Source organism: Coenobita brevimanus, chromosome 19 (genome assembly GCF_032717465.1).
Source record: "Coenobita brevimanus isolate Jiangsu-jjx chromosome 19, ASM3271746v2, whole genome shotgun sequence".
NCBI classification, from domain to species: domain Eukaryota; kingdom Metazoa; phylum Arthropoda; class Malacostraca; order Decapoda; family Coenobitidae; genus Coenobita; species Coenobita brevimanus.
The window spans coordinates 15,044,912-15,117,000 of NC_136972.1; positions in this window are offsets into that span (position 1 = coordinate 15,044,912).

A 72,089-nucleotide genomic window follows, 5' to 3' on the forward strand; every position below is an offset into this window, starting at 1 on the left:
ATAGCATATGACATAGTAAACAGCAATGACAGTTACAAAAAGAGACTAAACTATAAAAAGGGAAATTATCAAGACCTAAAGAAGTATTTCTTAGAAGTTGATTGGGAAAATGAGCTTAGAGGACAAGATTTAAATGCTGTATATAAAAATTTTTGTGAACTTTATGAAATAGGAGTCCAGAAGTACATCCCACAGCACAAAGAAGCAGATAAGAAAATACAGAAATGGTTCAATACAGAATGTAAAAAATCAAAAGAAAGAAGAGATTTGTTGTGGAATAGATACAGAAGACACAATAGTGAAAGGGCGTATAATAATTACAAACAGGCAAGAAACGACTATACAAGAATAAGGAGGGAAGCCCAAAAACAGTTTGAGGAGGATATAATAAATAAAAGTAGTGATCAACCAAAACTGTTTTACAGCTATATCAGAAGCAAAACCAAAGTAAAAGATATAATACAATCCATCACGGACGAGGGAATCACTTATACACAAGAGAAAGATATTTGTGAAGCACTAAATAAGAATTTCCAATTAGTTTTTACAGAAGAAAAAAATTTTGAGAGGGAATATGTGGAACACGCATGTCCACACATACTACCAGATATACAAATAGCAGAAAAAGTAATACAGGAGGAGTTAAGTAGATTAGACAGAGGAAAAGCAAGTGGTCCTGATGAAATTTCATGTTGGGTGTTACGAGAATGTGCAAAGGAGTTAAGTAAACCATTATTTTTAATTTTCAAGAAATCCTTGAGTCAAGGGAAACTATCTGATATTTGGAGAAAAGCAAATATAGTCCCCTTATTCAAGAAAGGAAATAGACAAAATCCTCTCAACTACCGACCAGTATCACTGACCAGTGTTGTAAGCAAGGTATTAGAAAAACTTATAAGAAAAGCTTGGGTAAATCATCTAGAAGAACACAGTATGATAACAGAAAACAGTTTGGCTTCAGAAAAGGAAAATCATGTGTTACTAATCTGTTGAGCTATTATGACAGAGTAACAAACACAATACAGGAAAGGGAAAGATGGGTGGACAGTATCTATTTAGATTTCAAGAAAGCTTTTGACACAGTACCACACCAAAGACTTTTATGGAAGCTGTACCATCAAGGAGGAATTCGAGGCAAACTGTTTTGTTGGATGCAAGACTTTCTCATAAAAAGAGAAATGAGGACAGTACTAAGAGGAAACTACTCATCATGGAAAGAAGTGACTAGTGGAGTACCACAGGGTTCGGTGCTGGCACCAATCATGTTTCTAGTGTACATAAATGATATAAACAGTAACACTGGAAATGACAGCTATCTGAATATGTTTGCAGATGATGCAAAAATACAAAGGAGAATTACTAGCACAGACTCTTGTAAAGAGCTACAAGAAGAATTAAATAAACTTCATGAATGGAGTAGTACATGGCAAATGGAATTCAATGTGGACAAGTGTCATGTAATCAAGTTTGGTAAAAGTGGAAAAAGACCTGATTGGGATTATAAGTTAGGAAATAAAACCCTATACACATCAGAAAGAGAGAAAGACCTAGGTGTGATTATCAATAACAGACTATCTCCGGCTGACCACATCAGCGAGAAGGTACGGAAGATGTATACACTGCTTGCAAATATGAGAATAGCATTCACATACATAAATGAAGACATGCTAAGAAGGATAATAACATCATTCATTAGACCAACCCTGGAATATGCATCAATAGTCTGGAGTCCTCATCTCAAAAAGCATATAGACAAGATTGAAAAAGTTCAAAGGGCCGCTACAAGATGGATACCAAGCTTAAGGGACCTAAGCTACGAAGAAAGACTAAATAAACTGAATCTACCAACACTACAGGAGAGAAGGAAAAGAGGTGACATGATAATGCTATATAAGTGCATATCAGGAAAGGAGAAAATAGACATAAATGATTACTTAACATATGGAGAAGCATCAGCAAGAGGACACTGCAAAAAACTGCATAAGAAAAGAGGTGATAAAGACTTAAGGAAATTCAGTTTCCCAAACAGAGCAATTGATCAATGGAATGCACTACCGAATGAAATAGTGTGTGCCAAAACAATTCACAAATTTAAGGATATGTACGATAAATATGGTCTAAGACACGGGACAATACGAGCTTGACTCATTCCTGTAAAGATACAATTAGGTAAGAACAATTAGTTAAGAACACACACACACACAACTGTTACAAAACTTGTAGGTTGCGGTCAAAGATTTAGTGTCAATCGATTTGTTTTTGTAGCTAGTGTGTCATAATTGTCTTCAGATGTGACTTAGCATGAGCACTTCCCCTTTTGAAACATTAATGTCTTTGATAACTAAATGATAAGGGTTTTATATTAACCACCTGCGTCCCAACTGATTTTTCACCACTGACTCCCCCCCCCCCTCTAATCCCGACCAATTTTGGATTTATTTTTTTTGGCTCAAACCTCCACTATTTGTGAGAAACAATGGCAATTCAGAGAAAAAGTGCTCACCTGAACTTAGATGCAGTCTAAACAGGTGACCCTCTTCACACCTGGTACCGTGTTCTCTGGAGCTGCACTGCAGGTGTCGCGTTTTCTATGGTAGCGGTGACTATTGCAAAAACTCAGAAGAGGAGAGTATTTGTTCACTTGGTACGAATTTATATGTAGCACAAGAATATATTTGTTTTCACACAATAATATAGGTAATATAAGCGTTGTTTCACTCATTAATCACATCATTATACCTCACCTTCCTTGGGGACCTTACCTCCTCATCACTTCTGCTCGTTTCTTCCTCTGGCACCACATAATCTTGTCCTCCACATCGTCATAAGTCACTCTCGCCTTGAGTTTTGTACCGTGGCACGACATGTCTTTACTGGCCAGGCCAGGGCACTGGTAACAGGCGAGTTGCCAAGACAGTGGCGTGTGGTGGGGGGATCACGCGGGGTGAGGCAGTGTCCCCGCCTGGCGGTGGGTACAGGAATGTGTCCTGTGTATATGTACCAAAGATCACGTGCAAAATTTGAAAAATGTGCAAATAACGGGCTTTGCAATTGCAAAACATACAAGTATGTTATCGGGACTGAGTGTTACAAAACATTGCAGCGTATCCATATATTATCGGGACCCGGCAGGTTAAACTTGCAGCGAGACTTCTAATAATATATGATGAATGATAAAGTACCACTTGTCGTTTTATGTATTCTAGTGACTGTTCCGCAGTAATTTACTGGGTAAATCTTATACAGAAAACTGTTATAGTAAGCACTGATTACTATTGAAGAATTTATGTACAAACGCCCAAAGACGTGATGACCCGATTCCCAGTACCTTTCGCTCAGAAAGTGGTATCTGGCAACTGCCACGGTCTAGTTATATATCCTATATTACAAACCAGAAAGAGCAGTATTTAGGTAAACAACACCAAAAAGCAATACAGAAGCGTTTTTACCATGTGTATCTCGCATTACGAAAAAGGAAACCACAATACCTGTATACTAAAGTTGAGGTTCAGCCGTATGAAACACTGTGAAATACACACCCTACTGCTCAACAGGTCCATTGTTAAAATGCAGAGAAACTCCAGTAATACTTATTTAACTTCCTAAATCTGCAATACTAAAGGAAAAATGTCCCATAAAATAAAAACTCGCAGATAATGGTAATGTCGAAATCACGAGTGCCATCAAATCAGAAAAATAAACATTTAAAAAAAAATTATTATCCACAATTAATTCTCTATGTGGGATGATATTTAGGAGGGCAAAGCCTGTGAGTGCTGTAAGCACGATGATCAACGCGATACTACAGCCTGTCAGTGCTAGCAGATTATTGTTCTTTATATAGCACATATTTAAGCATGACATATCCTGGCAGCTTAATACCAAGAAGAGGTCAGTTACGGATAGATAAGCGGTATAGAGGCAGAGTTACAGATAGGTAAGCGATATAGAAGCAGAATAGAGAAAATTTGCCAAATGGAGCCCCTCGTAGCACAAGACTAATACAGACAAATTAGTGCATGTGCCCAAGAACAACTCCTAACCACCTGTGTTGCTATCAAGAGGCAAATTAATCTGCCGGTATATACAGTAGTGAACTTAGTGAAACCAGTGCAATTATTGGGGAAAAATTAGTCATTTTTATTCAAACGATGAATTTCCAGCATGTAACAAAATCCGTAGGTCAGTTTCATGAAAAACTGAAGAGGGACAGGGCGACAGTCAAAAGCAAGAGTGCGACAATGAAGAGAACTAAAGACAAAAGTGTTGTAGAAAAAAAAAAAAAAAAAAAGAGGGGAGGGAGGGAGAGAGTCGTGAGAGAGGCCGAGATATCCAACCTGACCATTGCGTGATGAGGACTGCAGTAGGTCCGTAAGGTCTGGCTGATATGCAGTGTTGCCAAAGAAAAGTTATAGAAATACACTAGATTGTCCTCAAAACTAGTAAAAATCCTCCAGACTAAGGGGAAATTTAGGGAAAAACGCTGGACAGGACTTTAAAAAAACGCAAAACAGAAAATATTTAAATATTTAGCAGCTACAATGCTTTTAAAACCTCTACTTTAGCAGAAAAATTGCTACATTGATAATACTGCTATAATGAATCGTGATGACGAGTGGAAACGTGCCAGACTTCGCTTTTTATTTAATTATTGTTCTTGACCTCAAATAAAATAAACGTTAAATTTATCTAATATTTTTGCAAGATCAGTTTTTTTACATTATAAAAAATGTTTGCAGGGCAGGGAAAGAATGTTTCCATCCCCTAACTCCCAATCAAGCGAAAGTTGCCAGACCCAGGGAGTTTTGTCCAAAACTTAAAGAAAGTGAGTCATCACTTGTTTGGGCGGTCGCAACTATCATCACTTATTATCACGAAAGGGATTTCAGAAAATATACTGTATAGCTGTGCAAGCAGGCAGCATTTGACTGAGTCCCTAACTAAATTATCCGGTGATCACTGGCAACTTCTGAGTTTGTTCACGTGCCCATTGCCTTCACTCCGAAGGAATCAGTTTCCAAACAGCCAACTGGCAGCCTCCACACAAACTATCCAGAGTGAGAATGGAATGATGGATGATGTAAAAGGCTGGATTTGGTATAATAGGAGTGAGAGTTGGTGTAATTGTGCAGCATGGATATCCTAAAATTATATATACCAAACTGATTCAGTAGGACACTCGAGGAAAACAAGTTTATGCTTTCGACTCCACAGATAATAAAAGTAAATAACCAAAATGGGATTAGGATTTGAAGAGAGGAAGCACCGTGATTTCCTCCTCCCTCCCTCCCTCCCTCCCGCTGACTATACCTCGTTCATTTTAATTAATCAGAGTTCTTCGTAATTTTAAAGCTAAATTATCCATGCTTCAATGAATTAGTTGAGCAATCCAGCGGGTCAACGTGCATTCCGCAGAGTTCCTTTTTAATACTAACATCTTCTAATGTTACATCTCAGCTTTCAAGATGGAAGGATGGCAGCTTAATGCCAAGTTAAACTGAACAGAATATAGAAGACGCCATAGGATTAATGCCTATCGGCTGCGTGGGATCCATCAAGGTTGGCAGTTACTTTATTTTTACAATTTACCAACCAGCAGAGCTGCGGGTCTAGATGGAATTCCACAAATTGTTTTGAAAAAGTTTTCCCCAGAACTTGCTCCTTTTTTGGCTAAAATTTTCAGATTATGCATATGTACTTCAACATTTCCTAATTCATGGAAACAAGTCATTATCCACCCAGTTCTGAAGAAAGGAAGTTCATCTGACCCCTTTGATTAAAGACCAATAGCTATCACATCATCTGATAAAGTATTTGAAACTGTAATTAATAAGCATTGTTTAACATCTTGAATCCAGCAACTTAATTAGTGATACATAGTATGGTTTTCACAAAGAAACATCCACTGTTGATATACTCCATCTGACTCATACCATCCATCAGTCAATTGACCAACATGGAGAAATTCAAACAGTAGCCCTTGATATTTTGAAAGCTTTTGACAGAGAGTGGCACCATTCCCTACTATCTAATCTCCTTTGTTATGGCCTATCAACTTTTGTTCCTCTGATTTCCTCATAGTCTATCTCAGCAACAGAAAGATAAAAGTACATAATATTATTCCAATTTCCACTCAATCAATTTTGATGTGCCACAAGGATTAGTTCTGGCTTCAACCCTATTCCTAAATCATATTAATGATCTATTATCTGTCACCCATAATCCTATTCGTTCATATGCAGATGACAACACTTCATAGTTCATTCACACTTAAACACCCATTCACAGAGTTTAATATCTAACTCACAACTCAGCATAGCAATGTCTATAACCTCTAAACTGCAGGGCGTCGCTTTTGTGATGCTCGGGAGCAAGGGATCATACCGCGGGTCGTCACTTTTGTGATTTTGTGTTATTTTGAATTCGCCCGGGCTTTCAAGTGGTGGCTTGTATCATCTATCAGTACTACCGGTGTTCAGCTATGCTTAGTTGTGCTAATGTCATCTGCACTCCCATCCATTGTTTACAATTTAGCCATTTTTCCCCCTGTCCTTGACTCCCCTCCTTACCTTCCCTCCATTACCCTCTTCTCCCGCCTGCCCAGCTGCACTGTGCTTCACAAATCCTAGACGGATTTTTCCACTCATTTTATCCATTGAAATGTGTCCTATGCCCTATTCTTATACATAATAATATATAAAAGAAAGAGAAAAGATAATTGATACTGCCATATGTCTGGAATGGGATAATTTTAACCTGGCAACACCCCATGTGCACGCGTTCGCTAATTTTCCCTGTTTATTTACCCTTGAAATATACTGTATGAGCTATTCTCGTAACAAATATATATATATAAGAAAGGGAGAAGCCTAAGTGATATTTACATTCACCTGGAACTACCTAATTTATTATGTATTGTCTAGATTTCCTGCCAATCATTTCATAGCATATAAATTAGCAGCTGTCACCACGCTGACATTGTCAACTTTTCCCTGCCCCTAGGCCACATCATTCATTTTACTGTCGTCTTTCAAGGTGAAACCACGTCCGATTCGTGCCTGTCCTTAGCCCCCTGCAAAGGGCACTGTGACCTCTGCCCCTACTAAGCCTCGTGTGGGAAAGGGTACAGGGCTAAGTGACTGTTTTGGAAAGTGACGTGGCTAATTTATCAATGATAATGATGGATAGTGACTACGATCTTTCTTGTGACTCTAAAACAGTGCAAGTGGAAATGTAAATGTGTAAATAATGAGTAAACAGCAAGTGAAAGCAATGAATGTAAATATAACTGAACAGTGGAAAATACTTTTATAAGTTACTGCAAGTGACAATGCATAACGTAGTATAAATAAAATAGATATGTAAATACTGTAAATAAAATAGAGAATGTAAATAGAAATGTAAACAATTAGTAATATAAGCATACGAGTATAAGTACTTGGAGTACTGAAAGCGAAAGCTTTGCTCTAGCATGTATAAATACTTGGAGTAATGAAAGTGAAAGTGAAAACTTCGCTCTCTACTCTAGTTTACTGAATGAGAAAGTGAATGCCTGGAGTGAAAATAAACTACTAGTACTGAAAGAAACTTATGGATAAATATTGTATATATAAATAGGTGTAATAAAGTACTAGGAATATAAAGCGTGAGTGTGCTTATGAATAAAAAATATAAAAAGTGACAGCTCCTCCTCAGAATACCATCGGCGAATGAGCGTGGGTGGAAAGCTCGTATGCGCTCATAACTTACCTTGCTTTCAGAGTGTGTTTTTTTGGGGGGAATATGGATTCCAAACTACTTGAATTCATAGAATAGTGTTTGTAGTTATAATATCAGGCAGTGGTAACCATATTACGGGTTATCGGGAAGTGTAAAGTGGAGACTTCGTTACCCAAATTCAGAAGTCTCCATAAGTCCTACGGTAGTCGACGAAGGCACAACAAACATTCCAGGAGAATGCTGAATGTATGTGCCATATGCGTATGTAATTATAATATTCTAGGGCTAATAACTAATTTTGGGCAAATACTTTTTAAAAAGTCAGTCGGAGCGCGGTTATCCCCGCGGGATGCGCATGGCACATGCCCGACATCCCCGCGGTTAAGAGGATAAATCAGACGTATCTAAGATCACTGAATAGGGACAACATAACACTGTATAATATAACGTTCAGATAACCAAATATATACAGTTTACAAATAGACAGATATTGCTTGATTCCTATATTACATTCAGTGCTGCTGAAATCACTATCTCTAAAAGCATTGAAATTCTTGGTGTTTCACTTAACAGTGCCCTCAGCTGGACCTCTCATGTTAGATCACCTGCTAAAACTGCTTCAGAGAAACTTGGATAATTGTGCAGAGTCTGTGACTTCTTCACTAATGAACAGTTGGCTATAATGTACAAGAGTCATGTGCACTCAGCAGGAATATTGTTCACCCTTGCACTAAAATAACAGGAAAAAATTCAGAACAAAGCTGTTAGAATTATTAATAACCTTACTAATACGAATGAACTATCTCCTTTACAAATATGAAGGAATTTTTGCCTCCCTTGCATGGTTTTACAGATAGTTTTATGGCCAATGCTCAGATGAAGGTGCATCCATGTGCACCTCTCCAAGCCATCCCCCGTGCTACACGGGCATCTGGTAGCGCTCATGATTGGACTGTAACACTGCCAAATTGCAGAACTGCTGCTTATCATAATTCTTTTATTCCCCTAAATTGCATCTCTTTTGTAGTCGCCTCCCCAGAGTGGTTTCCCCTCAGACTTCAACCTATGGCTGTTCAAGTCCAACTGTTACAGATTTTTTATGAACGGAGGACACCAGTAATGTGGTGTATGGGCTATTTTTTTGTCATTCTTTTGTTTTTCCTTCCTCTGTTGTTGCTGTAAAAAAAATAGTCCAGATCTTCCTTTAACATCAGGTTGCAGTAGTTAATGTTATATCCAGGTCCCCAGTAGCACCGCTAGGTGAAAAGAGACACGGAAAACAAACGCTTTCCAAGAGTCTGACTGGTCCAAGAATCTAAGTCAGGTTGTTCCATGAGCTGGATGTGCTAAACCAAAGCACCACCAGCTGCCTCAACTGACTATAGTTTGCCACCTGACAAAGATCCAGAACCCATCTGGGGTGTAGCTAATGGCCATGTTACCCATATATGATAAATTTGACTAGTAACCAAGGAGACACATACTGTAGCTGCTTTATGACTCAGAGGCTTATTGAATTTCATGAGACCACGATGTAGTAATCAAGTTGTGAGGACAGCCCCATTCCATCAGATTAACAAGTTGTGAGGGCAGCCCATTTCCATCAGATGAACAAGTTGTGAGGACAGCCCATTTCCATCAGATTAACAAGTTGTGAGGACAGCCCATTTCCATCAGATGAACAAGTTGTGAGGGCAGCCCAATTCCATCAGATTAACAAGTCGTGAGGAAAGCCCAATTCCATCAGATGAACACAAGCCAGCTTCATGAATGTGTATGACACAGGTGGCTTAAAGGAGTTGTGGATAACCTGAGGAGGTAGGAAAAGAAAGATGTGTTATGTGGTCGCACAAAGTTAATATAGGGTATATCACAACACTTAAAAAAAAAAAAAAAAAAAAACAATAACAAAGTTAGAGGAAGTTTTGTAGGATGGATCTCAACCAAGTTATTGTAGCTGGACTTGTAGGACGGTAGATATATAAACAGGAACTCAAGTAAAAATAAAATAAAGCCACAACCACTAGCTACTTTTTTTCGAAGAGATTTTTCTTATTCGCTGGGAGTGTACTTGATTTCTCTTCTTCACTAGTTTCGCTGGGAGAGAGATAAAGTTGGCATCATGTTTACCCAGTGCCATCATGTTATGCTGAGTTAAGGAATTTACAGATCCATACACATAAAACAGTCTTCTCAGCTTTTCCTTACTCAGCATTTTTGCAATAGGAAGCTGTCAGCGCTAGTCACCATATTCAAGCAAGTGGTTAGAGCATCATAATTTTGGGAAGCAGAAAGCATTGCACCACACAACAGTGACATTATTGTACGTATTACAATTTTCCCTCCAGGTAAACAAGATGTCTCCCGACTTGCTATAGAAGTTGAGTTGATTAGAAAAATAATCAAAATAATAAAGCAACATTGATAATATAAGTGGAGAGGAAGAAAATTATATGGTAGTATTAATAGTAGGTGACCCTGAATTAATAACAGCATACTAGTTAAGAGGGAGATATCTAACTAAATTAATGAGCAGACAGAAGAGAATGATAATTCGATCAGTTAGTATTATGATGGGCTGAGAAAATAGTTATAATTTTGGTAACAATATGATTTCTGTATATATAAAAAAGATTATTATAAGATGGCTATATGACTACAAAAAATACTGGTATATGCTCTAGTGATGAATAATAAAACTAGATTAAAATAATAACTGGTTATTTAGGATTTACAATATTTATATGGGAGAATAAGATCTTAAAGTAACTAGATAATGTCCCCATAACTAGTTGGATGCCCACACGTCTTCATACAAATTAGCACTGCATAGGTAGAGTTGGAGTTGACGGTGGTGTGGTTGGTGGTTGCCAATGGGCAGTGGGTATTGGTCTATCATGTTCCCAATCAAATTTTCTGAATTGCGGGATCAGGCTGTGATTCTTTACGTCACATCCAGATTTAACAAGTTTCACTGTTTCTCCTGGTTTCTTTTCTACCCTAATTTCATGGAGTCTTTCTTCCATACATTTAACACAACAATAAACAAAGATCACTATGAACAAGTGTCCTATTCGAGTAAATGCAACAGGGGATATATATATATATATATATATATATATATATATATATATATATATATATATATATATATATATATATATATATATATATATATATATATATATATATATAAACGAGAGTTCAAGAAAGAGTGAGGAAGGAAGTGAGACATTGAACACTTACAAAGTCAGAATTGTTTAGGTAATCAATTATGTCTAGCTGTGGAGAGGTAATACTTAAATCATCAACGAGCGAAATAGAGGATATAGTTGTAGGTGCAAAGATTTTAAAAGTGTGTGAATGGATAGAATATTGTTGGCGTGTTGGGTATGTAGGAAGAGGGAATTTGACTTGATGGAGCACTGGTATGAAACAATGTAAAGACCAGAAGCTTCGAGTGACGACAGGGATATTTGGACAAGTAACCCTAAAAAATGACCGCATACGAAAATAAAAGCAGAGTACATGACCTAGGTGAGTATGGAAAAAGGTTATATATGTCGGGGACAAGTGTGAAAGAATATGCAGAAGAAATAGTCTTGACTGAAAGGTTACAGAGTAGAGCATTCTCCCAGGGGGTAGCTGTGATAGGAAGGATGTTAAAGAGAACCCCAAACAAAGACGAAGGGATTGAGCAATGGACGAACACGGGTGTAAGAGATCTGATGGCACAAAGACCAAAGACTTACGATCGTGAGACAGAAAGAATTCAGAGTACACAGATGCCATTTAAAGACAGCCATTGAAAGGCAGAATGAAGAGAAATAGTTGGAAGAGATCAAAGGTGACTGCAGAATGAACCAGAACATGGACCATGCTAATCGTGAAAAGGAAGTAGCTTCTAGTACAGCATGGTGCAAATATAAGTTTGAGAAAAGCAAAATATCATGAAGATTTAAACTGGGGTGAGGTCATTCCAAAACTAAACGAAAATCTGCCATCGGTACAAGGTCTAGCTTAACGTGACCACTGATAGCATCTACTAGCAGGTGAACAAAATATATAGGTGAAGATAATCCTCTCCTGGTAGCATTAGTGACTGGAGGGACAGAGACAATTAGTCAGTTTGAAAGCTGATATGTATTTCTGTGACAACATTAATCTTATTAAATTTCTCTAAGATATCCAAGCATTTTTTTCAACTGGGTGACCATTTCATTCATATGTGTAACAATATTACTATGCAACTTACGGTGAACATTTGGAAGCCTATCCTGTGCTTCCAAAGTTGAGGCAGATGTTTCTAATTGTTCATTATATAGTATGCTGACAAATCACTAGCTGTTACTAAGTCCAAAACACCACCAAGGACATTGCCACTGAGGTCAAAGAGACCTTGTTTTACACGTGAATGTGGTCTTCTGACAGGGCCACTGTGGGGCATGGAGATGCTTAAACTAATGAATAGTTTCTCGATCCTAACAAGTTTCCACTGAAGAGGTTCATACAGTGGAACCCAGAATGCTCGATTCAAATGTCTGTTTACCAAGGAAGCGAGTAGGGATTATATGATGGACAGTTGAGTAGTAAATTTTGGACTTTCATGTGTGACTTTCATCAAGCTGTAAAGATCATAACGGACTGAATTGGCGTCCTTCACTACCATTACTTGTCCCCAAGGCTTTACCAGTGTTCTTGGGCAGCGAACCAATCTGGCATATGGGGAGCTAGAATTTTGTGTCATTATGGAGGATCCAGTTGGTTCTCACTTGGGGTTTATCCACACTGTGTGTTGGCAAGGACAAGACACTCACTGGTAGAATGATGAGTGTTGTGGTAAGTACTGTAGGTGTTACCGCATGATCGTGAAGGTGATTTACAATTACGCCCCTGTTCTCGTCCATCGTCAAGCCTTTTATAACAATTAGCTACTCGATGACCTGACCGTTTACATCAACAAACTCATTTACTTCTGTTTCTAGATCTGGTACGACCGTAAGAGAACCTATATTGTGGTGGAGATCTTGCACGTGACATGGCTGGTGAACGTGGCTTCACGCTTTGTCTGCTGAGTGAATATGAACTGTGTCCTTGATTTTGAGACTTAGATTTAGATGTGGGACTAATAACTGTTTGAACTGCATGAACCATTTAGGTAGGTGTGACACCAAGTTTCTCTTCTATCTATACACTAACATGGCTATGTCATCTCTAGGAAAAAACTAAATCTCTATCGCAGTGTCTATTTTGTCATTGTTAAGACTATTTAAGAACTTGAGGTAACTAAATAACGTTGCTACATAAATTAAGGTTAAAGTGGTCTTTCCCATAGCATCATTTTCTGCCCATGGACTGTTTCGCAGTGCTTCAAAAAGTTTAGTTGCTTTCACAGCCGATACCTCACCTGCCTCTAACAGTACATTTTGTTTGGGAGGGATGAACTTATCCTGCCTCATACTTTGTACAGTCTGTACATACTTTTGGGCAGCTTGCTTTCGTGTGGGTACAAATCTTTAATGAATTTGGCACAGTATTCATCAAAAGATGTGAAGTTTCTCCAAAAATCTAGATCTTACGAGAGAACCTGCTCTTGAATAACCATCACCTAGCCTGCTTTTAAGATATGCAGTCTATGCATGGACTGTTATAAGTCCTTTATTTGTTAGTACATACTGGATATTACTAATGAAATGATAACCCTAATAGTAGGTTTCATTCCCATGAATTTAGTGTGATGGATTTCCAAAGAATGATTTGAGGTGAAGGAGGTATAGTAGATTGAGTTACTATACTTACAGAAGCAGAAGGAGAAAGTGTTGAGAGCAGTTAATCTTCGTACCGTTGCAACACAAGTGTTGGAAGTGGTATGATAGGATGATGAAAGTATGCCTCTATCAGGTAAATGAGAAATGTTTGAAGATTGGGGATAGGGTATGAAACATCAACATTGGAAGAATTAGTTGAAGCAACAGACAATGAATTTGATCAGAAGGAAAAGTTTGTGACTCAGCTGAATGAACGATTTCACAGGATTAAGTCTCTCTATTTCTTAAACATTTTCGTGTGAGTGCTTGGCGTCGATTAAACCTGACTCCATTTTCATCTCGGGACGAATGTGTATCATCTTCAGATAAGTTAAACTCCTTAAAGAAATGAAAAGGTCATGAGGAAATAAGTTGGGAGAAAAAATTAGGTACCACGAGAATATTATGGCACGTGAGTACAAGTGATGAAAAATGTTCTTACCGTAAATTAAATATTATGTGCAGTAACAATTAACAGAGGGGGGCATTTATACACAAAACATTTACATATAAAATGCTCATGTGAAGGATAAGGTAAAACATAGCCAATGCTACGCTGTTGCAGCCCTTCACCTGACCAAACACATATCCCTCACCTCCCAGCATACCTGACCAAGTGCATAACAGCACCCACCCTCCCAATCTTTTCTTTTAAAGGTGGGCATAAGGAGAATGCTTTGAGGACACATAACCTGGGCCTTTCAGATTCCTCATGCAGGTCACATCGAAATCTGTCTCTCTCTCTTTTTTTTTTTTTTTATGATTAAGAAAAAAAAATACTTGGGATACAACATTCTGCCTATTAAGAGACACCAGCTCACTATAAAACACATAACTGTGTAAATTTCACGAGTCCCTAGGGAATACTTTCTTTGCTCTAGCCTGGAAACTTAATCTCTACTTCCAGCCAGCCGCCCTTTCGCCCAACTCTATGGCACACACCTATTGATCCCACTGATAACAACATCCTCCTCTGACTTTGTTAGGTGGAGGGCAAAAAAAAAAATTGTAAGCGTGAAAAATGATCTGGGAAAGTTGTTCTAAGTACAGTGATTTTAATATACAGTACTGTGTATATACACCTTTAAAAACATAGGCAACATTACATTGCTGCAACTTTCCATCTGGCCAAACACATACCCCCAACTTCCATGCATAACTAATCAAGTGCATAATGACCCTCACCCTTCCACCCACCCAATCTTTTCCTGTAACCCTTCACCAGTCAAGTGGGGTATTTTGGCACCCTCAATTTTTTTAAAAGCTCATATTTCCTAGTTGGTAAGTTGAATATTTCTCTCCATTCCAATACTCTCCTGTTTCAACGAGGGAAGGGAGCATGTGGATTGGTTTAGTCCTACCTCTGCTAAAGCGAGAGAGAGGAGCCCTTCCCCCCCCCCCCTGTGTCCAGTCACCCCATCAAACTAACCATTTAGATCATATTGTGATATAGATTGGTTATTAATCTTATTCTGCATTTTGTTTATCATTATATTGGTTTTAAAAATCACAAAATGTATTTTCCTGTGCATGTCTACCTGACATATCAGATATGAGTCCATTTGTTATCTTTTTACTGGTAATATAATTTATTGTATTTTCTTCTTATACATTTACCCCCTCACACAAGATGACCCAGTGCGAGTCACAATCCTTGTAATCTGAAGACTAACCGATTACGCAACATGACGCAACTTCCCTATAAATGGTCGTAGAAACTTTTCCTGTGGATGGATTTGCATCAAATTTTGTTGAGTCAAAGCTGAGGGTTGCCAGGTCCAGAGGAAACGTATGGCAACAGCCGGGAGCTTATTGGAAGGGTAAGCAGCCCATATTTAGCTCAGTATTGTCCCATCAGTCAGGCTGGGAGGGTGTGTGAGCATGCGGCTGGGCATATAAATCCGCATTTGGCTACTACCGCATTGTCCATACCTTACGTGTGTATAGTGATATTGTGTTATATATAGTGCAGTGTGCTTGTGAAGAATGTTTATAAGTGTTTCTTATATATTTTCAGAGAAAGCTAGATTTGAAAATCGTAACTGATTTTTACCATTCCCCTGCAGTTTACACTACTGGAAAAATGCCTCACAAGGGGTTATTTGAAAAAGAGTACATGAAATACTTGTTCAGTGGCAGTGAGAGTGAGGAAAGTAGTCACAGTGAAACAGACAGTGATTATGTTGAGGAGGAGAGAGTGAGGAGCAGGAGAATGAGGAGCAGGAGAATGAGGAGCAGGAGAATGAGGAGGAAATCTGAACCGAGGGGTCATAAGCGCAAACCCGCAGTCAAGGCCGCGGCGATAAGCACAACAGAGAGTAGTAGTAGCACCATCACTACCACCACTCCTTTCACCACTGACACCACTGGTGAAATAAGTACTGCCATCACTCCAACGGCAATTGTCACCTCTGCCATCACTTTGCAAACAACCACCATCCCTGCCATCGGTCCTATCACCCCCAACACCACTGCCATCACTGCCACCAGTCCTGCCACCACTGGTGTCAGGCCTGCCACCACTGAAACGACCCTGATCCAGATTGGGCCACATTATCGCCACCTATCTTCTACCCCCCCACGACAAACACTGACCTCTTTCCCCCAGACTCACCCTACACTCTCACCATACTTCAACTTGCCTGCATCTCACCACCCATCCAAGATATTTCCATATCATATTCCCCAGCTAAATCTGGAAAGTCACTGTCCCCTTCAGACTTCATTCCTCCTAAATATAAGCAAGCATCATCATCAGCAGCAGCAGCAGCACCACAACCATCTCCTCCATAACCATCTTCACCACAACCATCACCACCACAACCATCACCATCACAACCATCTTCATCGCAACCATCACCATCTCCATCTCCATCACCAGGATCACCTGAACCTTCATCCACCCAGCTATCATCAACACAATCATCATCACCATCTCCCTCCCCACCACAAGGACGAGGGTGGCGTGGGCCTAGCCGAGGTAGTGGTGGGTGGCCGAGAGGTAGTTGTCTGTCTCAGGGTCGTGTGCACCACACACGTACACAACCAAGCATTTCCCCAGGTGGTGACCGTCAGGAGGAAGCTTGGAGTTCTGGATCATTTACACCCAATGCTGGCCCCTTCACTGATACCCCAGGTTTGAGAGTGGCAGCACCAGCAACACCACTCCAAGACTTTCAAAATTTTTTTTTACCAGGGAGTTGCTCACCTACCTGACGGTCAAAACAAACAAAAATGCCACATTTCTGGAGATTGCACTAGATGTTTGGTACCTCTGCAATGAAGAGGAATTGGCTCGGTTCCTTGGATTATACTTTCTTATGGAGATTTGTGAACGCCAGCCATAAGACACTATTGTCGTTCATCAGAGGTTCACGAATACCCCATATTTCGGTGAGCTATGAGTGGAAAGCACTTCAGGGCCATCCTGAAGCACTTTCATGCTTTCAATAGTCTCGCCATACCTGAGGGATCTCTGGGTTGGAAGGCACAGCTCTCCTTCCATGTATATAACTCTATGGAGCCCTAAAAATATGTCATAAAACAATACATCTTGGCTGAGGCAAGGAGTGGTTATATTTGGAATTTGGAAGTATATACGGAGGAAAAGAAGTCTCTAGAGAACACAGTGTGGGGCCTCGTTGAACCTTTGAAGGGCAAAGGATACAAGTTGTATATGGACAGTTATTACAACTCTGTATCATTGTGAAAATGCCTCTTAGCAGAGGGCGTCTATGTGTGTGACACAGTACGACTGGCAAGGGGAGCACCGAGCTGCAGGACATCAGCAGTGCTAAATGCCTTCCTGATGATGGAGTGGAAGCTAGACATAAGGGCAATGTAATCGTGTTGTCATGGAAGGACAAACGTATTGTAAGTATGGTGTCCACCTTCCACAGCAACACCACTGTCCCTAAGCAGGTGCATGGGAAGGTCAAGGGTCCAGACAGGAGATTCCACCATGTTCTGAAAACCGTGAACAAGCCCATCATGGTGGAGGGCTATAATAGGCACATGGGCGGGGTGGATCATTTCGATCAGATGATCCAATACTACCCCGCCCAAAGGAGGACGGTCAAGTGGACCAAGAAAATTACCTTTTATTTCATCCACATGACCCTATTCAATGTCAACACCCTCTACAAGAAGAACACCAACAGGCCTATATCTATCCTGGAATTCCAGGAGCACATATGCCACAAACTCCTGACATTCCGGGTGGAAGAGTGGTTAGCATCGGGTCATGCCTCTCACCACGCCCCTGACCTTCCCTCGTGACGATGACCACCTGTACCTGCAGCAACCATTCCATCAACTGCAGCCTCCACTCTACCTGCAACAATCGCTTCATCTCCTGCAACAGTTGCTCCACCTCTTGCAAAAATTGCTCCACCTCTTGCAGTAGCTAGTCTGTCAGGAGTAACTCCGCCAGTTACTGCCATGACTGCTCCACCTCCTGCAGTAGCTGGTCCGTCAGGAGTAACTCCACCAGTTACTGCCATGACTGCTCTGTCTCTTGCAGTAGCTGGCCCGTCAGGAGTTACTTGGCCAGCTCCTGCCACTGCACCTACAGCAGAAGTACGGAGGCGAGGAGATGGAGGAGCACTGCTGTCCAAGCGCCATCAATATATCGACGATAGGACACGCTTGGACTCAACTCTGCACCACACCCTGGAGAGAATCCCCAACAGGAAATGTCTGCGGGGTGTGTTGTGCTACTTCAAGAAGAGGAGGAGGGACACCAGCTATATATGTTCTGTTTGTGATGTGCTGCTCTGCACAGGACTGTGCTTTCATCAGTATCAAACCGATGAATGCATACAGCAGTGCACATGCACACACAGGCACACACACACACACACACACACACACACACACACACACACACACACACACACACACAGGCTGTGATCGTACCTGTCCTCCTCTCTGCAACTCCATCTCCTCTCAAGACACACTACAACACTGCTAAAGGACATGAGTAACCAGTTTATTTGTCTAGTTTTTATACTATCGTATTGTAAGGTATAAAATGTGTGTTTACTATATATTTCTCATAGGGACAATGTGGTGGATTTCATTGCTATTTTCTCAGTCATTATACTCGTAAAGTATAGGTTGCATCAAAAATCTGAAGAAAGCTTGATCAAGCTGATGATTTCTTATGCATACTTTTGTAAAGCAAAGTAACCTATGTGTGTAAATAATTGGGGAAAAGTTACGAAAGACGAACATAATACTCAGCCTATGGGCCTGAGCGTACGTGCTGTCACCGCACGCAAATTGCACGCAACCCATCATAACCTTTCAAAATTAATTTTCTCAATAACAATAAGGCTTATAACACTGTGATTTATATCATGGGCTTCCTTAACCTTTGGGCTACAAAACTGGATAGAAATTTACATACATTTTTGTTCCAGTGTCACTAACAACATAGGAAATAATAAGCAAATCAGACGTTTTGAGGCATTTTTTTTTTTTTTCGATTTACTCGAATATTATTGGACGTATCAACTTGAAACTTTCACAGATGAAAGATCGTGAAATGCTGCATTTAGACATGTCCTTTGCAGCTGCGTGTCACAGGAAAAAATTTTCACGGTGATGTTGGGAAGTTATGAGAAGCTAGTTTTCATGTAAATAAGGTTTATTCAGGCTTCATTTCTGTACATTTATTCATCTGTTTTATGTTTTTTGTTCTTATCTTATAGTATAAACATCAATGAAGATGATGGGAAGTGATTTATAACAATATAAGCACTCTCCGGGGGTAAATTGGGCCATAGAAATATGTCCCTTGCCGCACGCACGGAGCCAGCCAGAGCGAGGTTTTCATTCTGTGCATGGAACCCAAACTTTTTGGAAACTTATGGTGCATGAGGGGGTTAATAAACACCTCCTACAAGCATTCAATCTTTTCATTAGTGATTGCAGAGATACGCTGAAGCAGCAGTATAAATATATTTTACTTGGAATACTACATGTATTTTTTGTATTGGGGTGTTGTAGCACCCCACCGGACTAACCACGCTTGAATGCCCCACAGGACTATCGAAACATTAAAGGTGGTCATAAGGACACATAACTTAGGCCGTTCGGATGCCTTGTGCAGGTCGCATTGAAATCTCTGGATTTTTTTTTTTTCATTATTTAGAAAAAAAAAAATACTTAATACACAGTATTCTACTTATCAAAAGGCACCAGTTCACTATAAGACACATAAGTATATGAAAATTCATGACTCTATAGTGAACACTTTCTGAGTTCTGGCCTAGAAAGAAATCTCTACATCATGCCAGTCGCCCAGCTGCCCAACTCTACGGACGGACACCTATTGATCCTAGTGATAACATCCTCCTCTGACTCTGTCAGGTGGAGGGTAGTGAATGTATAAAGATTACTGATCCAGAGATGATAATGTAAATTTTTTTCTGATTATTTTTTACATAGCACCTAAATATATTGCATACAATGATTATTGTATATGGACAGTGTTGGGGGAAATGTTCAGGCATCAGCTGGATGACTCAGACATGACGTTACATCTCATTCTAACAGCTGTATCTAGAGAGGGGAGAGAGAGGGCGAGTTGAAGGTAACCGAGTCACGAGGTTAAGAGAATTAGGACACCGACAGCCGAATCCTTATTCTTGTTACATGAACTGCCCACATCCATTTCTGTTCTTTTTTAAGATTCTATAATGTCTTTGATTTTAGTCTGCTCTCTCACCAAATTTGATTTTTTCCTGTCTCTTAAAGATATTCCCAACACTGACCTTTTCATTGCCATTTGAGAAAGGATTGGTTGATTACCCATCGATTTTGTCAGTTTCCAGGTCTCACAACAGTACGTCATAGCTGGAATTATTCATTCGTTATATACTTTTTGTCTCATACATTTTGACAAGCTACTTTTGTTGATGCTTCTTTCTTTACCGAAAGCTTTCCATCCAATTTTATTTCGCTGTCATAGTCTTTCGTTAGTATTTGCCTCAATCAATTTTACTCCTAGACTTCTTCATGAACTCCTTCGCTTATTCTCCTGATGCTCTTTTCTGTATTTGAATTTAACATTATTTTAGTTTTACTCTGGCTTATCTTTAACCCTACTTTGAGACTTTCTCTGTTCAGGTCATTAACGTTTCTTGCACTGTCTTTGCTGTTTCTGAGATTAGGACAATGTGAACTGCAAATCTTAAATGGTTTAGCTTTTCTCCATGTACGTTTACTTCTTGTTTTTTCCTAGTCTAACCTTCTGAAGATGCTTTCCAGGCATGCTGTAAATAATTTTGGTGAAATTGTATCTCCCTGACGCACGCCCTTCTCAGTCTTTTTTTTTTTTTTTTTTTAATGTTATGTAACTGGAGCAGTTCCCTCTATATATATGTTTTCAAGCAGTTTTACAATGTTCTCATTCACTCCTTTGACGCACGCCCTTCTCAGTCTTTTTTTTTTTTTTTTTTTAATGTTATGTAACTGGAGCAGTTCCCTCTATATATATGTTTTCAAGCAGTTTTACAATGTTCTCATTCACTCCTTGTTCTCGCAGTGAATTTATAACTGTTATGTGCTCCACTGAGTCGAAAGCCTTTTCGTAATCAACAAAACGTAGGCACAGTGGTTTATTATATTCTGTAGCTTTCTCAATCGGGTGAGTAATCGTGTTTAGATGATCAGTAGTCGAATACCAGCTTCGGAATGCTGCCTGTTCACGAGGTTGGTTAACTTCCGAATTAGATGAAATTCTATTCGTGAGGACTTTACTGAAGAGTTTATAAATATCTCATAATAAGTTAATGGATCGATAGTTGCTTAGATCTTTTGAATCACCTTTTTTTTTTTTATGTAAAATATCTGTTGCATATATATATATATATATATATATATATATATATATATATATATATATATATATATATCTATTTATATCTGTCTGTCTATCTCTCTCTCTCTCTCTCTCTCTCTCTCTATATATATATATATATATATATATATATAGTATAATGAAATTGTGTAAAAAGTGCTATCATCTAATCCCTAGGGAATTCTCGAAATAAGTGTAAATTTGGCTGGGTTAAAAAATGTTATGTTAATTTTGCCTGTGGCTAGGTAATTTAGGATAGGTTAGGTTTTAATTTATGTAAATGCAAAGCTGTGTTAAGCTTTCATTTAAGCTAATCTAACGTAATCTAACTTAAGTAACTGAACCGAACCTAACCTAAACTTAATCTCGATTATCCTAGCCTAACCTAACTGCAACCTAATATAACCTAACCTTAATTGACCCACCTTAATTTAAACTCATTTCACAAATTCCCTAGGGATTTCATGAAACCACTGGTTACACAAATTCCCTGTAACATGTGTACGCCACCATTAACACCACCACATCTTAAACCACCACAGCTACCACTACCACCACAACTTAAACCACCACAGCTGCCACCACCACCACAACCACTGACACCAACACAACTACCACCACCACAAACACAGCTACCACTACCACCACTGACACCACCATCACAGCCACCACCATCATTATCATGGCAATCACTGCCACCATCACAGCTACCACCACTACCATCATAATCGCACCTACCACCAGCACCTTACAGCTACCACCACCATCTTCATAATCACAGCTACAACCAACACCACCACCGCCGCAGCTACCTCCACCATCACTTCAGATACCACCACCATTTCCATAATCACAGCTACCACAAGCACCACCACCACCAATACAGAATCACCATTTTCTTGCGAACAAACTCGTCTGTTCGTAGCATCAGTGAAGTAACATACATCGGACTGTACATGTACAAATCTCTCTCTCTCTCTCTCTCTCTCTCTCTCTCTCTCCAAAGACGTAGGAAACTCCACAGCAATGCCCTGCAGCCTATTCCACGTCCGGATGTTGTAACACCACTGGGGACAAGTACTGTCGTCTCCTTTATTCTGTTTCTTTTTTGTCCTGCTTATAATGATGTCCTCTTGTTACCTTCTTCCTTTACCGTTTCTCTTTTTGTCTCATCTTTACTGTCCCTCAGATCCCTCTTTCATTTCCCCATTTGATCTCCCCCTGTTACTCATCGTCCACTCTTTCTTGTCTTCTCTTTTGAATCCTCCCCTTCTCTCTCTCTCTCTCTCTCTCTCTCTCTCGATCTATTTAATTTCATGTTCTTCCCCACTTTCTCTTTTTCATCTCATTCCTTTCTCATTTCTTCCTTCTTCACATCGCCTTCTCTTCCATTTTCTTTTCTTGTAACCTACCTTTACTTACACCCGTATTCTGAACATTTCCTCCTCTTCATTTATTCCCCCCCCCCCCCCGATTTGGTCTATTCTGGCTTCGTTCTTTTCCTTCCTTTCTTGTTTTCCCTTGTTATTTACCTCATTTATTATGTGTTCTTGCTCCCCATCTCACTCGGTCCTCTTACTATTCTTTTAACCCCCTTTCTTTTTTACTCTCTCTCCTCCTCTCCCTCTGCCCCTTCTTTGCTTCTACATATGTATGTACCCTTTATTCTGTCCTATATCTCCTCTTCCTTCTTTTTTGCCCCTTCACCTTCACCCATCTTTCTCTTCGTTATCTCACTAGTTTTGTTCTCCTTTGCGCTCTTATAGCTTCTTGTGCCATTCCCTTTATACTCGCACTAACCATTTGCTCTTCGTCTGATCCTGTCTCTTTCTCTTCCCTCATCTTTTACCTCCATGCACTCTCCGTTTCCTCCCACCCATCATTCTTTGTTATGTCATTTACCTCTCTCGTCTTCTCTGACCTTCTTGCCAATTCCCTCTGTCATAAAGACTTTGTAGTTACTTGTAGAGAAGTATATTTTAGACTTGTGGTCGAGCGGCTTTTATATCTTGTAGTAGTTTCCCCACCAGATGTCATGTAGTGACGGGAGAGGTAAAGAATAGTATGGGACTATTTTTATTTGTCTTGGAAATATTAAACAGGTCTCTCTATGGGAAGAGTATAAGTCCCGGGTAGCTACCTCCCTGTCTCGCTATCTCTCTCTCTTTCTGTTCTAAGGCTAATCTCCGTCTCGACCTCTCTCTAGGGTCGCTTGTCTCCTTCTGTCTAGCCTGTTCGGTGGCTAATCTCCGTCTGAGCTCTCTTTCCTAAATTCTGGTGTAGCAGGGGTGTGTCACGTGTGTTCCTCATGGATGGACTAGATCTTTGTTCACGAGAGGACTGCTGACAGCTAACTGCATCATCTCCTTACTGGCCGCTGTCGTCAGCTTTCCTCAGTGTAAGCATGTTTAGCATTGCTCGATTCTCGCAGACACAACACCTCTCATCATCTGACTCCCTGCTTCTATCTATCTCTCTATCTATCTATTTATCTATCTATCTATATAATATGTAGTCTTTACCACACTGCTCGGTCGCGCGAAAATGGCGTACCATCGACATTTAATAGTTATAACATATTAATACATACTACATACACATTATAATGAACTTATAAGCTAATTAAATGAAATACATAATATTGTAAAGTAACATAATTGTATGAATATTGTATACATATATTATTCATAGTAAATAGTGATTATTCAGTAATATTACATTTTAAATAAGTTGTATACATATTTGAATAAATGCATTAAAGTAAATTATTTAACTGTAATACAGTATGTACTTGGGATATTATAGTGAAATGCATACATGTGTTGGCCTTATAATTGTAGTTACATTTTGTTAATGCAACTATTACATAAGTGTCTTGGCCTTATAATTGTAGTTAAAGTTACATAAAAGTTACATCTTGTTAATGCAACTGTTAATTGGCAAAGTGTAACATAATGCAATCGTTTGTCGTTACATAATTGTTACATATCGTTTGTAGGTACATAATTGTAGTTAAAGTTACATAAAAGTTACATCTTGTTAATGCAACTGTTACATTAATTGGTACATATTGTTTGTAGTTACATAATTGTAACAAGTGTAACATAATGTAATCGTTTGTCGTTACATAATTGTTACATATCGTTTGTAGTTACATTATTGTAATATGGAGTAACATAATTGTAATAACTGCAGTCCTAACATATGCTGCGGTCGATGATAGTGATGATGTGTCATGCCACTTGTTTGTGGAGACACAATTTGCTTTTTTTGTTTGTAGTTTATGTGGTATTTTGACATATGTAGTAACACTTACACTTATTTTCATTTGTTTGTTATGTGATCTTACTTTATTTCTCTTTTTTTCTTTCTTACTTTTCTTTCTTTTTTTTTTCTTTTTTTTTTTGTATTGATTTTCTATAGTTTGTTTCTCTTTGCTTGTGTACGCTTTTTTTCCATTTTGTTCATGGTTGCATAATTACTGGTTAATTTCCTTGGGATACTTTTTTTAAAGTTTAGTTTATATTGCACAGATACTATAAAATGATATTATATAGTCCCATATTTTGTTATTTTATATAATATATATATATATATATATATATATATATATATATATATATATATATATATATATATATATATATATATACACACTATATACAGTATTAACTATACACACTGACTTGTTGTTCACCTGTACCTATCGTGGGTAATATGTGTGTCAGCACTGTGTGGAAATCATTGTCTTCACGATTGTGTTGAAGATGTTCACTCTTGCTAACGTCATTTGTGTTGGCCATTTTTTTTTCTAGTTTACCTTGTAACTTAATTTATATGTTTCCACTAGGTAGCTTTAATTAATAAATGTTTAATACAGTTCTTTTAATCGCTCACTGAGTAACTGTGATTGTATATTTTCTTTATCGCTTGTAGATGTACTAATGTATAGTTGTATGTATGAAACACGTATTTTATGTAGGTATAAATGGTAACACTCGTTGGTAGTAAATAAATGTTATAATAAATGAATGAATATATACAGTGTAGAATATTTATTGTTGGTGATTATTTAGTGTTTGAGTTATGCAGATAACTGAAGTAAGTATGTGTATTTAAACTGTAACTATACAGCACGTTTTTTATGTTTGTGCAGAAGCTTATTGTCTATCACTGTGTATTGTATAAATGAAGTAACTATGTAACTCACTAATTTTTACCGTGGAGGAAAATGGTGTGAGTGGTGTTGCATTTGTGATAGCGTTGTCCTTCGCGGGTTGATTGGCGTGTTGTCGTCTCAGCACATGGTGACGTCGGCTTCCCACACAGGTAGCTGTGGTGAGTGAATGAGTAGCGATGAGTAACTTGAGTGAAGACGAGTGAGTAAGATGAGTTGTGAATATGGACTTGGTGTTTGCTTCTGGCTGTCCTGACCTCTTCACACCTGCGTAAGCGGTGGGGGTTGGGTGGATGTAGCAGAGAGAGGAGGGTGAGGTCTGGTGGTTATGAGTTGTGAGTCGTCTCTCACTCTCCGTTTGTTTGTTTGTTTGTTTGTTTGTTTTCTTTCTTTCTTGATGTATTCTTTGTCCTTTTTTTCTTGTGATTTACTCGTTGTAGGATGAAGACTATTTGCACTGTAGGCTGTGTTTTGTAGGATTCAATGTAGAACTGAAGCTAATCTTGTAGTCCCGGTTGCTTTTGTAGAAATTTGCTTTTAATTCGGAGACGATGTCCGCAGATTTGCTGGTTTGTCGTTAAGCTACTTGCAAGGCGTCGAGTGATCTCTTGACCTCTGCATCAGCGTAATGATCTGGGAGACGGAGGGGGCAGGATGGAGAGAATACTGTCAGGAGCTGATGTTGTTGGTTGTTTTCAATCTTGATATTTTGTAGGAATTTAATGTTGATTCGTAGACGAGGTTCGTATACGTTCGCTGCTACCAAATGTCATAAAGGACTTTGTATCATAAAGCAGCGACTTTGTATTTGCTTGTAGAGGCAGGATATTTTAGACTTGTGGTCGAGCGGCTTTTATATCTTGTAGTAGTTTCCCCACCAGATGTCATGTAGTGACGGGAGAGGTAAAGAATAGTATGGGACTATTTTTATTTGTCTTGGAAATATTAAACAGGTCTCTCTATGGGAAGAGTATAAGTCCCGGGTAGCTACCTCCCTGTCTCGCTATCTCTCTCTCTTTCTGTTCTAAGGCTAATCTCCGTCTCGACCTCTCTCTAGGGTCGCTTGTCTCCTTCTGTCTAGCCTGTTCGGTGGCTAATCTCCGTCTGAGCTCTCTTTCCTAAATTCTGGTGTAGCAGGGGTGTGTCACGTGTGTTCCACATGGATGGACTAGATCTTTGTTCACGAGAGGACTGCTGACAGCTAACTGCATCATCTCCTTACTGGCCGCTGTCGTCAGCTTTCCTCAGTGTAAGCATGTTTAGCATTGCTCGATTCTCGCAGACACAACACCTCTCATCATCTGACTACCCTGCTTCTATCTATCTCTCTATCTATCTATTTATCTATCTATCTATATAATATGTAGTCTTTACCACACTGCTCGGTCGCGCGAAAATGGCGTACCATCGACATTTAATAGTTATAACATATTAATACATACTACATACACATTATAATGAACTTATAAGCTAATTAAATGAAATACATAATATTGTAAAGTAACATAATTGTATGAATATTGTATACATATATTATTCATAGTAAATAGTGATTATTCAGTAATATTACATTTTAAATAAGTTGTATACATATTTGAATAAATGCATTAAAGTAAATTATTTAACTGTAATACAGTATGTACTTGGGATATTATAGTGAAATGCATACATGTGTTGGCCTTATAATTGTAGTTACATTTTGTTAATGCAACTATTACATAAGTGTCTTGGCCTTATAATTGTAGTTAAAGTTACATAAAAGTTACAATTTGTTAATGCAACTGTTAATTGGCAAAGTGTAACATAATGCAATCGTTTGTCGTTACATAATTGTTACATATCGTTTGTAGGTACATAATTGTAGTTAAAGTTACATAAAAGTTACATCTTGTTAATGCAACTGTTACATTAATTAGTACATATTGTTTGTAGTTACATAATTGTAACAAGTGTAACATAATGTAATCGTTTGTCGTTACATAATTGTTACATATCGTTTGTAGTTACATTATTGTAATATGCAGTAACATAATTGTAATAACTGCAGTCCTAACATATGCTGCGGTCGATGATAGTGATGATGTCATGCCACTTGTTTGTGGAGACACAATTTGCTTTTTTTGTTTGTAGTTTATGTGGTATTTTGACATATGTAGTAACACTGACACTTATTTTCATTTGTTTGTTATGTGATCTTACTTTATTTCTCTTTTTTTCTTTCTTACTTTTTTTTTTCTTTTTTTTTTTGTATTGATTTTCTATAGTTTGTTTCTCTTTGCTTGTGTACGCTTTTTCCATTTTGTTCATGGTTGCATAATTACTGGTTAATTTCCTTGGGATACTTTTTTAAAGTTTAGTTTATATTGCACAGATACTATAAAATGATATTATATAGTCCCATATTTTGTTATTTTATATAATATATATATATATATATATATATATATATATATATATATATATATATATATATATATATATATACACACTATATACAGTATTAACTATACACACTGACTTGTTGTTCACCTGTACCTATCGTGGGTAATATGTGTGTCAGCACTGTGTGGAAATCATTGTCTTCACGATTGTGTTGAAGATGTTCACTCTTGCTAACGTCATTTGTGTTGGCCATTTTTTTTTTTTCTAGTTTACCTTGTAACTTAATTTATATGTTTCCACTAGGTAGCTTTAATTAATAAATGTTTAATACAGTTCTTTTAATCGCTCACTGAGTAACTGTGATTGTATATTTTCTTTATCGCTTGTAGATGTACTAATGTATAGTTGTATTTATGAAACACGTATTTTATGTAGGTATAAATGGTAACACTCGTTGGTAGTAAATAAATGTTATAATAAATGAATGAATATATACAGTGTAGAATATTTATTGTTGGTGATTATTTAGTGTTTGAGTTATGCAGATAACTGAAGTAAGTATGTGTATTTAAACTGTAACTATACAGCACGTTTTTTATGTTTGTGCAGAAGCTTATTGTCTATCACTGTGTATTGTATAAATGAAGTAACTATGTAACTCACTAATTTTTACCGTGGAGGAAAATGGTGTGAGTGGTGTTGCATTTGTGATAGCGTTGTCCTTCGCGGGTTGATTGGCGTGTTGTCGTCTCAGCACATGGTGACGTCGGCTTCCCACACAGGTAGCTGTGGTGAGTGAATGAGTAGCGATGAGTAACTTGAGTGAAGACGAGTGAGTAAGATGAGTTGTGAATATGGACTTGGTGTTTGCTTCGTCGTCCTGACCTCTTCACACCTGCGTAAGCGGTGGGGGTTGGGTGGATGTAGCAGAGAGAGGAGGGTGAGGTCTGGTGGTTATGAGTTGTGAGTCGTCTCTCACTCTCCGTTTGTTTGTTTGTTTGTTTGTTTGTTTTCTTTCTTTCTTGATGTATTCTTGGTCCTTTTTTTCTTGTGATTTACTCGTTGTAGGATGAAGACTATTTGCACTGTACGCTGTGTTTTGTAGGATTCAATGTAGAACTGAAGCTAATCTTGTAGTCCCGGTTGCTTTTGTAGAAATTTGCTTTTAATTCGGAGACGATGTCCGCAGATTTGCTGGTTTGTCGTTAAGCTACTTGCAAGGCGTCGAGTGATCTCTTGACCTCTACATCAGCGTAATGATCTGGGAGACGGAGGGGACAGGATGGAGAGAATACTGTCAGGAGCTGATGTTGTTGGTTGTTTTCAATCTTGATATTTTGTAGGAATTTAATGTTGATTCGTAGACGAGGTTCGTATACGTTCGCTGCTACCAAATGTCATAAAGGACTTTGTATCATAAAGCAGCGACTTTGTATTTGCTTGTAGAGGCAGGATATTTTAGACTTGTGGTCGAGCGGCTTTTATATCTTGTAGTAGTTTCCCCACCAGATGTCATGTAGTGACGGGAGAGGTAAAGAATAGTGTGGGACTATTTTTATTTGTCTTGGAAATATTAAACAGGTCTCTCTATGGGAAGAGTATAAGTCCCGGGTAGCTACCTCCCTGTCTCGCTATCTCTCTATCTTTCTGTTCTAAGGCTAATCTCCGTCTCGACCTCTCTCTAGGGTCGCTTGTCTCCTTCTGTCTAGCCTGTTCGGTGGCTAATCTCCGTCTGAGCTCTCTTTCCTAAATTCTGGTGTAGCAGGGGTGTGTCACGTGTGTTCCACATGGATGGACTAGATCTTTGTTCACGAGAGGACTGCTGACAGCTAACTGCATCATCTCCTTACTGGCCACTGTCGTCAGCTTTCCTCAGTGTAAGCATGTTTAGCATTGCTCGATTCTCGCAGACACAACACCTCTCATCATCTGACTCCCTGCTTCTATCTATCTCTTTATCTATCTATTTATCTATCTATCTATATAATATGTAGTCTTTACCACACTGCTCGGTCGCGCGAAAATGGCGTACCATCGACATTTAATAGTTATAACATATTAATACATACTACATACACATTATAATGAACTTATAAGCTAATAAAATGAAATACATAATATTGTAAAGTAACATAATTGTATGAATATTGTATACATATATTATTCATAGTAAATAGTGATTATTCAGTAATATTACATTTTAAATAAGTTGTATACATATTTGAATAAATGCATTAAAGTAAATTATTTAACTGTAATACAGTATGTACTTGGGATATTATAGTGAAATGCATACATGTGTTGGCCTTATAATTATAGTTACATTTTGTTAATGCAACTATTACATAAGTGTCTTGGCCTTATAATTGTAGTTAAAGTTACATAAAAGTTACATCTTGTTAATGCAACTGTTAATTGGCAAAGTGTAACATAATGCAATCGTTTGTCGTTGCATAATTGTTACATATCGTTTGTAGGTACATAATTGTAGTTAAAGTTACATAAAAGTTACATCTTGTTAATGCAACTGTTACATTAATTAGTACATATTGTTTGTAGTTACATAATTGTAACAAGTGTAACATAATGTAATCGTTTGTCGTTACATAATTGTTACATATCGTTTGTAGTTACATTATTGTAATATGCAGTAACATAATTGTAATAACTGCAGTCCTAACATATGCTGCGGTCGATGATAGTGATGATGTCATACCACTTGTTTGTGGAGACACAATTTGCTTTTTTTGTTTGTAGTTTATGTGGTATTTTGACATATGTAGTAACACTTACACTTATTTTCATTTGTTTGTTATGTGATCTTACTTTATTTCTCTTTTTTTCTTTCTTACTTTTCTTTCTTTTTTTTTTCTTTTTTTTTTTTTGTATTGATTTTCTATAGTTTGTTTCTCTTTGCTTGTGTACGCTTTTTCCATTTTGTTCATGGTTGCATAATTACTGGTTAATTTCCTTGGGATACTTTTTTAAAGTTTAGTTTATATTGCACAGATACTATAAAATGATATTATATAGTCCCATATTTTGTTATTTTATATATATATATATATATATATATATATATATATATATATATATATATATATATATATATATACACACTATATACAGTATTAACTATACACACTGACTTGTTGTTCACCTGTACCTATCGTGGGTAATATGTGTGTCAGCACTGTGTGGAAATCATTGTCTTCACGATTGTGTTGAAGATGTTCACTCTTGCTAACGTCATTTGTGTTGGCCATTTTTTTTTTTTCTAGTTTACCTTGTAACTTAATTTATATGTTTCCACTAGGTAGCTTTAATTAATAAATGTTTAATACAGTTCTTTTAATCGCTCACTGAGTAACTGTGATTGTATATTTTCTTTATCGCTTGTAGATGTACTAATGTATAGTTGTATGTATGAAACACGTATTTTATGTAGGTATAAATGGTAACACTCGTTGGTAGTAAATAAATGTTATAATAAATGAATGAATATATACAGTGTAGAATATTTATTGTTGGTGATTATTTAGTGTTTGAGTTATGCAGATAACTGAAGTAAGTATGTGTATTTAAACTGTAACTATACAGCACGTTTTTTATGTTTGTGCAGAAGCTTATTGTCTATCACTGTGTATTGTATAAATGAAGTAACTATGTAACTCACTAATTTTTACCGTGGAGGAAAATGGTGTGAGTGGTGTTGCATTTGTGATAGCGTTGTCCTTCGCGGGTTGATTGGCGTGTTGTCGTCTCAGCACATGGTGACGTCGGCTTCCCACACAGGTAGCTGTGGTGAGTGAATGAGTAGCGATGAGTAACTTGAGTGAAGACGAGTGAGTAAGATGAGTTGTGAATATGGACTTGGTGTTTGCTTCGTCGTCCTGACCTCTTCACACCTGCGTAAGCGGTGGGGGTTGGGTGGATGTAGCAGAGAGAGGAGGGTGAGGTCTGGTGGTTATGAGTTGTGAGTCGTCTCTCACTCTCCGTTTGTTTGTTTGTTTGTTTGTTTGTTTTCTTTCTTTCTTGATGTATTCTTTGTCCTTTTTTTCTTGTGATTTACTCGTTGTAGGATGAAGACTATTTGCACTGTACGCTGTGTTTTGTAGGATTCAATGTAGAACTGAAGCTAATCTTGTAGTCCCGGTTGCTTTTGTAGAAATTTGCTTTTAATTCGGAGACGATGTCCGCAGATTTGCTGGTTTGTCGTTAAGCTACTTCCAAGGCGTCGAGTGATCTCTTGACCTCTGCATCAGCGTAATGATCTGGGAGACGGAGGGGACAGGATGGAGAGAATACTGTCAGGAGCTGATGTTGTTGGTTGTTTTCAATCTTGATATTTTGTAGGAATTTAATGTTGATTCGTAGACGAGGTTCGTATACGTTCGCTGCTACCAAATGTCATAAAGGACTTTGTATCATAAAGCAGCGACTTTGTATTTGCTTGTAGAGGCAGGATATTTTAGACTTGTGGTCGAGCGGCTTTTATATCTTGTAGTAGTTTCCCCACCAGATGTCATGTAGTGACGGGAGAGGTAAAGAATAGTATGGGACTATTTTTATTTGTCTTGGAAATATTAAACAGGTCTCTCTATGGGAAGAGTATAAGTCCCGGGTAGCTACCTCCCTGTCTCGCTATCTCTCTATCTTTCTGTTCTAAGGCTAATCTCCGTCTCGACCTCTCTCTAGGGTCGCTTGTCTCCTTCTGTCTAGCCTGTTCGGTGGCTAATCTCCGTCTGAGCTCTCTTTCCTAAATTCTGGTGTAGCAGGGGTGTGTCACGTGTGTTCCACATGGATGGACTAGATCTTTGTTCACGAGAGGACTGCTGACAGCTAACTGCATCATCTCCTTACTGGCCACTGTCGTCAGCTTTCCTCAGTGTAAGCATGTTTAGCATTGCTCGATTCTCGCAGACACAACACCTCTCATCATCTGACTCCCTGCTTCTATCTATCTCTTTATCTATCTATTTATCTATCTATCTATATAATATGTAGTCTTTACCACACTGCTCGGTCGCGCGAAAATGGCGTACCATCGACATTTAATAGTTATAACATATTAATACATACTACATACACATTATAATGAACTTATAAGCTAATTAAATGAAATACATAATATTGTAAGGTAACATAATTGTATGAATATTGTATACATATATTATTCATAGTAAATAGTGATTATTCAGTAATATTACATTTTAAATAAGTTGTATACATATTTGAATAAATGCATTAAAGTAAATTATTTAACTGTAATACAGTATGTACTTGGGATATTATAGTGAAATGCATACATGTGTTGGCCTTATAATTATAGTTACATTTTGTTAATGCAACTATTACATAAGTGTCTTGGCCTTATAATTGTAGTTAAAGTTACATAAAAGTTACATCTTGTTAATGCAACTGTTAATTGGCAAAGTGTAACATAATGCAATCGTTTGTCGTTGCATAATTGTTACATATCGTTTGTAGGTACATAATTGTAGTTAAAGTTACATAAAAGTTACATCTTGTTAATGCAACTGTTACATTAATTAGTACATATTGTTTGTAGTTACATAATTGTAACAAGTGTAACATAATGTAATCGTTTGTCGTTACATAATTGTTACATATCGTTTGTAGTTACATTATTGTAATATGCAGTAACATAATTGTAATAACTGCAGTCCTAACATATGCTGCGGTCGATGATAGTGATGATGTCATGCCACTTGTTTGTGGAGACACAATTTGCTTTTTTTGTTTGTAGTTTATGTGGTATTTTGACATATGTAGTAACACTTACACTTATTTTCATTTGTTTGTTATGTGATCTTACTTTATTTCTCTTTTTCCTTTCTTATTTCTTTTTTTTTTTTTTTTTTTTTTTTCTTATTGATTTTCTATAGTTTGTTTCTCTTTGCTTGTGTACGCTTTTTCCATTTTTTTCATGGTTGCATAAGTACTGGTTAATTACCTGGGGATACTTTTTTACAGTTTAGTTTATATTGCACAGATACTATAAAATGATATTATATAGTCCCATATTTTGTTATTTTATTTAATATATATATATATATATATATATATATATATATATATATATATATATATATATATATATATATATATATACACACACTATATACAGTATTAACTATACACACTGACTTGTTGTTCACCTGTACCTATCGTGGGTAATATGTGTGTCAGCACTGTGTGGAAATCATTGTCTTCACGATTGTGTTGAAGATGTTCACTCTTGCTAACGTCATTTGTGTTGGCCATTTTTTTTTTCTAGTTTACCTTGTAACTTAATTTATATGTTTCCACTAGGTAGCTTTAATTAATAAATGTTTAATACAGTTCTTTTAATCGCTCACTGAGTAACTGTGATTGTATATTTTCTTTATCGCTTGTAGATGTACTAATGTATAGTTGTATGTATGAAACACGTATTTTATGTAGGTATAAATGGTAACACTCGTTGGTAGTAAATAAATGTTATAATAAATGAATGAATATATACAGTGTAGAATATTTATTGTTGGTGATTATTTAGTGTTTGAGTTATGCAGATAACTGAAGTAAGTATGTGTATTTAAACTGTAACTATACAGCACGTTTTTTATGTTTGTGCAGAAGCTTATTGTCTATCACTGTGTATTGTATAAATGAAGTAACTATGTAACTCACTAATTTTTACCGTGGAGGAAAAATGGTGTGAGTGGTGTTGCATTTGTGATAGCGTTGTCCTTCGCGGGTTGATTGGCGTGTTGTCGTCTCAGCACATGGTGACGTCGGCTTCCCACACAGGTAGCTGTGGTGAGTGAATGAGTAGCGATGAGTAACTTGAGTGAAGACGAGTGAGTAAGATGAGTTGTGAATATGGACTTGGTGTTTGCTTCGTCGTCCTGACCTCTTCACACCTGCGTAAGCGGTGGGGGTTGGGTGGATGTAGCAGAGACAGGAGGGTGAGGTCTGGTGGTTATGAGTTGTGAGTCGTCTCTCACTCTCCGTTTGTTTGTTTGTTTGTTTGTTTGTTTTCTTTCTTTCTTGATGTATTCTTGGTCCTTTTTTTCTTGTGATTTACTCGTTGTAGGATGAAGATTATTTGCACTGTAGGCTGTGTTTTGTAGGATTCAATGTAGAACTGAAGCTAATCTTGTAGTCCCGGTTGCTTTTGTAGAAATTTGCTTTTAATTCGGAGACGATGTCCGCAGATTTGCTGGTTTGTCGTTAAGCTACTTGCAAGGCGTCGAGTGATCTCTTGACCTCTGCATCAGCGTAATGATCTGGGAGACGGAGGGGGCAGGATGGAGAGAATACTGTCAGGAGCTGATGTTGTTGGTTGTTTTCAATCTTGATATTTTGTAGGAATTTAATGTTGATTCGTAGACGAGGTTCGTATACGTTCGCTGCTACCAAATGTCATAAAGGACTTTGTATCATAAAGCAGCGACTTTGTATTTGCTTGTAGAGGCAGGATATTTTAGACTTGTGGTCGAGCGGCTTTTATATCTTGTAGTAGTTTCCCCACCAGATGTCATGTAGTGACGGGAGAGGTAAAGAATAGTATGGGACTATTTTTATTTGTCTTGGAAATATTAAACAGGTCTCTCTATGGAAAGAGTATAAGTCCCGGGTAGCTACCTCCCTGTCTCGCTATCTCTCTCTCTTTCTGTTCTAAGGCTAATCTCCGTCTCGACCTCTCTCTAGGGTCGCTTGTCTCCTTCTGTCTAGCCTGTTCGGTGGCTAATCTCCGTCTGAGCTCTCTTTCCTAAATTCTGGTGTAGCAGGGGTGTGTCACGTGTGTTCCTCATGGATGGACTAGATCTTTGTTCACGAGAGGACTGCTGACAGCTAACTGCATCATCTCCTTACTGGCCGCTGTCGTCAGCTTTCCTCAGTGTAAGCATGTTTAGCATTGCTCGATTCTCGCAGACACAACACCTCTCATCATCTGACTCCCTGCTTCTATCTATCTATCTATCTATTTATCTATCTATCTATATAATATGTAGTCTTTACCACACCTCTTCCTCCCCTTTGACAGTTTTATAATTATCTGCAGTGCATATCCATCTGGCCCTCCTTTCACTTTCCTCTACCTTTTTCCTTTCTCCCTTCTACCTTCCTTCCACCTGCCTCTAACAGTACATTTTGTTTGGGAGGGATGAACTTATCCTGCCTCATACTTTGTACAGTCTGTACATACTTTTGGGCAGCTTGCTTTCGTGTGGGTACAAATCTTTAATGAATTTGGCACAGTATTCATCAAAAGATGTGAAGTTTCTCCAAAAATCTAGATCTTACGAGAGAACCTGCTCTTGAATAACCATCACCTAGCCTGCTTTTAAGATATGCAGTCTATGCATGGACTGTTATAAGTCCTTTATTTGTTAGTACATACTGGATATTACTAATGAAATGATAACCCTAATAGTAGGTTTCATTCCCATGAATTTAGTGTGATGGATTTCCAAAGAATGATTTGAGGTGAAGGAGGTATAGTAGATTGAGTTACTATACTTACAGAAGCAGAAGGAGAAAGTGTTGAGAGCAGTTAATCTTGGTACCGTTGCAACACAAGTGTTGGAAGTGGTATGATAGGATGATGAAAGTATGCCTCTATCAGGTAAATGAGAAATGTTTGAAGATTGGGGATAGGGTATGAAACATCTACATTGGAAGAATTAGTTGAAGCAACAGACAATGAATTTGATCAGAAGGAAAAGTTTGTGACTCAGCTGAATGAACGATTTCACAGGATTAAGTCTCTCTATTTCTTAAACATTTTCGTGTGAGTGCTTGGCGTCGATTAAACCTGACTCCATTTTCATCTCGGGACGAATGTGTATCATCTTCAGATAAGTTAAACTCCTTAAAGAAATGAAAAGGTCATGAGGAAATAAGTTGGGAGAAAAAATTAGGTACCACGAGAATATTATGGCACGTGAGTACAAGTGATGAAAAATGTTCTTACCGTAAATTAAATATTATGTGCAGTAACAATTAACAGAGGGGGGCATTTATATACAAAACATTTACATATAAAATGCTCATGTGAAGGATAAGGTAAAACATAGCCAATGCTACGCTGTTGCAGCCCTTCACCTGACCAAACACATATCCCTCACCTCCCAGCATACCTGACCAAGTGCATAACAGCACCCACCCTCCCAATCTTTTAAAGGTGGGCATAAGGAGAATGCTTTGAGGACACATAACCTGGGCCTTTCAGATTCCTCATGCAGGTCACATCGAAATCTCTCTCTCTCTCTTTTTTTTTTTTTTATGATTAAGAAAAAAAAATACTTGGGGTACAACATTCTGCCTATTAAGAGACACCAGCTCACTATAAAACACATAACTGTGTAAATTTCACGAGTCCCTAGGGAATACTTTCTTTGCTCTAGCCTGGAAACTTAATCTCTACTTCCAGCCAGCCGCCCTTTCGCCCAACTCTATGGCACACACCTATTGATCCCACTGATAACAACATCCTCCTCTGACTTTGTTAGGTGGAGGGCAAAAAAAAAAATTGTAAGCTTGAAAAGCGATCTGGGAAAGTTGTTCTAAGTACAGTGATTTTAATATACAGTACTGTGTATATACACCTTTAAAAACATAGGCAACATTACATTGCTGCAACTTTCCATCTGACCAAACACATACCCCCAACTTCCATGCATAACTAATCAAGTGCATAATGACCCTCACCCTTCCACCCACCCAATCTTTTCCTGTAACCCTTCACCAGTCAGGTGGGGTATTTTGGCACCCTCAATTTTTTTAAAAGCTCATATTTCCTAGTTGGTAAGTTGAATATTTCTCTCCATTCCAATACTCTCCTGTTTCAACGAGGGAAGGGAGCATGTGGATTGGTTTAGTCCTACCTCTGCTAAAGCGAGAGAGAGGAGCCCTTCCCCCCCCCCCCCTGTGTCCAGTCACCCCATCAAACTAACCATTTAGATCATATTGTGATATAGATTGGTTATTAATCTTATTCTGCTTTTTGTTTATCATTATATTGGTTTTAAAAATCACAAAATGTATTTTCCTGTGCATGTCTACCTGACATATCAGATATGAGTCCATTTGTTATCTTTTCACTGGTAACATAATTTATTGTATTTTCTTTTTATACATTTACCCCCTCACACAAGATGACCCAGTGCGAGTCACAATCCTTGTAATCTGAAGACTAACCGATTACGCAACATGACGCAACTTCCCTATAAATGGTCGTAGAAACTTTTCCTGTGGATGGATTTGCATCAAATTTTGTTGAGTCAAAGCTGAGGGTTGCCAGGTCCAGAGGAAACGTATGGCAACAGCCGGGAGCTTATTGGAAGGGTAAGCAGCCCATATTTAGCTCAGTATTGTCCCATCAGTCAGGCTGGGAGGGTGTGTGAGCATGCGGCTGGGCATATAAATCCGCATTTGGCTACTACCGCATTGTCCATACCTTACGTGTGTATAGTGATATTGTGTTATATATAGTGCAGTGTGCTTGTGAAGAATGTTTATAAGTGTTTCTTATATATTTTCAGAGAAAGCTAGATTTGAAAATTCGTAACTGATTTTTACCATTCCCCTGCAGTTTACACTACTGGAAAAATGCCTCACAAGGGGTTATTTGAAAAAGAGTACATGAAATACTTGTTCAGTGGCAGTGAGAGTGAGGAAAGTAATCACAGTGAAACAGACAGTGATTATGTTGAGGAGGAGAGAGTGAGGAGCAGGAGAATGAGGAGCAGGAGAGTGAGGAGGAAATCTGAAACGAGGGGTCATAAGCGCAAACCCGCAGTCAAGGCCGCGGCGATAAGCACAACAGAGAGTAGTAGTAGCACCATCACTACCACCACTCCTTTCACCACTGACACCACTGGTGAAATAAGTACTGCCATCACTCCAATGGCAATTGTCACCTCTGCCATCACTTTGCAAACAACCACCATCCCTGCCATCGGTCCTATCACCCCCAACACCACTGCCATCACTGCCACCAGTCCTGCCACCACTGGTGTCAGGCCTGCCACCACTGAAACGACCCTGATCCAGATTGGGCCACATTATCGCCACCTATCTTCTACCCCCCCACGACAAACACTGACCTCTTTCCCCCAGACTCACCCTACACTCTCACCATACTTCAACTTGCCTGCATCTCACCACCCATCCAAGATATTTCCATATCATATTCCCCAGCTAAATCTGGAAAGTCACTGTCCCCTTCAGACTTCATTCCTCCTAAATATAAGCAAGCATCATCATCATCAGCAGCAGCAGCACCACAACCATCTCCTCCATAACCATCTTCACCACAACCATCACCACCACAACCATCACCATCACAACCATCTTCATCGCAACCATCACCATCTCCATCTCCATCACCAGGATCACCTGAACCTTCATCCACCCAGCTATCATCAACACAATCATCATCACCATCTCCCTCCCCACCACAAGGACGAGGGTGGCGTGGGCCTAGCCGAGGTAGTGGTGGGTGGCCGAGAGGTAGTTGTCTGTCTCAGTGTCGTGTGCACCACACACGTACACAACCAAGCATTTTCCCAGGTGGTGACCGTCAGGAGGAAGCTTGGAGTTCTGGATCATTTACACCCAATGCTGGCCCCTTCACTGATACCCCAGGTTTGAGAGTGGCAGCACCAGCAACACCACTCCAAGACTTTCAACATTTTTTTTTACCAGGGAGTTGCTCACCTACCTGACGGTCAAAACAAACAAAAATGCCACATTTCTGGAGATTGCACTAGATGTTTGGTACCTCTGCAATGAAGAGGAATTGGCTCGGTTCCTTGGATTATACTTTCTTATGGAGATTTGTGAACGCCAGCCATAAGACACTATTGTCGTTCATCAGAGGTTCACGAATACCCCATATTTCGGTGAGCTATGAGTGGAAAGCACTTCAGGGCCATCCTGAAGCACTTTCATGCTTTCAATAGTCTCGCCATACCTGAGGGCAATCAGGACTGGCCGATAAGGATTCGCACAGTGATGGAGTATCTCCTTCAGAGGTTCAGGGAGGTTTACATCCTGGGTGAACATCTTAGCCTGGATGAGGGATCTCTGGGTTGGAAGGCACAGCTCTCCTTCCATGTATATAACTCTATGGAGCCCTAAAAATATGTCATAAAACAATACATCTTGGCTGAGGCAAGGAGTGGTTATATTTGGAATTTGGAAGTATATACGGAGGAAAAGAAGTCTCTAGAGAACACAGTGTGGGGCCTCGTTGAACCTTTGAAGGGCAAAGGATACAAGTTGTATATGGACAGTTATTACAACTCTGTATCATTGTGAAAATGCCTCTTAGCAGAGGGCGTCTATGTGTGTGACACAGTACGACTGGCAAGGGGAGCACCGAGCTGCAGGACATCAGCAGTGCTAAATGCCTTCCTGATGATGGAGTGGAAGCTAGACATAAGGGCAATGTAATCGTGTTGTCATGGAAGGACAAACATATCGTAAGTATGGTGTCCACCTTCCACAGTGACACCACTGTCCCTAAGTAGGTGCATGGGAAAGTCAAGGGTCCAGACGGGAGATTCCACCATGTTCTGAAAACCATGAACAAGCCCATCATGGTGGAGGACTATAATAGGCATATGGGCGGGGTGGGTCATTTCAATCGGCTGATCCAATACTACCCCGCCCAAAGGAGGACGGTCAAGTGGACCAAGAAAATTACCTTTTATTTCATCCACATGGCCCTATTCAGTGTGTACACCCTCTACAAGAAGAACACCAACAGGCCTATATCTATCCTGGAATTCCAGGAGCACATATGCCACAAACTCCTGACATTCCGGGTGGAAGAGTGGTTAGCATCGGGTCATGCCTCTCACCACGCCCCTGACCTTCCCTCGTGACGATGACCACCTGTACCTGCAGCAACCATTCCATCAACTGCAGCCTCCACTCTACCTGCAACAATCGCTTCATCTCCTGCAACAGTTGCTCCACCTCTTGCAAAAATTGCTCCACCTCTTGCAGTAGCTGGTCTGTCAGGAGTAACTCCGCCAGTTACTGCCATGACTGCTCCACCTCCTGCAGTAGCTGGTCCGTCAGGAGTAACTCCACCAGTTACTGCCATGACTGCTCCGTCTCTTGCAGTAGCTGGCCCGTCAGGAGTTACTTGGCCAGCTCCTGCCACTGCACCTACAGCAGAAGTACGGAGGCGAGGAGATGGAGGAGCACTGCTGTCCAAGCGCCATCAATATATCGACGATAGGACACGCTTGGACTCAACTCTGCACCACACCCTGGAGAGAATCCCCAACAGGAAATGTCTGCAGTGTGTGTTGTGCTACTTCAAGAAGAGGAGGAGGGACACCAGCTATATATGTTCTGTTTGTGATGTGCTGCTCTGCACAGGACTGTGCTTTCATCAGTATCAAACCGATGAATGCATACAGCAGTGCACACACACACACACACACACACACACACACACACACACACACACACACACAGGCTGTGATCGTACCTGTCCTCCTCTCTGCAACTCCATCTCCTCTCAAGACACACTACAACACTGCTAAAGGACATGAGTAACCAGTTTATTTGTCTAGTTTTTATACTATCGTATTGTAAGGTATAAAATGTGTGTTTACTATATATTTCTCATAGGGACAATGTGGTGGATTTCATTGCTATTTTCTCAGTCATTATACTCGTAAAGTATAGGTTGCATCAAAAATCTGAAGAAAGCTTGATCAAGCTGATGATTTCTTATGCATACTTTTGTAAAGCAAAGTAACCTATGTGTGTAAATAATTGGGGAAAAGTTACGAAAGACGAACATAATACTCAGCCTATGGGCCTGAGCGTACGTGCTGTCACCGCACGCAAATTGCACGCAACCCATCATAACCTTTCAAAATTAATTTTCTCAATAACAATAAGGCTTATAACACTGTGATTTATATCATGGGCTTCCTTAACCTTTGGGCTACAAAACTGGATAGAAATTTACATACATGTTTGGTCCAGTGTCACTAACAACATAGGAAATAATAAGCAAATCAGACGTTTTGAGGCATTTTTTTTTTTTTTCGATTTACTCGAATATTATTGGACGTATCAACTTGAAACTTTCACAGATGAAAGATCGTGAAATGCTGCATTTAGACATGTCCTTTGCAGCTGCGTGTCACAGGAAAAAATTTTCACGGTGATGTTGGGAAGTTATGAGAAGCTAGTTTTCATGTAAATAAGGTTTATTCAGGCTTCATTTCTGTACATTTATTCATCTGTTTTATGTTTTTTGTTCTTATCTTATAGTATAAACATCAATGAAGATGATGGGAAGTGATTTATAACAATATAAGCACTCTCCGGGGGTAAATTGGGCCATAGAAATTTGTCCCTTGCCGCACGCACGGAGCCAGCCAGAGCGAGGTTTTCATTCTGTGCATGGAACCCAAACTTTTTGGAAACTTATGGTGCATGAGGGGGTTAATAAACACCTCCTACAAGCATTCAATCTTTTCATTAGTGATTGCAGAGATACGCTGAAGCAGCAGTATAAATATATTTTACTTGGAACACTACATGTATTTTTTGTATTGGGGTGTTGTAGCACCCCACCGAACTAACCACGCTTGAATACCCCACAGGACTATCGAAACATTAAAGGTGGGCATAAGGACACATAACTTAAGCCGTTCGGATGCCTTGTGCAGGTCGCATTGAAATCTCTGGATTTTTTTTTTTATATTTTCATTATTTGGAAAAAAAAAATACTTAATACACAGTATTCTACTTACCAAAAGGCACCAGTTCACTATAAGACACATAAGTATATGAAAATTCATGACTCTATAGTGAACACTTTCTGAGTTCTGGCCTAGAAAGAAATCTCTACATCATGCCAGTCGCCCAGCTGCCCAACTCTACGGACGGACACCTATTGATCCTAGTGATAACATCCTCCTCTGACTCTGTCAGGTGGAGGGTAGTGAATGTATAAAGATTACTGATCCAGAGATGATAATGTAAATTTTTTTCTGATTATTTCTTACATAGCACCTACATATATTGCATACAATAATTATTGTATATGGACAGTTTTGGGGGAGATGTTCAGGCATCAGCTGGATGACTCAGACATGACGTTACATCTCATTCTGACAGCTGTATCTAGAGAAGGGAGAGAGAGGGCGAGTTGAAGGTAACCGAGTCACGAGGTTAAGAGAATTAGGACACCGACAGCCGAATCCAGGATGGTAGGTTGGGTTTTCAGCAAATGGCAGACAGGCTAGGCAGCAAATGCCAGACAGCCTCAGTATATGGTAGACACGTTTGGTAGCAAATTGCAGACAGCCTCGATATTAAATGGCAGACAGGCTTAGTAGCAAATGGCAGATAGTTGAAGAGAAAGCGTGTTCTTGACCCTGCTGCCACCAACATGTAGGATGTGTCTCCACCAAGTTACTGTAGTTGGACTTGTAAGACGGCAAACACAATCAGGAAATGAGGTTATATACTCGTATATATATATATATATATATATATATATATATATATATATATATATATATGAGAAACCTGTCACGACGACTGGTTACTTTATTCGAAGAGGTTTATCCTATTCTTAGGGAGTCCAGTTGGTTTCTCTACCTCTTTAATATCGTTGGGAGAGAGGTAAAGGGGGCATCACGTTTACCCATTGTCATCACGTTACGTTGAGTCAAGGAATTCTCGGATCTGCACACAAAGAACAATGTTATCAACATTGTCTTCTTTACTCTGCATTCTTGCAATAGGAAGTTGTCACTGCTTGTCAGGATATTCAAGAAACTGGCTAGATCATCATAACACATGGGTAGCAGAAAGCATTGCACCATTCAACATTTACATATTCGTACATATTACAGTTTCATTATGTACCCATATGGTCGATATTCCTTTACAGTGTTTTGCAGCTATCTCACTCGTTATGGTATATTGTTTCACTAATCAACGACATTCACACTAGGAAGAAAAACACAAAAAGATGCAAATGACTGATAAATTACTTTACGTAGAAGCATTCTAGGGTACCCAGTCTGATTAGTGCAGTGACAGTTTGGATATGTATGAGTGTCAGTCCACTGTATGATACTGCATCCTTTAAAGGGAGGCATCGGGAAGAGAACCAACGTCTATTTCTGTCTCTCCTCAGCAATGACCACCCTTCCAACATTGTTCAGTACACTGTACACAGCTCATCACATACTCTAAACTTTATCCATTTTGTCTTGGCTTAAAACTGCAATCTCTGCATCCTGAATGCAAAAGAATAACAAAGAACACGAATATGGTGCCATAGTATGTCTGTTTTCACCCAACAGAATCGGATCAATACCAACAACGAACACTGAGTCCTTGTTGCATGAAATTCGATGAACCCAAGGTTTGACGTAGAAGTAAATCTTTTTGGTTAACAGTCATATCCACCGTCCACCTGAACTATACTTGGCCATCAACTGAACTGAAATGAGGATGAAATCTTCTTTAGGACTGAGCAAATGCTCTGAAGACACGAAGTGTTATGGAACAGGTGTATAGCCGTAGTATTATCCTACTTGAATGAGCGACGGGAAATAAGAAAAAAAAAAAAACGAATTTCACCGCCATGTCCGCCATGTTAAAGTCGATGAACTACAGCAACTTTTATTTCCAGCTTATTGTAGCCTAGGCTGACGTCTTCTCTAGCAACTCCGCTACCATACACTTCCTTGTCAGCTCCTCACCATCCAATTGCTATCCATTTGACCTGTGCATGGTCTTCCCATTAAAATGGTCTGGCAACGAAGCAGCTTGGTGATGAAATGGCTTGGTGATGAAATGGCTTGGTGATGATATGGCTTGGTGATGAAGTGGCTTGGTGATGAAATGTCTTAGTGATGATGTGGCTTGCTGATGAATTGGTTTGGTGATGAAATGGATTGTTGAAGATATGGCTTGTTGATGAAGTATCTTGGTGATAAAATGGATTGGTTACGAAATGGCTTGGTGATGAAAAGGCTAGGTGATGAAATAGCTTGGTGATGAAATTGCTTGGCGATGAAGTGGCTTGGTGATAAAGTATCTTGGTGATGAAATGGCTTCATGATAATGTGGTATGGTGATGAAATGGCTTGGTGATGAAATGGTTTGGTCATGAAGGGGCTGGTGATGAAATGGTTTGGTCATGAAGTGAGTTTGTGATGAAATGACTTATTGATGAAGTGGCTTGATTGGTCAGTTGATTGAAAAGTTTAACCCGCTTCCCCACTACCCACCAAACCCTCCAATCGAAGCCAGCAGAAAATAGTTGGAAGGACCACCATTCACCATAGGGAAACCCTTGAAAATTTTATACAAAAAAGGGGAAGGACATGAAATCAACATCATGTATTGATTTTGTTTTGCGCTGTATCCTCCAGGCTCTGGGGAGAGAGAGAGAGAGAGAGAGAGTTACATACACTACAGTTATGTATAGTATTATACAAGTGTAATCATACTTAGCTGAAGGTCAGAACACAAATAATTATCCAAATGTTTTTTAAAGGTCAGTACTTTATCTCAATTTACTACACAGGAGGGCAGTTTGTTTCATTTATTTACAACTCTGTTAAAGAAGTAATACTTCGCCTCATTTGACTGAAATTGTTTGCTAAAAATTATGTGCCTATTACATCTAGTATATTTTGATCAATCTACTGTGAAATATTTATCAATAGCTATTTTGTCATGTCCTTTGAGTATTCTGAATATTTGAATATTATTAAATCAAAGACAATGCACTCACCCATGAATGCATATCACTCTTCATCACTAAAAAACTAGATCAGTAATCCTGATAATAGGAGGCATATCATCGCAGCTTCAACAGAATCGACAAAAAAGTCTCAGGATTTTGCTGTTTACTGCTACTAAGTTAAATATCACGCTAACACTGAGAAGCCTGGAACCAGGGGTATATTGTTGAAGGTCATTGAGTATAACAGGCTTTTTGAAGAATTTGCAATATTTACCCTTTAAGTAGTGATTCATTACGCTGCTGGCATGATGGAAAAATTGTGAGTAATGGCAAGCTTAAAGAAGATTTTAGAGTATTTTTCTAGCAAAATCCCCCGGCAGTTGGAGGCATATCATTGCAGCTTACTCAAAACTATTACAAACAAGGAATATATTCCAGGATATTGCCTACAGAATTTGAATACAATTTGCTCACTTGATTTTGAGATATTTTGGGAACAGACAGACAAACACGCATACACACAGACACTGAGACACATACACACAGATGTAGGCAATTACATTATCACCTCACTAGGTGCTCAAAAAAAATCTCATAAGCTGCATTTAGTTAAGGTAAAGATATTCAGGGCTTCTAAACACACCTCATTTTTATCTCTGACTAGGTATCAGCTTTGTTACTTTTTATTGCACTCTCTCATGTTTCTCTATATCCCATTGGAGCCATAGTCCACAGTATTGGACAGAACTGGGAATTTTCGAACCAAAATAAAGTAGGGAACCCTCGGGTAGGGACCTATGAGCTTCATGACTATGAGCCGATAGACGGAGGGCGGTACGCTTAGGACCCTCCCGGAACAGTGCCCGCCCAGCAACTCTGGGATCCAATGGGTTAATGGCTGGCAAATCTGTCAGTTTCTTTAACCCATTGGAGCCCAGTGTCCACAGTATTGGATGGAACTGGGAATTTTCGAAACTAAATAAAGTAGGGAATCCCCAGGTAGGGACCTATGAGCTTCATGACTATGAGCCGATAGGCAGAGGGCGGTATGCTTAGGACCCTCCCAGAACAGTGCCTTGCCCAGCAACTCTGAGATCCAATGGGATATCCATTTTTCAGTAAGGCAACCAGAACTGGACACAGTCCTCTAAGTGTGGGTGCACTAAAGAGTTATACAAGGTGAAGATGATATTTTCTGATTTCTACTAAATGCATATTTTAACAGCCTCCGTACACTGTTTGCTTAGCTTAAGATCATTTGTAATTCTAATTTCTAAGTCTTTTTCGTGACTGACATCATCGAGTTGAGTATTATTCAAACTGTAACTGGCTTTTTCATTTTTATTTTCAATGTCTTCCACTTTGCATTTATTAATACTGTATTAAACTTGATCTGCCATGTTTGGGCCCAGTTCAACAGTCGACTGAGGTGTTTCTGAATTGCATACCTATGTAAAGATGTATCTGTCTGACTCTAGTATCATCAGCAAATTTTGATAGATTACAAAACAAACTATCATCTGTATCACTTACATATATTAAAAACGGAGTAGGACTCCAAACTGAGCCTTGCAGCACTCCATTTGTAACATCTTCTAGTCTCATTCTTTACCATTCATTAAAATTCTCTTTTTACGTCCTGTAGCCTAAGCCAATTATTGATCCACTCGAACACATTCCCTCTGAGCCAATGTGCCTTCATTTTCTGATATACTTTTGTATGGGACATATTATCAAATGCTTTTAGAAAATCAAGATAGACGATGTTATCGGATCTGGTCTTATCGTAATTACTGAATATATAGAAGAAATCCAAGAGATTTGTAAGGCAAGATTGGATATTTCTAATTGACGATGTTATCGGATCTGGTCTTATCGTAAATACTGAATATATAGAAGAAATCCAAAAGATTTGTAAGGCAAGATTGGATATTTCTAAAACAGTTTTGTGCATTTTCATGGAAATATTATTTCTAAATGCTTAACGATCTTGTCTCTGAGAATAGTTTCCAACAACTTGCACACTACTGAAGTTAAGCCTACTGGTCGATAAAATTTCGGTTGCCATTTGCTGCCTTTTTTTTTTTTTTTTCAGTATGGGAGTTACATTTGGTAGTTCCCATTCATTAGACACCTTACTATTTCTTTAGATTTATGGAATAGCTCAACTACAGGCTTAGATATTTCATTTACTACTTCCCTCAGAATGCACAGATATTTTGTTTGGCCCCGGTGTTCTATTCACATTACGGTTACCAGTGGGATGTCATACATCGTTCTCACTAACAGTAATGCCGCTGATTATGTTACCCTCTTCTAAATCAACAGGAAAGCTAAAAAAAAAAAAAAAATCTATTTTCAGCTTACTTAAGGAGGCAAAGAAAGTGTTGAGAATTTTAGGAGTCTCCATATCATCGTCGGTATGCTCTCCATTATCTGCCACTTGTGGGACAAATGTTGGTGCTGTTTCATTCATGTTTCTGATATAGCTGAGAAATTCCTCAGGGTCGGACTTACTGATACGAACAATATGAGTTACATTATTTTCTTTTTGTTTAGTTTTGATTTTTTTTTTTTTTTCGTTTTCGACGAAGGCCATAATATTTACTGTTATCAGTTTAATTCTTTGTTGCAATGTAGTTTCTGTTTGGATTTTTTTTTTTTTTTACCTGATAGGCAGCTCTTAATATCCAAATTCCAACATCTGGGTTCATTTATTTCTTGCAGGCGGTCTGCTCTGCATTCGAATACATCACTTGCCTGCCTTTCTGAAAAAGTTTGTAAATAATTTCCATGCTTAATTAATATCCACTGTTCAAAGAGTGGTGTTCCAGTGACTTGAACCAATAATTTCCTATAATTTTTTAAAATCCGCCCTTTTGTAGTTGGGCACTTTCTCATTGATTTTTTTTCGTCACTGAAATGACTGTAACCATACAGTAGGCATTAGTACTAAACTCTTCTACCATAACATTATTTACTAAGTTTTCAGATGTGGCCAAAACCACATCAAATATCCTAACTCCTCGTGTGTGATAGTCTACGAGAGGAGGGAAAATAAGGGTCAGAAGATACACGGAATTATTAGACAAGGTGTGTGAGAGAAGAGATGAGAATAATATGGAGAGAACCATCGGAGACCAAACGCCCCTTTCAGACGCCTCTTATGACAAGAAGGGATACTGGGGAAGTAGTGTTTCCCTCCTCATCGGGGGGCGGGGTGAGAAAAAAGAGAGAACATTAAAAAAAAACGAAAATAATCGAAGAGATGTAAGAAATAAAAAGGACACGGAAACGAGAAAGATAGGAAGGAAATGAGAAAGGAAGACAGGAAGGAAGAGAGGATTAGGGGGGAAGAAAGGGAAGATAGGAATGATAGAAAGTAGAAAGAAGGAAGGAGGGAAGGAAGGAAAGGTAACACGGAAGGAAGCAAATAAGGATGGCACGAAAGATCAAACCATGGAAGAATGAAAGAAGACGCGAACGGCGGAAGGAAGGAAAGGAGGAAACGACTCCAAGGAAAAGAAAAACGAAGGTAATGAGGAGGAGTAGCTATATTTGTTAAGGAAAGACCTTTTCCGGCATCCTCAGCCAAGCATTAAAAAATGTTCATTCGCAATCAGGGTACACTCACTCGCAAAAGTTCCTCTGCATCGTAACTCTTCGAGTTTTTGTTTCCCCCATGTTGGTGATGGAGGATGGTTGTGTGAAGAAGGTGAGGGAGGCCGAGTACGAGGTGAAGGGATGACAGTTAGGTGGAGGAGAGGGAAGCGTAAAACAACGAATGGGAAATAAAACTGAAGAATTGGAGGGAGAAGGAGAAGGAAAAAAATATTCTGTATATTTTAACTAGCTGTAAAATTTCCGTCTGTCCATTTTTAATACTGAGTTGTAAGAAGAGATCAAGATTAGAGTATAGTGCCTGTAACCCAGAAATGATATGGAAATTAGCACAGCCGTAGTATTGTCTTGTACTGCGGTAAAGAGGCGGAGAAAAAAATCACCACCGAGTTAAAGTGAATGAACTACAACTGGAGAAATTGGGGGACAGTACTTGAGGGAGGGAGGTTGGAGGAAGAAGGAGGGAAAGACTGAGACAAATAGATACGGTGGAGGGGCGAGGGAAGGTGGCTGGTAGGAAAGAGAGAGAGAGGCAGAGATCAAGGAGGAGAAAGTGGATGAGAAGGCATGCAGTGAAAGGCAGAGAACAGGGCAGACAGATAAGGTGGGAGAGATGAAGGAGAGGAAGATAGAGAACAGATGGCAAGATAAGGAGGAATAAAGGAGGATATTTGGAGGAAGTAGAAGATAGATATGAGAAAGGGTGGATGTTTAAAGGAAGTACAAGATAGCTAAGATGGAGTACTGGAGGATATTTGGAGAAAGTAGATGTACGGGGTGGAGTAAGGGAGGATGTTTGGATGAAGCAGGAGATAAAGAGACGGATAATTCGATACAGAAGAGGTCATCGTGCTGATAGTACCGTACATGTTTTCCCTAACGCTGTATTAGTAAATGTCATTTTACATAGGACTGATAATCATAACATTATTTTTAACTACACGCTTTGAAAGCCTCTCATAGGCTGAATAAAGTCGTTTGGACACGGAATAACAGACAAGTCGCATCCCTGGGTTGAGAAGCTAAAAGTGACTTACCCAGCCTTCCATCTGTACAGCAAGGACAAATGTTAACCAACTGTTCCACTGCGTATACTTCACCCATAGCTACGGCAAGTCTACCACTTTCCTTCCTAACGCATTATATCAGAGCGTAACATCTGTATGTGGGCAAAGAAGCATACCAAGCCTCCTTCAGCAAGGAGCTTAGGGATATTGCTAACAGAGGAAAGGGACAAGTTGGAGAGGTAAAGAAACGTACCAAGTCTCTCTCAACGTAAGAGTGTTAATCAGAAGAGAAGCGCGAGAAACAGAGAGGTGAAATCCCCAGCTGTTACCCCCCCACGCTCCCCAACCAAGCTAAACCAAGCAGCACTAGTGTACGGTAATTGCCATGCTAATTTCATTTCCAACATTTCTTACATCTCCTCCCTCCTTTCAGTACAAGAAATCTTTTCCTAAGTCTTTCCTAAATAGTCTGAAGATAGCATAAATTTTCAAAACTAGTAATCCATTGTAGTGGTGTAAAGAACAAGTTTAGAGACGTGTGATTCTGGCATTACAACTCTTGTACCAAATTTAACTTATTCAGAACTCATGAGTTTATATTTTATGTAAAGGAAGAACAAGCTCCGGCTAGAAGTCATCGAATAACTTTTATGTTTTGATTCATTCTGTTTTGGATTTATCACACACACACACACACACACACACACACACACACACACCTCCCTTCCCTCCCACCTTCCCCTCTTCCCACATCCTTCTTCATTCCCCTCCTCCTCTTGCTCATACGCACAGACAAACATACACGTGTCTGCATCTACATCCTTCAAGGTAACTCACACTTAAAGACAGATCTGGTTGGTGCCAGAGATGACACACATTCAGATGCAAAAATCAAGGGGGGAGGGTAAATATAATAGGCTTAGATAAAATTATTAAACTTTGTTGGCAAAGAAGCCGAAGGAATTCGTCTAAAGTCGCATCATGATCACCATCATCACGATGTTCTTCATTATCTATTTGCCTTAGCATCATCATACTTCGTATCACAATCTTCATCAGCAACATCATTTTCAAATTCATACTTGTCCTCAATAACCCAAAGAAAAGCTTGAAGACTAACTTGACCCGGTGCAGTGAAGTCCCTACAATTATCATAACCTCGAAATTTAGAAGTTTGAAGAAGGAAAAGATAGAAAATAAATGTGTTTTTCTTACAAAAGCATGACTTGGAAACCACCTAACCCAAGTATTTCAAGTTGTGAGAAAATTTGATGACGTCAGTTGTGAGAACCTGTTCGAAATACAAAATAATTGTGCGAGTAGAATTGACATAATCAAAAGTAAAGGTAACGATAATATATATATATATATATATATATATATATATATATATATATATATATATATATATATATATATATATATATATATATATGGAAAAATTACTATTCAGAGCACTCATTGGAACAGTGGAGTAAGCTGCCAGATACAATATGTATCTGCCGGATTAGCTTGGTAATTAATTTGGCACTATAGGGACTACAGTCGGGGACAAAAGTTCGCTCACAGGTTAACGTATTGTAGTTTTCACGTTCCTCTGCCTTATTGGCTGACACCCCAGAATTGAAGAAATGTTTCTCTTCTCATGTATTTCGCCACTTGTATTCACTACTTCTCTCTGCCGGATATTATACCTGACCTAAGAGAGGTTTGGCATATTTCTCTGCTCATGTATTTCACATCTTGTACTCGCTGCTTTCCACTGTTGGATATTATACTAGACCTGAGTGAAGCTTGGCATGTTTCTCTGACCGTCGGTGATTCTCTCTGATATGAGGCGTCAGGAAGGAAAGCCATAGACATGACTTGAGTCTGAAGTAGACAAAGTGAAACAGTAAACAAGCTTCTATTCGTGCCTTGGCTCATGTACTGTATTCATGAGCCAGAGAGTATGATGAGCGGGGGGAGAGTCGTCCTTTCTTTGTCCATTTCGCCCTGGTTGGATCTTTAATGGTGGTAGGTGGGGGCGCTCACCATCCACGCACTCGATGTAGTGCTGCATTCGGGTGTCTGCCCTTTCCTCTCCTCCAACCTTCTTTTCTTCTATCCTTTTCTGTCTTTCTATCCCTTATTCTTTCCTCGTCCTTCTGCCTACGGGTGACTTTACACTCCCTCTTCTGTCTTTCTTTCATTCATTCCTTCATCTTCCTTCTGCCTGTGGGTGACTCTACACTAAGTGACAAGCCACATGGTTTCCTCTAAACCAGGAAACCATTTGCTATGCTGGGTGGTAACTATATAACCAAATTGGGCGCCTGGTGGTTTAATGGGCAATTACGGCTCTCCAGTAGGATTGAGCCAATGAAGGTTTATATCCAAGGGATGGTTGGGGGGTATTGCCCACTTGATGCACCGCAGGGATGAGTGAGGCTGGTCACGCTCATCTTAAATGTCAGGACCAGCTTGCCTAGCCCCGGGCTCCTATGCTCCTCATGGGGCAACGTGGGGCAGAGTCAAATCCAAGTAATGAGGGCAGTCCCCATAGGATGCACTAGCCAACCATAGCACAATAACCTGTAATGACCACCCCCTGTAGGAGATGACTGAGGAATGATTTAGTCTTGCTATCAGAGGGGTCAGAGGAGGAGAAGAGGTGTGGATACTGGGATTTATCAAGAGTGGCTGCAAACGGAAGACTCACATACTCTCACACCAGCCACTTCCATGTCACACTCCCCAGTTTAAGTTACCCAGTGACACAGTGTAAGAATTGCTCCTAGACGTCGTATAGTGTGTCAAGAATTGGCATTTAAGTTATCTTGTACATAGTAGTTTAGAAGCGTAACTTCCCTTTTAGTATGTAGTTCAGTAAGAGAAGTGTTTGATCTTGTTGGATGAGTTTGTAAGTTATTCTAGTTTGGTTAGGAGTGTCCTGCTGTGCACCTGTTTATTATATAAAAGACCTAATTCTGAGATGTGCTGTGGAGGGATTTTGTTGGTAAAGTAGAGTATATTTGTTAAGTTGTCACTTAGTATGATTTGAACCCTCAAAGAGATAAAGAGATCTCCCTGCATAGTCCGTAATAATAGCAATTTAAAAACATTGAGCTACAAAACGTTTTCGCACTGAAGGGATGAAGACACTACCTGAGCTTTTCAAGCCACTAACACACACACACACACACACACACACACACACACACACACACACACACACTCATTCAATTTACGTCCATATCCATTAGCATTGTTCATGATTTCAATTTTCATGTGTTCCATTCTTATTTGAGTACTCCTAACACTGCCTTTCTTTTTCTTTTTATATATATTTTCTTACGTAATTGTAGTTATTGTGGTGCAGTAGTATAAATGTGGACAGTTGCTTCAGTTGAGATTTTTAGTCTAATAATATGAAACTCCTCCACAGTTTATGAGATTCAACTTTCCTAGTTTCGAAAACATTGCATTTAGAAAGTCATTGTTTACTGTCTTTCTTTTATGTTGTGTTGATCCAGGATCGATATCTATGCTTGTAACTGTAGCATGGGTATAAGAATATCTACGGTGAATCATTTTTCTCATAATTTTATGATACGCTACTAGATAAACAATATAAAAAATTATTTTCCACTTAACACTGCTTTGTATCAAATTTATACAAATCATCTTAGCCTGAATTTTAAGAAGCCCTCGTTAAGATTTTTGTTTCTGTTAAATAGCAGTTGTTTTGCGAAGTCAACAGAGAAAATTGTGGTTTGAATGGCGCATATAAATTATTTTTGTGAAGTTGTAAAAGCATGGAGATCATTAATTTCAATGAAAATTTTAAGTATTTTATAAAGAAATGACAATCAACACAGCTTTTACCCTAATTTTAATAACCTAGGAGAAATTCAAGTTCCTTGCTATCCCGTATATGAGAAATATGCTGTAACTTGCATCATGAGTAGATTTTCCCTAGCTTAAGTATACAGAAGTGAAATCTTGCCATTTAAAGTGTTTCTGCATTCATGCGTTTTCTCGCTTAAGCTGAACATGATCAGATTCCTATGACTCAACCTCACACACACACACACACACACACACACACACACACATATATATATATATATATATATATATATATATATATATATATATATATATATATATATATATATATATATATATATATATATATATAATGATCTCCTGTTACCGGAAATAGTATAGGAACGTCCAAATTATAAGAGGGCTAATGATGCAGAAATTTGAGATAAACAGTTTATTTGCTTTTCCTAAGATGGTGTAATGCTACGGAAGAAAAAAAATGAAAAAATGATTGACTGTACCATGGAATTAACTTCGGTCTAGCTTCTCTCAAATGAGTATCACACTACTGCAGATAAAATGTACTGCGGATATATACATATATATATATATATATATATATATATATATATATATATATATATATATATATATATATATATATATATAGGTAGATAGATAGATAGATGTTGAGAGCATGAAGCACGTAAAGAGACTAGTGAAGAGGAAAAAAAAAAGGAGGTAAATGAAGATCTAGGAGGAAAAATGAATACGCACTACTCTGAAAATAGAAAGTTATTTTAATCTTTAAAATTTAGAAAACGAAATGTAGTCTTTGCTGTGCATGTACTTTGATGCTGACAGAGAAACTTGTATTGTAGAGCATGCTGGCCTACTCTCTGTGTTAATGAGACAGTGAAAAAGTTCAGCAAGTGGGGATGGTCAGGAACTAGTCCCGAGGGCTGATGACAGCTCTCTCTGTCATCAGCTTTCTATCCATCTTGGAAGTACTGCCCTGCTTAACTAGTGCTACAGTCTACTCCTCACAAATTGGTGACAGAATTCAAATACCTGGGAACAGTGATAGAAAAGAAAGGAAAATGTGCAAAAGAAGTTGAAAGTAGAGTGACACAAGGAAGAAACGTAGCTGGTGCAATGAAGGCCTTGATAAGAAACAGAGGCTTGAGTGTTGCAGCTGCACGAGGCTTACATGAAGGAGTGTTAGTGCCAACTTTAACATATGGATGTGAGACTATGATGTGACACGCAAATGAAAAGTCAGGAGTAAGAGCAGTGGAGATGGGACTACTGAGGAATGTATGTGGAGTACAGAGGGTGGATAGGATACGAAATAATGTGATTCGTGAAAGATGCGGAGTGAGGAAGACAGTGGACACCGGAATCGAAGAGAGTGTACTGAGATGGTAGGGTCATGTGGGGAGAACGGACAACAATAGAGTGGTGAAAAACGTATATCTGAGCGAATTCGAAGGAGGGAGGAGGCGAGGTAGGCCAAGGAGCAGGTGGAGAGATATGGTGGATGAATGTGTGAGGAAGAGAGGTTTGGAGGTCGGTGAGGCTAGAGAACTAACAGGAGATCGAGCAGGCTGGATGAATGTTGTGAGGAGAAGTGCATGATCAGGGAGTTTGGCAACCCTTATTAACATGGCAGCGTCTGGATTGACACTATCGGATACGATTAGGTGAAGCTACAGAACGTGGTGAATGTTTTTGGCGTTCTGATAGAGCCAGGATTCCGGGGGCATGAATGGTGAGTGAATGGAAGCGTGGCCCATTGGACTAGGCAAATGAGGGCTGTCTGGACATTGTTACTCCTCACCCTGCCATAGGGTGGGAAAGGAGGTCCGGATGATGATGATGACGATGAAGAATGATTTATATATATATATATATATATATATATATATATATATATATATATATATATATATATATATATATATATTGGTAGGTGGTGGCGACAATCATCCACTCACTTGATGTAGTGCTGCCTACTTCCTTAGCTTTTATCATTCTTTTTCTGTGCCTGCCCTCCTCTCTTCCTATTTCTCCTATCTTTCCTGTCACTTCTTATTCCTTTTCTTTCCTTTATAGGTGGCTTTACATTAAGTGACAAGCCAAATGCTTTCCTGTAAGCCAAGAAACCATTTACAACGCAGGGTGGTAACCATATAACCATATATATATATATATATATATATATATATATATATATATATATATATATATATATTATTTGGGTGGTCCACGAATTTACAGGTGAAAAATAAACTGCCGAATTCATAATGCTCCCACCCTTTCAGTTTCTTCCATTTCTATGAAACGTTAGCTGCAAAAAGTTTCATATAAATCTGTTGATATTTTGGGGTCACTCATGGCCCCCGATGTTCATAATCTTGAAAGGATCTGGGTCCTCCCTATAAAATGGGTGTTATCCGCTCGAAGGGGGGGATATCTTGGGTGCTACCACACTCATTGTCGGCGTTTTACCAAAAGAGTCTTCTTTGGGTCAAGAAATGGTTTATTGTGGGGACCAGTTATTCGAAGCAGGAACTGCAGTTGATCTTGATCGTGCCTTTGTCATCCATTCAGTTGTTCAGTGGGGGAAACTTCAAGCTTTGCTTTATCTTTAACTACCATAATTTTCTTGCCTTTTATTTTTTTTTTTAATGCTTCCTGGAACTCCTGATGGTGTTTCCATGCTTCAGGATCTTCATCCAAGTAACTGCTCTTCAAGCTGAGTCATTCAAACAATTTGCCTGACTTCTTCGTGACGTAGAATTTCAGAGTTGTGTCATTACTGATGGAATCTGCACAGGCCCATTTCAAACACTCAAAATCCCCCGCCCTCTCTCACATCGACTTCACCATTGTACTTTTTCGTCCATGCGAACAGCAGGATCAAACAGTGCCGGAACCACCAGTTCCTGTGACAGATACCGCAGATGTCTCTCGGAATTAATGGATGCAGCTTTGCCGATCTTCACGTTCCTGTATGACCACAGTGAGCTGAAGATCGATGGTTGGAGCATTCGATGCCAATGGTGCTTGAATCCATGCCTTCAAAGAGATTTTCACGACGAACTCACTTCCTCGATTCATTTCTTTTCTTATGCTGTCAGGTTGGCCAGCTGCTTTGAGAAAAGTCTCATCTTTTATGTGTAGTTTACTTTGCTCATTCACTGTACATAGTGCATGGCACCAGGGCGCTTGAAAGTATGCGTATTGAGATGAATACCAACATACAAGACGGAAAGCTCCAAGAATTCTTGGGTAATCATCTCGGAAAGACCTGTTCGTTAGTTACTCCAGAGTGAACCTCAAGATTGTTTCCCTATCTGCTTCAGTTATATCTCCCTCTTCTAATCCTAGTAAGAAGCTCCCTTGATGGGTACAGTTCCACTTCTCCTGGAACTTGTTGACCATCAGGATATCAGGTCCTGATGGTCTGTAGCAAACCCTGAAGACTTCTGCCATGAATTCCAAAAAATGGTGTCTGCATGCTAGGTTAAGATTTCTTTCCACCTTCTTGTCCAGGTGTGTAAGAGGTCCATTCAGATGACCAGTGCTGGCAGCAGTAGTGTCGTAACACATTCTGATGATATTTTGGGAGAGACCACAATCTTCAAGCATGCCAGACACTGTATCAGCCTGCATTTGGTCACTCCCTGAGGCAAGTTTTGGTATACCCAGTAGCTGACACTGGCCATCAAGAGAAGAAACTAGAACAAGAGGGCTATCTACATGTTCCACATGACTAACAGAGCTGCTCTGTTAGCAACTTCCTGCCCCAATGAACAACAAACAGACAACTAGCAATGAAGTCTTTTCATATCTCCTGTGTTCGTCGGCTGCAATAACGTTAACACTGTCGTCTGACCATTAACTGACTGATATTGAATTCTTGGGGACTGTGACCGAGTGAGTACACAGTTTTCATGAGGATGTAAGTTGCCTTTCAGAATGATATATCAGTCCGGCCCAAGACAGCAGAAAGGTCTGGGGTTAAGATGTTCTCCACTCAGTGCCTCCTGGATTGGCTAGCAATTCCATATGTCTTGCACCTTCTTCCTTCGAAGATGATGCTTCCCCCTGTTCTTGCATACCTTCAGACGAAGACTCCAGCGCAACTGTCGTTGATGCTCCAGCTAAATCTTCCTCTACTCTCCTCTTCCTCTCGTCTTCAGCTCTTTTCCATTCTGCTGCTGAGCTCATTCTCTTTGTAGTCACTGTATCCATTGTACCGATAGTTCCTCTCCTCCCGGGCTCCCTTTCAGCCATTAAGAACTTGCCTTTTGGTTGTTTAATAATGTTCATTGCATTGCCTTGGGTTACACCGAACAATATGGTGAGCTCACTTTTGAAGGCTCCTTCATTTTTTCCTTGGGTTGGAGTGCAATTGAACATGTTTTTCAGACCCTGCCACTTGAAATGAATGTCCAAAATCAATTTTATGACGTTATCCTTCCTCCTACTGGGGAAAGAAGCACGAGCCCAGAAGGCTTCTAATGGATGCCAGACCTCTTTAGCACTCTCCTGTGTGCCCTTTTTCAAGATGATGTGGCGATGGAGAACCTTCCCTTTTAATGGTAGTTTGCTTCCCAACAACTCCTGGTCATGTTTTGACCGACCCCTAAATGTTAGGCTAACTGGTTTAAACTTGAATATACATGTTTTAATGACAAAAGGAATACATCTAAGGGGTGGGAGCGCAGTTTACAAGAAGTTTGTATTTTTGAACTACAGTAAAATATAGACAGACAGATATATATATATATATATATATATATATATATATATATATATATATATATATAACTATATAGATAGAAATACATAGACAGATAGGTAGAGACGTACATTTATAATTGAATAGATAGACATATTAATATACACACACAGATATATATATATATATATATATATATATATATATATATATATATATATAGTCAGACGCCTCAATCCCATTTGGGGTGGCCACAAACAAATCGCCTCCAAGTCGCCCTGTCCCCCGCCAGGTCTCTGCCCGGCTCCCAACTCACGCCCCCTATCTCATATACCTCTCCACCCCATCCCTCCATCTCATCCTCGGCCTCCCCCGCCCTCGTCCCCCCCTCCACCTCACTCACATACACTCTCTTCGTCAGTCTTTCACCCTCCATCCTCTCCACATGGCCAAACCACCTCAGTGTGTTCCTCATAACGCTTCCTATCACATCCACATCCACACCACAACGCTCCTTTATATCCTCATTCGTCAGCCTGTCTCTCCATGTGACTCCACAGGCTCCTCTTAAATAACTCATTTCCACTGCTCTCACTCTTGACTTGTGTCCTTCCAACAACGTCCAAGCTTCACTTCCGTACATTAGAGGTGGTATCACAATACTGTCATGTAGTAACTTTTTCACTTCCATGCTCACTTCCCTGTTTCTTATCACTGCTTTCAAAGAACCAGCAACCTTTCTTCCCTGCTGTATTCTTTCAAGCACTTCACCCTCCAAACCTCCATCCTTACTCATCGCACTACCCAAGTACTTAAACGTACTCACATTTTCCAATTCCTCACCATCCAACCTCGCTGTACATTCACTGACTTCACCTCTCTCAAAGACCATCACTTTACTCTTCCCTACATTCACCTTTAGATTCCGTTTCTTACACACTCTCCCAAACTCATCCAACAAGCCTTGCAGCTCCCCTTCGTCTTCACTCAACAACACAGTATCATCTGCAAACAACAGTACAGGGAGTTTCCAAACACTATCCTCTCTCACCAGGGCCACTCCAACATCCACTACCCTACCTTGTACCTCTTTTATTACCCCATCCATGTACAGATTGAACAATCATGGAGACATGACACATCCCTGTTTCAACCCAACTTTCAAAGAGAAAAATTCACTTAGTTCACCATCCACACGCACTGCAGCGTTCGCACCATCGTACATACTCTTCACAGCATTCAACAACTTCCCATCTACTCCATATATCTTAACACTTTCCACAATCCTTGTCTATCCACCCTGTCATATGCTTTCTCCAAATCCATGAAAGCCGCATACAACTTCTTTCCCTTCTCTAGAAACTTTTCCACTAAAGATCTAAGAATGAATATCTGATCTACACAACCTCTTCCCTTCCTAAAGCCTCCCTGGGCTTCTCCAACTAATTTCTCTGTTCTTTCTCTAACTCTGTCAATAAGTATCCTACCATACACTTTTCCTATTATACTAAGAAGACAAATGCCCCTATGATTACCATATATATATATATATATATATATATATATATATATATATATTTATAAAGGATCGCATTGTTTGCTTGTTTCTTTGTTTGATGTTTGTTTGTCCTTCAGTCATGCCGAAACCAAGGGTTTGAGACTCCCAGACCCATGTATATACAGAATCAGGGTGACCCAAGAATGGTTTGAGGGGGGTCAAAATTCAGACCTGTGTCATTTGATGTCAAAGGGAGAGTGTTCGCCATTTTGGACCGGGCAACGCCGCGTACCCCTGCAGCCCAGTTATTGGCATGGAGACTCACATGACCTGCAATTCAGACACAGACTATGCGAGGTTGATCTCCAAGGTCATTTGAGGTCACTTGTAGGAGGTCATTTCAGGTCACCAATAATACACGCTCGAATGACCGGATGCAGCAGCCCAATTTTTGGCATGGAGACTCACATGACCTCCAGTTCGGACATTGGCTGTGTGAGGTTGATCTCCACGATCATCTGAGGTCATCAGTCGGAGGTCATTTGAGGTCACCGGTAATAGTAAACAAGTGCATAAAAATACTGTGCTTTGGTCTGCAAAAGCTGAAACAGAAAGTTCCTGGACCTCTTATAATACCTGTTTAAAAGCATTAGAGGTACATGGTCTTTCTGGAGTCGACAGAAAGATTGAACTAGAACAGATAGGATTTGAGTGTTCGCCTTTTTGACCCGGCAGCGCCGAGTACCCCTGCTAGTACACACACACACACACACACACACACACACACACACATATATATATATATATATATATATATATATATAATGAGAGAGAGAGAGAGAGAGAGAGAGAGAGAGAGAGAGAGGCACTATTTCCACCATAAGGAGATATCCTGTGTGCAGCGGTATATGTGCACATTGTAATGTTGTTGTCCTTGTTAAAAAGAAGAATTTACATAGGGCGTATAGTGCTGCTTTAAGGTGGTTTAATGACCCAAGGATTTGCTCTAGTCTTCAGGTTAGTGACCCTTTTTATTAATAATTTATTGCTACTGTGTTTAACTTTTTATGGCCATTTATTAAGTAAATACACTTAAAAAATTCCTATAATTATAGGAGTATTCCATGAAGATGACTGCACATGCATGGTATGGCGACGTCAAAAATGGAAGAAGGTTTTATATATATTAACACAGATGAAAATGAATATTTGCTTTAGTTTTTATTTTAAACTACGATTAAGCTAGACCTTCCTTGTAAATTTCATGATGTAGTTCACTGTATTTAACTGATTATAATTAAACAGTTTTGGGCAGCTCTGAATCAAATGAAGTAGAAAGATACGCAATTTTTAGTTTAATAATGTCAGCAAGCCAATGAGAATGCACTGTATATACAAACAGCCATTAAGGATGCTTGGATTTGACCCACACAACCCAGTCAAGACCGCAAGCCCGTCATAATCTGTCAGTCCGACTTATCTGGCTAAGTATCCTTTAAGATTTGACCAAATCAAGGGGACCTAGCTAGGAAATAGGAGATAATAGGTGAGTTAAGGTGTTAGTTTATACCCTACTTATTCAAAGGGATTCCTAATACTTTAATTTTAAAATTTGATTTCTTGATAGATAATACCCTCAAAGTTTCTAATATTTTGGTGCTCAGAGTGCCGAGTACAGATATGAGCCGAGGCTTTAAGAGGGTTGAAGGTTGCATTTGATGGCCATCGCCTGACTGCAAACGCAATAGAGGTGCCAAAGACACAGCCAAATACCTGGTTCCGGATGGAAAAGCTAGTTCATACTCAAATGATGAATTGCTAAATGCCGTATTGACTGGGAACACTACCGTCTCATCCTTTTTCTGGGTGGAAACGATATTTATGAGGATGTGGAAATGAATGACATCGTGGGGATATTACTGCAGTGACTGGGGCTATTACTTTCTCTGTAGCCATAACTCTTCCCAAGCCTAGAAATATACCATATCATGCACCAGTTAATCACGGTACATACAAATTAGTCAGCTGGTTTGTAAATAGGATGTTGCAGAGAATATGCAGCGGAAAAGGCTTTATTCATTTTTATGCCCAACCATTCCAGGCAACCCTTAAATTCATCAGAACCATCAAGGTAAAGAGGCTGTCCTGATGAAAATCGTAAAGGGACTCCTATGCGAGAGATGCAATGGGTGGTCCAATGGAATATGGAAGAACCAACTGCATCTGGGCTCAGGGTAATAAATTTAGTTGTGTATTTTGTGGGATTATGATTGTGGGGAGAAAAGAGGTCTAACAATCGCGGGGGAAAGGCGTAAAACCATTCCCACAGTCAACTAAATCTGAAGTGAAAATATTGGAATTTTGAAGGTTGTAGTATTCACTTAAGGTAATCATCCAAAATGTCCATTTCATTTTTAAAGAAGTAAACGAGTGGTAAGGCAGGATGGGTAACTAGAGCTATAAACGACTGTAAGGAATCAGTAGAGGAAATACCACTGTCAAAAGAGAAATTTAAAAATCTTTTGAACATTCTGAAGGACAGATTGAATAAGTATGATGAAAGTTGTAGCAGTTTAGAGGCAGCTATTGTGAAGGAAGATGATAAAGATCTGTATGAATTGGATTTTTTTTTTTTTTTACGTCTCTGACTCTGGGCAAAGGGTTCAGGGCCTATCCCCAAGTCGTAATAGTCCTCCCTGGGGCCCAGTAGTCCTCCTACACCTCCACATGTCACCACTTTGGCGCTAACAACCACCGTCCATATTGATTACATGCTAGGGCTGTCTAATACAGGACTGGTGTACTGGTATTAGCGGGGGTATTTTTACGACACGTCGGCGGATCATCTGGTAGATCAGTATAGTCTGCTTTAGTGAAATTCAAATCCACAAACTGTCTCCTGCCCCAGCCGGGATTTGAACCTGGGTCCATCAAGACTGCAGACCACCTCTCTCCCCCAATATATACGAAGTATGAGAATAATCTAGAGGAATATATATAAACATCGTAAAGTTGCTTGAAACAAAATTAGGTAATTCTTTTGCGGAAACACGGGGTGTAGACCTGTGCTGTATAACCACACTACCAACGATTACGCTCCCAGAGTTTGATGGGGAGCAGAACTGGGAATCTTTCTCAGATAAATTTAGACACTTAGTCCATGACAGAAGAAACCTCTCCAAGGTTAGCAATTTCTCCTATCTGTTAGGACAGGTCAAGGGCACGCGTTATAAGCTATTGAGTTGCTTGTTGAAGAGGATAATTATGAAGCTGCTTTAACAATCCTTAGACAGAATGATGTAGGTAGAGAGCAGGTCATTAGCCAATTATTACTAAAGACTAATTGAATTACTCATGCCTGAACATGATTTTGATTCTTTTGCAAAAACTTTCGGATTGCAGTGAGTTCTAATTTAAAAGCTTTACCTACTTATGAAGATGTAAAAGCAGCGGGTTTTGTGCTTTCTAGAACTGTATCCTTGAAGTTAATATCTAGACCCAAGGAACCGAGGATGCATTATATGGTAGGTACCAGAAAGATCATTTCTCATGTAAGGGGATTGAAGATGGCTTAGTGCAACTTTGCAAACATTTGCAAGGAACAGTGAAGCCTGCTGAAAACAAACTGAAGGTCGAAGTGAAGAATGAAGCCTGCTGACAGCAAACCGAATGTTGAAGTAAAAGAAAGACCACTAACCAACTGGCTGAGAAACGTAAGTCAGTATCAGTTAAGCCTGTAAATAAACAGGATGTTGGCAATTTCATTAGCTTCTTAAAATCTGAAATGACCAAGGACAAAGAATGCACAAGAGGATGGTATTAACCCATACACTGTGGGGAAGTTTTTGTGCTCCTTGCGCGTCCCACGAGGATATTCGCGCTCTGCCAAAAATCAGTTATTAGTCCTAGAATATTAAAATTATATATGCTTATGGCACATACCTTCAGCTTTCCCCTGAGATGTTTGTTGAGCCTTCGTCGACAACCGTAGGACTTGTGGAGACTTCTGAAGTTGGGGAACGAAGTCTCCACTTTACACTTCCTGATACCCTGTAATATGGTTACCACTGCCTGATATTATAACTACAAACACTATTCTATGAATTTCAAGTTGTCTGGAATCCATATTCCAAAAAAAAAAAAAAACTGTGAAAGCAATGTAAATTACGAGCGCATACGAGCTTTGCTCCCTTGCTGGTTCCCCAATGGTATTCTGAGGCGGAGCTGTCATTTATTATTTATAAACACACACCTTATATTCCTAGTACTTTATTACACTTATTTATATATAAAATATTTACCTATAAGTTTCTTTCAGTACTAGTAGTTTATTTTCACTCCAGGCATTCAGTTTCTCATTCTGTATACTAGTGTAGAGAGCAAAGCTGTCACTTTCACTTTCATTACACCTAGTATTCATACAAGCTAGAGCGAAACTTTCACTTTCATTACTCCTAGTATATATACTTGTATTCTTATGTTACTACTTATTTACATTTCTATTTACATTCTCTATTTTATTTAAATTATTTACATTTCTATTTTATTTACACTATGTTATGCACTGAAACTTGCAGTAACTTATAAAAGTATTTTCCACTGTTCAGTTATATTTACATTCATTGCTTTCACTTGCTGTTTACACATTATTTACACATTATTTACATTTCCACTTGCACTGTTTTAGAGTCCAGAAAGATCGTAGTCACTGTCCATCATTATCATTGATACATTAGCCAGTTCACATTCCACAGCAGAGTCACTTAGCCTTTTACCCCTACACACGAGGTTTAGTAGGGGTAGAGGTCACAGGGCCCTTTGCACGGGGCTAAAAAGCGGCGGAATTGGACAGGCGCGAATCCGACGTAGTTTCACCTCAAAAAACGACAGTAAACTGAATGCTGTGGCCTAGGGACAGTGGAGGGTTCCCAATGTCAGCGTAGTGACAGCTGCTAATATATACGCTATGAAATGATTGGCAGGAAATCTAGACAATACATAAGAAATTTGGTAGTTCCAGGTAAATGTAAATATCATTTAGGCTTCTCCCTTCCTTTCTTTTATATATTTTTATTATGATAACAGATCATACGGCATATTTCAAGGGGAAATAAACAGGGAAAATTAGCGAACGAATGCACGTGAGGTGTTGCTAGGTGATGATTAGCCCATTCCAGATGTATGGCAGTACCAATTACCTTTTCTCTTTCTTTTATATATTATTTGGTATAAGAATAGGGCAAAGGGCACATTTCAATGGATAATATGAGTGGAAAAATCCGTCCAGTATTTGTGTAGCGCAGCACAGCTAGTCAGGCGGGAGGAGAGGGTTATGGAGGGGAGGTAAGGAGGGGGGGAGTCAAAGATAGGAGAAAAATGGCTAAATTGTCAACAGTGGATGGGAGTACAGGTGACATTAGCAGAACTGAGTATAGCTGGACATTGGTAGTATTGATAGATGATACAAGCCACCACTTGAAAGCCCGGGCGAATTCAAAATAACACAGAATCACGAAAGTGATGCCCCATGGTATGATCCCTTGCTCCTGAGCGTCACAAAAGTGACGCCCCGTGGTTAAGGGGTTAAAGAAGTAAAGACTTCCATGGTATAGTGTAGGAAAGGTTGTGTATTATGTAGTGAACCACATTCCACTGTATTTTCACATAATTATCCTGATTATGCCTCTAGAACAGTGAGGCTGAAGAACTGGGATGTTATATGATTTGTATGAATTCAGGACACACATCCCCAGACTGTAAAAGTATATTAAATCGTTCTTTCAAGTGCAAAAACAGAAATCATTATAGTTCTTTGTGTTCAAGGATTGTCAAAGATGAGGTTCCTAAACCAGCAAGTGTCAATATGACTGTTCCAAAATCAATATTCCCAGTAACAATGCCAGCTGCAGTTCCAATTGCAGATGTTAAGGTAAAGATAGAAAATAGTAGTGTATCAGCATGTACTTTTATGATACTGGTGCACAAAAATCCTTCATATTGTAGAAAAATTAAAGTTACCCATTATAGGCAAAGTAAATCTAGCCATTACCAAGTTTAACTACTAAGGAAACACAATCCTTTGACTTAGTTAGACCCAAAATACAATTTGGCCAGTATAAATGCTGTATAGCGCAGCTTTAGTGGATAAGATGGAAACATGTATATTCACCAAAGGACTGAGGGAAACCTCTGATCATGTACAGAACCTGGGGATAAAGTTGGCTAAAGAGAATGTGAAATCAGATAATGTGGATCCCATAAAAATGATCATTCTGTCAGACTACTGTACTGTGGATGATTCCTAAATTGGACTTTCAAGGTGAATAAACTACAGATGTTTAAGTGTCCAGGAGGTAACCTTATAATGGGTCAATTGCCTTATCCGAAGCAGACCACAGAAGAGGCCAAATTGGTAGACTCAATGTTTGTTACCTCCACACAGTCGTTGATGGTAGATAGACTTGGTGCAAAATTTAAAATTTCTCAAATAAATGATTTGCTGGATGAAAAAACAGAACCTGAAATAAACTGTGGGACTTGGATAGTGTGAGAATACATCCTGATAAACCAAACCCTGAAGAAATAATAACTATGGACTTGTATGATTAGTCTGTGGAATTTAAAGATGGACAGTATTGGATTGGATTACCAGGGAAGCTAAACCATTCGGAGATACCAACAAATTACCAAGCAGTTTAAGTCAGTTAAATTCTCTTCTAAGAAAGTTGAGAGGCAAACCAGAATATCTAACATTATATGATAATATTATAAAGGATCAATTGAAGAATAAATTTTTAGAAGAGGTAGAAGTTCCTGTTAATCAGAAAGATGGACATTATTTACCACATTATGTTTCAAGCAAGGAGTCAGTAACAACTCCCCTAAGGATAGTTTTTAATTATAGTAGTAACGCATCCAAAGGACTAGCTGGCTTGAACGATTGCTTGTACTGTGGACCTACAATAACAGAGAAGTTGGGAAATATTAAGATTTAGAGAGAAACCTTATGCTTACACAGCAGACATCAATAAGGCTTTTCTTAGAATAGGAGTGATAGAAGAGGATAGGAGATTTACAAAATTTCTCTGGCCTCAGAACCCTCAAAATAAGGATAGTCCTTTGAAAAGTTACTGTGTCCGATTGGTGATCTTTGGCTCTTGTGCTAGTCCTTTTGTACAATGCAATACTTTGAAGCATCATTATGAGAATGCCAATGCCCAGAAAGAGGTCAGGCCTTCTATATGGATAACTTACAAGGTGTTCCTGATACAGAGGCTGAAGCATTAAAGGCTTATGATGTAGCCAGTTCCGAATGTGAGAAGGCAAATTTGCCGTTGCAGAGCTGGAATACAAATTCACTGCTTTTAGGGAATAGAATACAAGAGGACTATCGTAATATTGGCACTCCCCAAACTCAAAATGTGTTGGGTCTTAACTGGGATACAGGGGTTGGTGAAATAAGTTTAAAACCAATTAACTTCTCTGACGTAGCACTCCTTAAGAGGTGCTTGTTAAGTCAGGTCTCTGGATGTTATTTGATCCATTAGGATTGGTCAGTCCTATAGTTATTAGAAGCTAATATTTAGTGCAAGAGGCTTAGAGAGAAAGGTTGGACTGGGTCACTGAATAAGGTGAAACGTATGTTGAGGAATGGGAACAGATTAGAAAGGAATTTGAACATTCATAAAGCATAAGTATTATCAGGTAAATAAACAGCAACGAGCAGTCACATTTGCATGTATTTTTTGATGTTTCTCAAAAGGAATATGGGGCAGTAACTAATTGTGTAGTAAGAATGATTATGTCCGAGGCCAGAATCGCACCAAATAAAGAACCCTAACTGAAATGGAATCTCATATACTAAAGCAGTAGCCGTATATGTGTGTGTGTGTATGTGTGTGTATTTTGGGAAGCCGAAATTACACATTAAAATTGCACCAAAATTGGCACAAAAATAACAAAAAAATCGCTGATGTGAGAAAACTTAGACCTTCACGGTTGAAAACTTTTATGATATTTAATGAGCGATCAAATTGTGACCAAAAAAACACCGCTTCTGGCGTGAGTGCATGAAATTAGGGTTGCGTTCACTGTAGAGTTTTTGATGTTCACCGTAGAGTTTTTGATGGTTTTATATCTAATATACTACAGCAGTAGCCGTGTGTGTGTGTGTGTGTGTGTGTGTGTGTGTGTTTTGAGCAGCCAAAACTACACATTCAAATCGCACCAAAATTGGCACAAGAATCGCAAAAAATTTGCTGATGTGAAAAAACTTGGTCCCATCATGACTGAAAAACTTTTACTCTATTTATTGAGCGATAAAATTTTGACTAAAAAACGCAACTCCCGGCGCACGGTCAATTGCTGTGGCCGAGTGGTTAATATCTCGGACTTGCGTGCGGACAACTTGGTTCCATTCCCGAAGCTACAAATAAGAGGATTAGCAAAAAAAATCCAAGTGACAACGTTAGACTAGAACAGCACATAAACGGACCATCATGGGCCCTTCGATGTCGCCTTGATGACCGATAGTGTCAAAGTTAGACTAGAACAGCACATAAACTTGACTCGAATTACCTGAATTGATCACAACACGTGCGTGAAGTGTGAGGAAACGAGTGCGAAGCACGAGAAAGCGAGCATGCAGCGCGAGAGCCCTCGCAGGAGCAAGTGCGAGAGGGCCTGAGGGGCCCATGAGCACTTGTTGGCTTGTATAGAAGTAGGAACTAAATTGACCAGGTATTTAACACTAACCTTGACACTCAGTTTGAGGATAGTTTATATCGACTGACACTGAGACATGTCTTTACTGGATAGGAAAGGTAGACAGTAAAATTCCTTTTACCTGCAACAGAGTGAAGACATTAAAAGCACTGTCTTCCAAATTTTAGTTTATGCACGTATCCTCCAATCAATACCCAGCTGATTTTCTCTCGAGAGGCTTGACAGTAAAGAGGTTAATCCAAGATGACTTGTGGTTTAAAGGTCTGAAATGATTACTTGTTAAAGAACAGCCTGAGCAGAAACAGTATAATATTATTGAGGTTAGTGTTGTAAACGTGGATCCCATAGTACCTTAGCCAGTTGTGATAGACATCAGTGGATTTTCATCAATAAGACAACTAATTAATCCTACGTTTTTAAAGTAAGAAAGTAGGATTTTAGGAGTTTGACCCCATGGATTATTGGGTGAAAAGGTTGCAAAGGAAATATTATGGAGAGATGTTTGACAGTTTATGCCAAGGCACTAGCAGCAATAATAAGCTGAGATGAAATTCAGGATTATTCTTAGTCGGAAAGGTTCTAATTAGATGCCGTGGCCGGTTGATAAAGGGTGATTGCACCTCCAAACAAGACATCCTAAATTGTTACCAAAGATTTATTATTTTATACCATTAATTGCTAAGGAAGCCCATGAGTTAACTCTTCACGGACGTGTGCCGCAGACCTTGGCCTGAGTCCGAAAAAGATATTTGATTCCTACTGTAGGGGTAGACAGGTTGTGGAATAATGTCTCAAGAAGTGCATTATGTGTAGGAGGTATGAACAACGACCATTTGACTATACAGGGCCACTTGCTTTATGAAAGGATAGGGTAAATGTAAGTAGGCCCTTCAAAGTAACTGGAGTTAATTTCACAGTGGTTATGACTGTTACGGGCGAGGAACTCCCCATAAGGTGTATATGTGTTTGTTTACTTGCACTTACACAAGGGTAGCCCATCTAGAAATGGCAAAAGATTCAAGTTCATAGATATTAATGATTGTATTCAGATGATTTGCTGCTAGACGGTCTTGTCCTAGTAAGTTAATGACAACAGAACCATTTCCTTAAGAGCATTAAATTTAACTTTAAGTATACTGAATAACCTAAACGTTAAGTCAACCCTGGGAATCTGCAACTGTACAGGGCAATTCATAGCTCCTAGAGCCCCATGACAAACCAGGTTCACAAAATGATTGATTAGTATCGTTAAGAACAGCCTAAAGAAAACGTTACATGGAACCAAGATCACTGGAGAGGAGTTAAGGACTGTAATAACTGATATTGAGGCTAGAATTAATGACAGACCTTTAACCTCTCTGGATAACAATTGTGTCTTAATTAAAGCATTGACACCGGCTCAGATGTTGTATGGCAGAAGGCTCTTTCAGGTGCCTTGTGTTCACATCGAGGAGGAAGTAGATGATCCCACCATAGAGGAGAATGACCTAGAGCAACATCTCCATCAAGGCTATCAACATCTGAAAAGGGTGTTGGACACTATAAATGGGCATTGGAAGGAGAATTCTCTATTAAACCTAAAAGAAAGATACAGTATTATGGTGCTCAAGCTGCCAGTAACAAGTCCTTAATAAAAATAGGACATGTGGTCTCAGTGAAAACTGACCAACCTAGATCCCAGTGGCCGCTTGCTATGGTTGTTTCCACATATCCAGATCCGGAATGGGTGCTGAGACACATCAAGATTAAATGTAGAGGACATGTCAGCACAAAAACCATCGACAAATATTGGTACCTCGAGTTAATGGCTAGTCCTGATACTGTGAATGGTAAAGAACAATTGGGTCAAGATGCGTGACCCACAAGGGCCACAATACAAGATTCTCGAGACATATGGAGAGATCTTCTTGCAAGGGGTCATATTACATGATACAGCCTATCATTTTTCGCCCGGCCACAATCTGTGGAAACTATTTCCCTGAGGAAATAACCTGTGTGTAGCGGTATATGTGCACTTTTTAATATAGTCCTGCTTGTTGAAAAGACAGGAATTTACCAGAGAATGTTTAGTGGTGCTTCAAAGTAGTTTAATAACCTAGGGATCTGCACTAGTTTTCTGGATAATAGTCTTCATTATTGATAAATCAATTGCTTCTGCATTTAACCTTTTCTGGACAACTAAAATGTTAATATGTGTATAAATTTTCTTATAATTATAGGAATATTCCACGTAAATGACTGCACATGCGTGGTATGATGACATGGAAAATGGAAGAAAGTCTTATATATCTTAGTGTAGATAAAAGTAATACTTGGCTTTAGTTTTTATTTAACCCATGACGTCCGGTGTTTATTTCCGCCAACCCTTCCCTTAGCCATGCAAAATGGAAGAAAGTCTTATATATACCTTATTGTAGATAAAAGTAATACTCGGCTTTAGTTTTTATTTAACCCATGGCGTCCAGTGTTTATTTCCGCCAACCCTTCCCCTAGCCTGTGATTTGTGGAAAATCACCGTTCTATTTAACCACAATATGGATGGAAAGCTGATGACAGGAAGAACTGGAGTTTCCATTTCAACAGCCCCCTGAATACTTACTGACCATCCCCCTTTACTACACTTTTTCAGTGTTTCAGTAACACAAAGAGTAGGACAACATACACTCCAATACAGGTTTCTCTAACTGTCAGCACTAAACTACGTGCACATTACCCACTACACTTCCTATTTAAAAAAAAAAAAAAAAAAAAGCTTCATTGAACCAAGCCTTGGAGTCCCAGGGGGAGGGGGACCATAAATGACCCTACCATCTGCCCCTTTCCTGGTGACTACTTGAGTTGCCTGGAACCACTGCCTGACTCACCTCTTTTTCATTTCTGCAACATTCGCGGCCTTTCCTCTAACTTGCTTTCTGTTGTGGACCACCTCTCCTGATAGCAAACCCTTCTCTTTATTCTCCTAC